This window comes from Magnolia sinica, chromosome 15 (assembly GCF_029962835.1).
Source record: "Magnolia sinica isolate HGM2019 chromosome 15, MsV1, whole genome shotgun sequence".
In the NCBI taxonomy this organism is placed as follows: Eukaryota; Viridiplantae; Streptophyta; class Magnoliopsida; order Magnoliales; family Magnoliaceae; genus Magnolia; species Magnolia sinica.
This window is the reverse complement of record NC_080587.1, coordinates 22,244,981-22,317,069: the sequence shown is the minus strand read 5'-3', so window position 1 is coordinate 22,317,069 and position 72,089 is coordinate 22,244,981. Positions and strand designations below refer to the sequence as shown.

The 72,089-nt window shown below is 38.4% G+C and overlaps 1 protein-coding gene, 3 long non-coding RNA genes, 1 other non-coding gene and 1 pseudogene across 6 annotated transcripts; 1 reads left to right on the top strand and 5 right to left on the bottom strand.

Annotated features, from left to right (window-relative positions):
* Positions 1 to 34,192: 34,192 nt before the first annotated feature.
* Positions 34,193 to 36,146, bottom strand: LOC131227168 (uncharacterized). Its single transcript, XR_009162084.1, has 2 exons — positions 35,331 to 36,146; positions 34,193 to 34,644 (listed from the first exon to the last, which is right to left on the bottom strand). It is a non-coding gene; the product is annotated as an uncharacterized LOC131227168 (long non-coding RNA).
* An 8,313-nt stretch (positions 36,147 to 44,459) lies between these two features.
* Positions 44,460 to 44,995, bottom strand: LOC131227457 (uncharacterized). The gene is made up of 2 exons (XR_009162289.1): positions 44,821 to 44,995; positions 44,460 to 44,729 (listed from the first exon to the last, which is right to left on the bottom strand). It is a non-coding gene; the product is annotated as an uncharacterized LOC131227457 (long non-coding RNA).
* Positions 44,996 to 47,590: 2,595 nt separating this feature from the next.
* Positions 47,591 to 49,871, top strand: LOC131226878 (DNA-directed RNA polymerase V subunit 1-like; annotated as a pseudogene).
* An 803-nt stretch (positions 49,872 to 50,674) lies between these two features.
* On the bottom strand, positions 50,675 to 52,125 carry LOC131227455 (uncharacterized). 2 transcript variants are annotated; one of them, XM_058223251.1, is made up of 5 exons: positions 52,091 to 52,125; positions 51,909 to 52,016; positions 51,369 to 51,833; positions 50,992 to 51,267; positions 50,675 to 50,886 (listed from the first exon to the last, which is right to left on the bottom strand). In XM_058223251.1, exons 1-4 carry the CDS (start codon positions 52,121 to 52,123, stop codon positions 51,064 to 51,066), a joined length of 810 nt encoding a protein of 269 aa, XP_058079234.1. In that variant the 5' UTR covers positions 52,124 to 52,125; the 3' UTR covers positions 50,675 to 50,886; positions 50,992 to 51,063. The 2 variants fall into 2 exon arrangements, with proteins under 2 accessions (XP_058079234.1, XP_058079233.1); XM_058223250.1 differs by having other exon boundaries at positions 50,680 to 50,886; positions 50,987 to 51,267.
* A 193-nt stretch (positions 52,126 to 52,318) lies between these two features.
* Positions 52,319 to 52,965, bottom strand: LOC131227458 (uncharacterized). Its single transcript, XR_009162290.1, has 3 exons — positions 52,920 to 52,965; positions 52,573 to 52,817; positions 52,319 to 52,484 (listed from the first exon to the last, which is right to left on the bottom strand). It is a non-coding gene; the product is annotated as an uncharacterized LOC131227458 (long non-coding RNA).
* A 6,238-nt stretch (positions 52,966 to 59,203) lies between these two features.
* On the bottom strand, positions 59,204 to 59,310 carry LOC131228331 (small nucleolar RNA R71). The gene has a single exon (XR_009162838.1). It is a non-coding gene; the product is annotated as a small nucleolar RNA R71 (small nucleolar RNA).
* Between the last annotated feature and the right edge of the window lie 12,779 nt (positions 59,311 to 72,089).

Genomic DNA, 72,089 nt, shown 5'->3' with positions numbered 1-72,089 from the left:
ACAAATGATGACTACAATAAATGGAAATGAACAACGGCCTGAAGGATCGCAACCTCTGAAGACGGGATCACATGACTTTGCGCCTGCCATGAGAGCCATAACTCGAGAGGAAATGCGACACGTAGTTACAGAAATAGTCAGAGAACACGAACATACTGGGAGGATCTGCTATAGAACTCCGTATTCGAGAGAAGTTGAGGACATACCATTTCCAGCTAATTTCAGACATCAGGACTTCCAAAAGTTCAATAGGGATGGGTCTCTGGAAGAACACTTAATGCACTTCATTACCATAATGAGTAATTTCTCCACCATCTCAGAATACTGCTTGCAACTGTTTGATTCATCTTTAATAGGAAAAGCATTCTGATGGTATTCCAATTTGGTGCCGGAGTCAATACAGACTTGGGAACAGATGCAAGATGCTTTTATGTCAACTTCTTCTCATTCGATCGCAATGTTAGTATTACAGAACTAGCTGCTGTATGACAAAGAGAAAACGAACCCGTGGAGAAATTCATCAATAGGCGGAAAACTTTGGGAGCTTTGTGCGGACAGTTACCCGAAGAAAAAAGAACAGCTGAAGATGTGCCTAAATTCTATGGAAACGGGAATCGCATTCGGACTCACAAGTGCCAACATAGGAACCTTTCGCGATTTGGCTACAAAAGCACATGCACTGGAACTAATGGCCAGGAAGATGCCAATCTTTTAAAACAGAATAGAAAGAAGGGTGTCAAATAGATCAATGGTAAACATCATTGATTGGGAAAAGAAAATAGATACATTCCACAACAGACAAGAAGTAAGGAGAAGAGAAGACTCAGAACGTTATAAGGGTTATGTAAATGATAAACGATCTCGATTATATGACTCTCATAAAGGATATGATTTCGAGAAAGAAGATGTTTTGCTGATGATGGAGAGTGACTACTAACTGCTAGAACTATCAAGTTACCCTAGCCCAAATATCCGGAGGAAGTCGATATGACAAAAGAAAAGAATTATTGTCTTTATCATCATTTTCTGGGGCATCCTACAGAAGCTTGCTTCACATTGAAAGATATATTACAGAAGATGATAAAGCAAGGTGAGATAGTAATAAAAAAGGATGAAAAATGAGAGAGAAAAGTAACTACAAATGTGACATTTGCAAAGGATTTGTCAAATACATGGAAAGATAAAAGGAAGGCTATTATGACAAGAAAAATACCATTTTTTATATCTCCTACAGCAAGTTCCATAAAAAATATTCATTATTATCATTCGCAGCTCCCTAGGTCATCTAATGAAGAAATCAATCTAGACGTTTTAGCTTCTATTTTCCAAACAGATGATGAATCAGTCAAAGAATTCATCAATCGATAGAGGATACCGGAGGCATCATGTCCACAATTGGTGAAAGAAGAAAAACAAGTCATGTATAGAATGCATAAGACCAGATATTGTAATGGGTCTCGTTGGCTCGAATATACAGACATTTCAAGATTTGTTTGTAAAATCTTGCAATCTAGAAAGGCTCAGCGGGAAAGTGTTCAATTTTTATATGAACCAGATGTTTTAAGATTTTAAAAAAACTTCGGCCGGTAATGACAAGGAAGAAAGAGAAACGAAGAACTATCGAGTTGAACAAAGAAACTATGGTGAAAGAAATATGAGCAATTCTATAGTGGAAAAAAATAAAGAAAAGATTTGGGCAGTTCAATAAATGCGAAAAGTATACATTTGAAGAAGATGATATGTTTCCTATGATGAATTAACTATTGGTTATAGAGAAAATCAAACTGCCATGGCCAAAACGCCCAAAAGAGATGAAGATGATGAAAGAAAATGATTAGTGCTATTATCATCGTCTTCTTAGACATCAAACCGAGAGTTCACCTTGAAGAAAATTTTACAAGAAATGATAGATAATGGTGAAATTGTCATAAGGAAAATGTATGATGTAGGAGAAAAGTAATAGCACACAATCTCGATTGAAGTCAGTCATGATTATTTGAAAGAAAAGCCATATTTTACTATGAACGCGACTCTTCATATCTTTGTTATTAGAATGTGGAGCTACAAGTATTCATGACAATGCCCGCTTCATCAAAATATATCATCTCTGAAAGTCGTTGCAATTTTGATTATGAAGATTATCAGCATAATACTTGTTAATCAAAAGGAGGCAAGACAAGCAGAAGGATGAAAAAGCCTCCCCTCAAAAGGCAATGCCATGTATTATTCTTCTCCTCATATGAATAAAAGGCAAGATTCTCAAGCATATCAAGCACGTATCAAGCGTATCAAATTTATCACCGATTATTGCCGATGATTATTGCCAAAATCAATATTATTGCCAATCATCGCAAAGCGCCGATGATTATCGCTAAAATCAAATTATTGTTGAAGATTATTGCCAAAATCAAAATTATCGCCGATCATCATCAAGCGCCGATGGTTATCCTCAAATTGATATCATCGCCATTGCTATTTGCTGCTGACTACTATTACAAAAGTCATTATCATCAAATTGATACATTATTTTAGACATAAATATTATCAACAATGACAATATATTATATAGCGATTTATCATCTACGGCAGCAGAGTGTTACACATAAGTCCTACAATAGCGATGTCGATTTGTCATTTATGATAGTGGAATGCTACACATGAGACCTACCACAAGTGGTGATAAATCAAATATTATGTGGGCAGCAGTGAGAAGCCAGTGACCCTAACAAGCTCGCGAAGGCCATCACATGGTTAGACCTATGCGAGCAACGGAGAGAGCCAGTCCATAACGGTCAATCACGCGTGAGACCAATGCTGTCTGTACAGCTTTCGACAGCATCACGGGAGAAGGTGAGAGAAAATACCCTCTCATGAATGGGTCCAACTTAGCAGATGAAGAAAAAGCGGGCTGTAGTGTACGCTCTTTGGCTCATCCATAGATAGGCCAACCATACATAAGACCCCCCCCAGATTCCTTCCTTGATTTCAGTAGATACTCATGAGGATGGGTCTCTAAAATAAAATACCTCTTCATTAATGGATTGACGACCTTAGATTTGGTACCCTAAGGTAGCCTTGTGAGCCTCGTGAACTCTAGAGAAATACTACAGCCAACCCTGCGCGCAAAACCTACTGAGTTCACTGCCCTGGTAGTTTCACTGGGCCCTTCTAATAGATCATGGTTTGTAAACTCCCTGGCCACAATAAGTCCAGCGAACTCATAAGAGTTACAGAGTAATTCGCGTAAGACCCGACTCCAACTACTTATGAGTCTAAAAAACTGTGCCTGCTCCACTACTTAAAGAGCTTAAACTGTATGTGAAAGTGTCCAGTCAAGTCTAGTCGAGTCAAGTCAAGTCGAAAATGTCCATTCAAGTCAAGTCAAGTCGAAAGTGTTTAGTCAAGTCAAGTCCAGTCATGTTCAGTCAAAGTATGTTTAGTCAAAAGTATACTAGCTCTACTACTCAAGAGCTTAAACTATGTGTAGCATCAAAATGCTGCAAATGCATATGTTTGCCTATTTTACTTAAGATATGTTCAAATATGCAATCGCCTGATATGATAAAATAAATCATAAAAATCTTAAATACTAATTAAACAACATAAAGAAATGCATTTCTTTCGAATCAGGTTCAAATTACAACAATAAAAAGTTTGTTCAAAATAATTACTACTTTCTATTCAAAAGTTAATTCTTTGAGATCAATTATACGAATTATAAGTCTTCAATTATAATTTGCTTATCCTTTCGAAGAGAACGACGATGTCTTCCTGTCTCTTGATTTCTCGATGATGAAGGAAGGTCATCTCATAAAATTCGCAAGGGCGGAGGAAGATAAAATTGTAAAGAATCATCATTTCTTTTGGAAAAATCTGAAAATTCAGATGCATTCTTCGAATTCTTTAAAAGAGCACCAAATGTTATCCATCCTTCAAGGGCATCGACAGATTTCATTTCATAAATATTATCTGCTAAGGAAACTTTTATGCAAAGTTGGCCTAGAGAGAGGGCATGATTTGTTTCTTCAAAGTAACATATGCCTTTGGTCTTTCTGATAATTTCTTACGCGCGGCGGAGGGATCCATATGGCATAATCTACTGGATAATAATTATGCACCAAACTATACTGATGAGCCCGCCAACACATCCAACAATAAGAAACATGAACATGATAGTTATAACCGGGAATTATAAAGCGTGATCCAGTATGAACGTTCAAAAGCTACTTCCGTATCAAGGCCCAATTATATGGTCCGACGCCATAACTCCTCATTGATCTCGTAACGATATCACTAGTCTCCGACACAGTCTGATCAAATCCAAATTGACGAGCAAATCTGTTTGGATAGTATGGTTCGCGCCAAAATATGTTACCTTCCCTTAATGGAAGAGTACTAGATCTGATAGAGACAAGGAATGAATGCTCACTAAAAGAGATAGAATCATCATCGATTACTTCTATATCTTTTAGACGACTAATGAACAGAAATTGAAAGAAATTAATAAAGTCACTTCTCTATTTTTCTAGTGATCTAACCATTTGATTTTTCGATCATCTTTCGCAGTTGATAATGTTGAAGTGGGAGCTGATGAGGATTAGAATAAGCTTTTTTAGACTCAGCAAAGGTCCAAGTGAAATACACTCCTAACTAACCTATAAAGAAATGCTAAGGAGTACAAACTGGGAAAGATTCAACAGTTGAGTCTCTAGGGCTAGACATGACATCTTCGAAAGCATGATATAGTGAGGAAAGAACTGAAGGAGCTAACGAGTACTTCTAACCTTACACCATTGCACCCGCGACTACGAAGCGAGATGGTTTGATAATATCTATCTGTTTCGAGTTGGGAAATAACACCAAGCTCAGCCAGTAAGCTAGGAAAGCGGCTAATTCACAAGAAGAGTTGTATTTGGTGATACTCTCAATATTCTCGCGAACAATCTTGAGGTCTTAATGATTATGGTCTGTAAAGCTGTTAAAATGAGATGATATGGTTATTAAAATAAAGATGAGGACTTGAAAAAAACAAACAAAGAAAGAAATATACCATAGTATTCGAGAGAAATGAGCTAGCCATTCAAGGGAATTAATTTGATTGGGTGGTGGGAAATTAGTCATTTCTCTGAAGAGTTCGAGAGCAGTCTTTGAAATCTCAGACTTATTGTCTCCTGCAGAAGTAAGAGAAAATATTCATTTGAAGGAACGTATGTATCGAAGATATTGCCCATGATAGGGAAACCTGATATATGCAAAGAAGATCCCACAAGGTAATGTTGATTTCACCCAAAGAAAGATGAAATGAATTGGTGATTGGAGACCAATGGTTGAGGAAACCTATGAAGATAGCTGGATCTCCATGTTCCGACGTGGCTATGATTGCATCAAAGAGGTTAATCTGCTCCAGAACGACAATATGTTTTCAAGCAATGGGTCGAGCCCAAGTACTATAGAAATTATGAAGAGATAAGAAACCTATTGCTAAGAATCTTTTCGTATTCCAAGATGATTTTTTAGTGAAAAGTGTTGTTGAGTGGTTTCAAAATAATGAGTAGGAAAGAGTTATGAGGGTTATAACATGGGCATAAGAATCACATTTTATGGATTCTACTGACTCTTTGATGGGATTTATTCTCTTTCAGATATCCTTCTAAAATCCTCAGTTCCGTCATAATCCAGTTATCCACTGAAACAAGATTGTTTTGAGTCATTTGATTAAATGGTTCACTGCGTAAAATCGACCAATGACACCGCAAATTGATGGGGATGACAGTTGTTTCATTCACAGAAGGGTTATGAAACTCTAAGACTTCTTCATTAATCTCTATGCAATTCCAAGAACTTTGGAAATTTTGTTTAAATTCTGAGGAGGATGAATGATTCTTCCTTCTTAAAGACGAAGCCTTCGAGTGCTTCATTTATATGGAATGAAGATTATCATATCAAATGTAAGGTTTTGGGAAATAATGGAGGAATTCAAGGTATAGACGAAAGTTCAAAACTTTAAGAAATTGGGCAGAGTTTCAGAATTGGGGGAAACTGTGCTAAGTACAAAGAGTTGTGCAGCTAGAGAGTAGCACGAGCAGTAAGTTGCACGGATAGAGAGTAGCACGAGCAAAGAGTTGCACGGATCGATGAGTTGTGCAACGAAGGGTTCAAATCAGAACTTTTTTTTTTAAAAATAAAAGAATTAGGCATGGTATTTATAGGCGATTCGGGACCCAATTCAAGTTGCGCAGGACTCAATTAGAATAGTTGCGCAGATCCGCGCAACTCGATTCTCAAGTAAGAAAATATTGATCCTTCATTTGATTTGATGATTAATCAAACATCGGATCAAGGGAGCATCTGTTGAAGCATGAAATTTAATTAAAAAAAGAAGTAAATAAATACAGAAAATGAAGAGGAAGTTGAAGGAGATTCGAAATTACGTAAGGAGTAGAATTGCGCAGAGCAACAAGTTGCGTGAAGAGTCAAGTTGTGTGAAGAGTCATGTTACGTGGATCCATGCAACTCATCAAGTTGCGCAAACCTACATAACTCATCATTTGAGGTGTTTGTATTGAAGTGCGTGAATGATGCGGAGTGGGCCCCATGGCACAAGGTTCGAGGGTTCACACGTGTGAAAGACTGACACCTTTGATAGGTATTGAAGAGAGAAGAAAGGAAGAAGGCAAGGCAGAGTCGTGTAACTCTCAACGAGTTGCGTGGGCCCGCGCAACTCCTCAGCCTACGCAACTCAACAAGGAGTTGCACGGATTACTTTAGGACATCATTCGTCTATTATTTTGAGGAGTTTTCTTTAGGATATTTCAATATCCCGTCATATTATTCATGAAGACATATATGTGAAAGAAGATCCGCATAATTCTTCTCTTATGGAGACTTGAATGATATGAGCTGAAATGTTGCTGAAATTTACATTTGAATCCATTCAATACTTGTACTTTTAATCATAAAGAATATATCTTAAAATCAAAGGATAGAAAGGATGTAAACGAATTCAAAATGAATAAATGTGATGATTATTCTCCTCATCTCTTTTCTTTGTTATTATTAAGTGAGATAATCCCCGAATCAAATACTCTCAATTATTCATATTTCAATTTATATATTTTTCTAGTTCTAGTTCTAGTTATTTCTAGAATACGTACAAGTTTAGTCGATGTGGATTTAACCTCAGTCTTACCGTTATTACTACATTGTGACCCAACACTTAGGGTTGTGAACAAGTTTTTGCCGCCGTTGCCGAGGACTACGGTTACGTTTTTCTGAAATTAATTGGTTTTAGAATTAGGTTAAAATTATAATTTATTTTTCTGCTATATTTTTAGGTTAGGATTTTTTTTTTTTCTGAAATTATTTTTAGAAACTAACATTGTTTTCTATTTTGTAAGATCCTAACATAACAACTTTTATTCGGTAATTTTGTTCCAACCCGCTCTCTTATCTTTTTTTAGATCTCTTATTTGTTTTAGTTTTTCTAGTTTTCTTTTTTAGGTTTAATTGTTTAGTTACTTGAGGACTGAGAGTGTTTCATGCCCAAGTGGGTTCGCGACAACACCCTCCATCTTTTGAGTGAAGGAGGATTAGTCGAAGGGTTGCCTATCCATCACAGGATTAGACACCACTTGAGATCCTCTTAGTTAATTAAAGTGATGGCTGCAAATCAACCTCAACCTCAACCTCAACTACTAGTTGAGAAGTTCAAGATGAAAATGAGGTGCATAATGCACCCCCGCCTTGTACTCTACGAGATTATTTACAACCAGCGGGGGGAGTACACCTTCCTACATGATATTTCCATTGAATGTAGGAACTGTGGATATTAAACTAGGGGTAATTCAAATCCTCCCTAAGTTTTATGGACTAGAATTTGAAATTCCATTCTTGCATAAGAAAGAGTTCGGTGAGATAATATCTACATTACACTTTCCAAACATGTCTGAGGACACAGTTAGGCTGAAATTATTTTCTTTCTCTTTGAAAGAAAAGGCTAAGTCATGGTTACATTCCTTAAGACCAAGGTCCATTGGCACATGGGCTGAGATGACAAGGGAGTTCCTTAAAAAGTTCTTCCCTTGTCATAAAACAAATACCTTAAGTAAAGCAATCATGAATTTTCGTAAAAACAGGATGAGACCTTCTTTCAATGTTAAGAGCGATTTGAGGATCTCATAAATTCATGTCCACAACATGGCTACGAAACATGGCATATAACAAGCTTTTTCTATGAGGGATTGACCTCACCCATGCACTAATTTGTGGAGATGATGTATAAAGGGGAATTTATGAACAAGGAAGCGGATGATGTGTGAGATTATTTTGATAAACTTGTTGAAAACGCGTAATTATGGGATACCTCCTCAAGAACTACCACTTTTAAGCCTACTCAAACAAAGAAAATGGGAGGAATTTATGTTTTTAAAAGAGGAAGATGATATAAATGCAAGAATGGCCAAACTCACAAGAAAAGTCGAGGCTATGGAACTTAAGAAGGTAGAACCTGAAAAGGCTGCAGAAGTTGTTTGTGGTATTTGTGCTTGTAACATACATATAACTGAGAATTGCGCAACAATTCATACTTTTCAAGAGATATTGAATGAACAATCAAATACTGTAAATAATTACCAAATACCTTTCAGAGGACTCACTTCAAATACATACAACTCCAGTTGGAGGAGCCACTCAAAATTGAGGAATGGACAAACGACTAACCCACAAGAGGCCCTTACGCAATTTTTAAATCAAAAGAAGCCTCAAGAGGACACGGTTTAAAAGTTTAAGCAAAATGAAGAGCTATTCAACCAAAATATGGTGTAATCATTCCAAGATCTCAAAATATCAATGGGAATATTTGCATCATTAATTCAAAAGATTAAGTCACGCTTAACGGATGGGGAGAAAGGGATGCTTCTAGCCCAACTTCTCCCCAATCCAAAACCGCAATATGAAATAAGTGACCCAAGCTCTTCAAATCAGATGGAGCAAGCTAAGTCTATCACCACTCTTAGGAGTGAGAAGATTATTAACAAAACCATTCCGGTGAGGGCTAAAAAACCTAAGGACTTGGAAGAAATTGAGAATGATGGACCTATTAATGCTCCACATGAGTTAGAACTGAAACCTCAAAGTAAGCCGATTGTGCCATTCCCTCAATGGTTGACTGCACTAAAACCTTTCTCTAACTCTGAGGATATTCTAGAGATGCTTAAGCAAGTGAAGGTCAATATTCTTCTACTGAATGCCGTTAAAAAAATACCTTAATATGTGTCAAATTTCTAAAAGATCTATGCACTACTAAAAGAAGGCGAAACATGCAAAAGAAAATCTTTTTGACAGAAAAAGTGAGTGCCATTCTCAAGAAAGATGTGCCACAAAAATACAAAGATCCTGGTAGCCCAACCATCACTTGTGTAATTGGGAACCACTGGATTGAGCATGCACTTCTTAACTTGGGGGTGAGTGTTAACTTGATCCCTTACTCGGTTTACGAATAATTGGGTCTTGGAGAATTGAAACCCACCTGGACCACATTACAACTTGCCAATTGCTCAGTCCATGTACTAAGAGGGATGATTGAAGATGTGTTAGGCTAAGTTGATAAATTCTACTATCTAGTAGATTTTATTGTCCTAGATACTCAACCAATCATAGATATGAGCACTCAAATACCCGTTATTCTTGGTCACCCATTCCGTGTTACATCAAATGCTATCATTAATTATAGGAATGGAATTATGAATTTATCTTTCGAAAATATGCTATTGGAGCTCAATATCTTTTTCAATATGATCAAACAGTCAAATGATGGTGATAATACTGACGACATTAACATGATCGATTCTTTCGTGTAAGATAGAGCACTTTTGACTCTATACACTGACACTCTAGAGACATGCTTGACCCACTCCCTTGATTTAGATAATAACATGATTAGGGAGATGGATGCCTTGCTTGATGCTATGCTAGTACTTGAAGTTAACTAGTGGAGGCCACAATTTGAGAAATTGCCCCAAACTGTGCCTCTGCCATCTAGCTTCAAAGCATCGAAGCTTGACCTAAAACATTTGCCCGCTGATCTTAAATATGTCTACTTAGGTTAATATGAGACATACCTGGTGGTGATTTCTTCTCACCTAGAGAAAGAACAAGAGAGTATTCTTATTTTTACCTTATTGAGTAAAAAGGAACCCTTGGATGGTTAATTGTGGACCTTAAGGGAATTGATCCTTTGATTTGTAGTCTTTGCATTCATCTTGAGGATAATGCGAAAACCTCCCAACAACCATAACATCGACTCAATCCAAATATGAAAAAAGTAGTTAAGGCTGAGGTACTTAAGTTATTGGATGTGGGTATAATATACCATATATCCGACAGTCAATGGGTGAGTCCAACACATGGTTCCTAAGAAGTTCGGAATCACCATCGTAGCCAATGTCGATAATGAACTCGTACCAACTAGAGTTACTATACTGGTTGGAGAATGTGCATTGACTACAGAAAATTGAATACTGTCACAAGGAATGACCACTTTCCTTTATCCTTTATTGATCAAATTTTGGAAAGGCTAGTTGGTTACTCTTATTATTGCTTCCTTAACGACTATTCGGGATACAACCAAATTGAGATAACCCTTGAAGATCAAGAAAAGATAACATTCACATGTCCACTTGGCACATTTGCTTATCGAAGGATGCCATTCGGACTATGTAATGCTCCCGTCACTTTTCAGCGATGAATAGTGAATATTTTTTCTAATATGGTGGGACAATATTTAGATGTCTTCATGGATGACTTCTCTGTCTTTGGTCCATCTTTCAGTGAGTGTTTGAAAAATCTTAAATGTGTACTGAAGCGATGCGAGGAAAAGAATTTGGTTCTGAATTGAGAGAAATGTCATTTTATGGTTCCCAAGGGAATTGTACTTGGACACATAATTTCGTCCAAGGAAATTTAGGTAGGCAAGGCAAAAATTGATCTTATCTCTAACCTACCTCCACCCAAGAGCGTACATGATGTGCGATCCTTCCTAAGACACACCGGATTCTATAGACGATTCATAAAGGACTTTAGTCATCCCTCTCGTCCTGTATGTAATCTACTTCAAAAGGATGCACCATATGAGTAGACTGAACAATGCCATGAAGCTTTCACTAAGCTCAAGGGCATGTTGACTACCACTCCTATCATGCAGCCACCCGATTGGAGCATCCCTTTTGAAATTATATGTGACACATCTGACTATGCTATTGGGGCAGTGTTAGGCTAGAGAAAAGAAAAGAAGCCATACGTTATTCATTATACAAGTAGAACTCTAAATTATGCTCAAGTGAACTACTCTACTATGGAGAAGGAACTCTTAGTCGTAGTGTTAACTTTGGACAAATTTAGGTCCTACCTGATCGAATCTAAAATCATCATCTACATGGACCATACGACCCTAAAGTATCTTCTTTCTAAGATGGATGCAAAGCCTAGCCTGATAAGATGGATCCTCTTACTCCAAGAATTTGATATTGAAATACGAGACAAAAAGGAGTAGAAAATGTAGTAGCTGACCACCTTTCTTGATTTGACCTCCCTGATTCCCTTGAGCTGACATTGATAAACGATATGTTCACTGACGAACAATTATTTAAACTTTTTCAACTAACTTAGTTTTCTGACATTGCAAATTATCTTGCTATAGGTTTCACGCCAACATATTAGACTGTGTAAGATAAGAAAAAAATTCTTCGCCGAGGTACGTAAGTTTTTTTGATATAATTCTTATTTGTTTAAATATTGCTCAAACCAAATTCTAAGGAGATATGTGCTAGATAATGAACATCAGAGTGTCATCTCATTTTGTCATTCTCAGGCTTGTGGTGGTCACTTTTCTACTAAAAAGACCACTTGTAAAATTTTGCAATGCGGCTTTTATTGGCCCATGATGTTCAGAGATTTTCATGATTTTTGCAAAGCTTGTGAGCATTGTCAGAAATTGGGAGGGTTGTCCCATCGAAATATGATGCCTCTTAACCTCATTCTTTTCATTGAAACATTTGATTACTGGGGCATCGATTTCATGGGACCATTCCTCCAATTCTTTGGGAATATTTACATTTTGTTAGTAGTAAACTATGTCACTAAGTGGGTCGAAGCGATCTTGTACTGGAATAAGGTTTATAAAATGATCATTCGATTCTTAAAAGAAAATATTATTTCCCGGTTCGTAACACCTCGGCTCATCATTAGTGATGGAGGTTCACACTTTTGTAATAGGCCATTTGAGAACTTAATGAAGAAATATGACATCTCTCATAAACTCCATACCACTTATAGACAAGCGGGCAAGCTGAGATTTTTAACAGGAAAATTAAACAAATTATAGAAAAAACGGTTAACCTCGACCATAAGGATTGATCAATTCTCTTGACTGATGCCTTATGGGCTTACTGTTCAGCTTTTAAGACCACCATTGGAATGTTTTCCTTTAGACTTGTCTATGGGAAAGCTTGCCACCTACCAATGAAGCTGGAGCACAGAGCCTACTGGGCAATAAAAAATCTGAACTTTAATTTAGACAACGCTGGCTCACCGTGCAAACTTCAATTGAATGAACTCGAAGAAATCCGTAATGACGCTTATGAAAACTTGAGAATTTACAAGGACAGGATGAAGGTATTCCATGATAGGAACATCCTTCATAAATCATTCATAACCGGTCAAAAAGTCCTGTACAATTGTCTGTTACATCTTTTTCTAGGTAAACTTTGATCTCGTTCTACCGGTCCATTCATTGTTACTAATGTCTATCCTCATGGGGCTGTCGAGATAAAGAATTCGACGAATGACAATATTTTTAAAGTGAATGGACATCGTCTCAAGCCATTTGTTGAGAAGTTTGATTCAGCGGACTTGTCCATGCCTCTGACTGATCCTCTATACCAGGATTGACCTCCTAGTCTGATGGAGGCGTAGTTAGATTTATTACTTTCATAGGATTTAGAATTAGGATAATTTGATTTCAGTTTGTTTAATTTTCATGATAACCCATTTACATGTTATGAACTTTGGAAAAGCTTCAATTCTCCTTCTTCGGGTATTATCTTCCCATCACTTCCCATTTCTTTTCATTATCTAATGTGCGTTGCATGCCCATATATTTTACATTGAGGACAATGTAGGTTTTAGGTTGGGGTGTGGATTAGATAAACTAATCAGTGTTTTCTTAGTTTTGAGTAAAATTTGTGAATTTTTTAATTTTTTAAGCTAAATCAATTTTTTAAGCTAAAAACATGTTTGGGAGATGATAATTTGTGGAATTAAGAATGCTTTGAGTATGATGATAAGATAGGAGATCGAACTTTGAATTGTTGGAGTTTGATCAACCGAGTAGTATATCGTCTAAATTCTTGCATTTAATTGATTAAGAAGAGGTTTAAATATTATATTAATCTAAGTTACAAGCCACATTCAAGTTATTTTCTGTGAATTGTACTAGAATTTCCATTGTTAGTATGTATACCATTGAAAGATATTGAGAATTAAGTCTGGAGAATTTTATCCAGCTTAAAAAGGTGAAAAGAACCATTTAAAAAATAGAGAGATCGACAAAAGGGTCATGTATGATGAAAAGACTGGAAAAGAATGAAAAGTATAAAAAGAATGAATAAATAAAAGGGACCGTCGATATAAAATCAAAAACTGAAAAAGAAAGAAAATGTGATATGTTCGAAATCAGTACTTGATTATTCAATGAAACTTGACGTGATAAGCATGGGCATTATGAAATAGTAGTATGTTATGGAAAGTAAATAGAATTCACTAAGCACATTGGAAAAACTTCATATATGAACTTATGCTCTTAAATGATTGATAAGGAACCTATTTAATTGATTGCTTGTGTGATTCGGCTCTAGGTTTTTGAAATTTCACTCTCGCTTCTTTGGATTATACTCATTCATACTTGATTGCACAAAAGATTATTTTCTGAATGTAATTTGAACATTAAGAATTGAAGATTTCTTCACGCATGTTTTACTTAGGACTAGCAAAATGCGGGTTGGGGTGTATGTTGAGTATGAAATATTAAAATTTTCCCATATTTTATACCTTGGTTTTATTATTGAGGCACAAAAAATATTCCATTGCATGTCCATTGCATTGGTCAGAGAATTCCATGGTGCGGATCTTTTTCAGGGTTGTGTACTCCGTATTTTGGTAAAAATCAGCATCCGAGGATATTTTGGTAAAAATAGCATCTGGGGGTATTTTAGTAATCACTAGATCAGAATTTTGAGAAGAAAACCCCAAAAACTACTATGAATGGTAAAAGGCAGTGAAGAGGGTGTTTTGGTAAAAAAGGGTGCACGGGTGTCATTTTAATGGAGAAGGGATGTACACCACTATGTAGGGAAAAAATGAAAGTAGTATGAGAAAAGAAGTGGTGGTGAACACCATTGTGTAAGGGAGGAATGACTATAAATACTCCCTCCCATGCCTCATTTGGACAAGAGAAGAAGGAGACAAGGGAGACAAGAGACAAGAGGGAGAGAAGCAAGGAGAAGGAAGTGGAGAAGTTGGTTATGCGCTGGAGGGGTGCGGCGCACAACCCATGTAGCGCACAATAAAGGGGAGCGCACAATGGTTGTTGGCGCACAACAACACCTCTTTTCTCTCCCTTGTCTTGACACTAGCAAACAACACCTCTTTTCTCTCTCTTGTCTTAATTCAAAGGTTGTGCGCCACTTTGTAAGAGGCCTTGTCCTAAAGCCATCCATTGTGCACAATCTTCTCCAACACCCACTTTCCAAGGAGTTTGTCCGCACACTCACTTTCGAAATGAAGTTCCGCACAACCCATATTGCACACAACCACTTCCAATAGTCTTTGTGCACAATGCCATTCTCAATGGGGTTTTGTCCTAGCACACAATACCCTTCCTTCTCTCCTTTGTCCTAGAGCACAACCACCTTCAAAAGGATTGGAGCACAATGCTCTTTTAAAGGAACTTTGTCCCAATGCCATTTCTTTCTCTCTGTTGTCTTAATTCCATCCATTGTGCACACATCATTCTCTCCCATGTCTTAAAACCACCCTTGTGTGCCACTGCCTTAGGGATTTTGTTCATATACATGGCTTTGTGCGCCACTTTGAGTGGGCCTTGTCTTAACTCTAGGCATGGTGCACCACTTCTCATGGTGCATTGTCCTAAAGTTGGGTGATGTGTGCCACTTCTCATGGTGCTTTGTCTTGAAGCTGGGTGATGTGGGCCACTTCAAATGGTGCTTTGTCCTGAAGCTGGGTGATGTGTGCCACTTCCCTTAGATGCTTGTCCTAACTCCAGGTAGTGTGCACCACTTCCACAGTTCAAGAGATGATCATCGCTCCACATTTCAAGGGATGATCGCTCCACATTTCAAGGGATAATCATCGCTCCATATTTCAAGGGACGGTCGCTCCACATTTTAAGGGATGATGGTCACTCCACATTTCAAGGGATGATCATCGCTCCACATTTCAAGGGACGGTCGCTCCACATTTCAAGGGTTTCGCAATGGAAGGATAATCAAAACTGATTTCAACAGTCAGATCAAGGAAGAATGTACGAAAGGATGATCAGAACTGATTTCAACGGTCAGATCAAGGAAGAATGAACAGAAGGATGATCAGAATTAATCTCAACGGTCAGATTAAGGAAGACTGAACGAAAGGATGATCAGAATTGACCTCAATAGTCAGATCAAGGAAGAATGAACGGAAGGATGATCAGAACTGATCTCAACGGTCAGATCAAGGAAGAATGAACGGAAGGATGATCAGAACTGATCTCAACGGTCAGATGAAGGGTTTCAAGCCCGCACAACCTTTCCGCCTTGGCGAGGAACATCAAAAGCATCGAAATGCTGCCGAAATTGCCATCGACTATCTTATCTTTCATTCATTGCTTTGATTGATTGTATTTTATTTTCAGAATCAAGGGAATCTGAGGATGTAAATGAACTCAGAATAAATGTGATCATTGTTCTCTCATCGAATTCTTTGTTATCATTGAATAAATCACCCAAACCGAATGCATTTGTTTCTTGTTCGAAACATTTATAAACATGATAGTGCTTAATCGATTTAATTATGTATGTTTTCATGTGCGAGGTGATTTCGAGAGCTTAAGGTGAAATTGATGTCAAATGGAAGATTTAAGCTTAAAAGATTACTAAATAAATATTTGAAAAATTGGAAGTCATTAATGAAGAATTCACATGCTAAATATCCAAAGTGAGGAACGAAGAGAATCGAAGATTTGAAGTGAAGAAAAAAGAAAATGAATCCTGAAAATTATCCTAAAAAAACATATTCTTGAAAATTGTCCTGAAAAAAATATATTTTGAAACTCGAAGTATAAAAAAGGCAAGTTCTGGAAGTCTATTTTGGAAAATTGCGCAAAGTGCGTAAATTCGAGGCAGTTTCTAAAATTTTCCAACTCGGTGCGAAAGTTGGAGTCCCACAACTATAAATAGGACTCCCTAGGATGCTCCATGGCAACTCTTAGGATTTGAAAAGGTCTTAAGGAGCATAGTACAAGGGTGGAGCGGCCGACAAAGAGTTTTTCTTCTTCCATAGTTAATTTTTCATGCTTTGTTATAATGTATGTGCTTTATCAATGCCATCCATTCATTTTGCCAGCTCGTCTTATGACATGAGCTAAGCCAAAAAAAATGAGGTAGATCGAAAGCCATCCTCAAATTTCCTCGTCTTTAAATCATCATTGGCTACTAAATGTGGAGCAAAACAAGATAATTCTATAAAATAAGCCTCATAGTCAGCAACAAACACCTTACCCTAAACCAAAGAATCAAATTCATGTGCTTTCTGACGACGAATAACTACGGGGAAAAACTTACGATCGAACTGGTCTTTAAATGCTTCCCATGTCCACACAAAGTTTGGATCTACTGAATGAACAACTAACTTCTACCATTGTTCTGCCTCCCCTTGCAATTGATAAGTCGCTAAAGTAACACATTGCTTGGAAGTACAACCCATAACTTGAAAAAGTTTCTCTATTTCTGACTTCCATAACTCGGCTGCCATAGGATCTGGCTTGCCAGAAAAACAAAGTGGATCTAGATGTCTAAACTCCATAAAAAGAGCATTGGCCCACTATTGTACTGATGTCTCAGGAGTATAACGAGATCGCTGCTTTTGATTAGTCGTTATAGTTGACATAGTCTGCAACAGTTGTTGAAGTTGTGTTGCAGGAACATGTATAACTGGATCTGGAATAGATTTTGACTTAGACTTGGGTTGCACTGGAGGAGTCTGAACATGATTCTTTCTAGGCGCCATCCTATAGATAAAACACTAAATTAGCCTAAAAAGAACAACTTATACAATATACACAATAGTAAATAACCATACAACTTCTCTACTTCGCAAAGCATGAACCTAACAACTCTAATGCAACAACATATAGTAAATACATTTTATGATTTATGTAGATATTTCCCAGATCATGCTCTGCTACCATTTTCTGTCACGACCCTAAATCTAGTATTGGTAATCCATGATTACTATACACCAAATTTTGGTTGACAGCCTCCGTAGAACTTTGATTTTGGGACTTTCAACTATCACATACTAAGTCCTATAAGCGGGGCTTCACAACGAAGATTTCTGAAAGTAAAGACAACAAACATATATCATTTCTCAAAATTTCATCATATTCAACATATATTACTGTGTACAACTAAGCACATCAAGGCAAAACTAAAACATCAACCATGTCATATTTATTATACCTGATGTACATATTTAGGGTATTATAAAAAAAATATATACACTGATATGTACAAAACAAAAAGGACAACTGGAGTCTGTAACCTCTACTCCTGCAGCTCCCTATTCTCACCTGTAAAAAAATAGAAAGGAAAGCTTGAGCTATTAAGCCCGGTGAGTGCGTGTGTGCAGTGAAAATGCATGTTTCATGTCATGCTCATATAATGCACAGGCTTTCTGGATTGATAACAATAAAATAAAGATACAATGCATTATGCGACTTTTTATTTTCCAAGTCATTTTTATATATAGAGGTGGGACTTCCACCCACTTGTACCATACATACTCTTTCAACGTTTTTATAACTTTTCACATTTCCCAATTAGATCACCAAAGTCTGAAATAGAGGTGGGACTCGCATATGATTGCTACCCACTTATATAGACTTTTCCACCATGGTCAACTATAGAGGTGGGATTGCATAGTTTACGGGCCGAACTAGTCTAACCCACTTGTGTTGAACCTCACTATCTGCCTATCGGCAAGAAGTCATAAGTCGCCTAGCAAAACGATAGCAGATAATTTACGAGCTTGTCACACACAACCTATCTTTGCTTGCCCATAAGCAGGTCAGGTCAAACCTCTCAACTAATCGACACGCATTGGTGAAAGTTGCTGCCTACTTTGGTATTTCGGCATTCCAGCGCTCTGTTCTTCCACCCGGTCTAGGCATTGGTTGCTCCCAATAGTACAAATCGGGGTTTAGAGACTTTCACCCACGGACCCTCTAATCATGTCCTGTTGATCAATTACACATTTTCAGTGTGGTGTCCAACTTATGTCATAACAAAGCATGTTTTATCGCATTTACAATCACTGTATGCATGTATGCATGAGTCCACACACAAGCACAATATACCATGTTTTTCAAGACAAGCAAAAGATGACCTTCTTCATGTGTTCTCCTCATGAATTTTAAGTTTCTGGTGGTCATCCCAACTATCAGAGAAATCTAAAGCACACGATCTGAGCATGTCCTCGAGAATTTGGTTAACTCTTTTGGATTGCCCATCTGTTTGTGGATGATATGCTGTGCTAAATCTTAAAGTCGTCCCCATTATTTTTTGAAAACTCTTCCAAAACTTTGATGTAAACCTCGGATTTCGGTCAGATACAATCGAAACAGGTACACCATGTAATCTAACAATTTCGTTTATAAACAAAGTTGTGAGTCGATCTTTAGACCAAGAAATACAAATAGGAAGAAAGTGGGATGTCTTTGTCAAACGGTCTACAATAACCCATATCATGTCGATGTAAGGTTCTTGGTAAACCCACAATGAAATCCATAGTTACATGTTCCCACTTCCATATTGGTATCTCCAAAGGTTGCAATTCCCCTACAGGCTTTTGGTGCTCTACCTTTACTCATTTGCAAATGTCAAACTCTGACACATGCCTAGCAACTTCACGTTTCATTCCAGTCCACCAAAATTTCCTTTTCATGTCCTTATACATCTTCGTAGATCCTGGGTGGATAGTAAATTGAGTGCGATGTGCCTCATCCATAAGGGTCTTTTTCAATTCTGAGATATCTGGAACATATAACCTGCCTTGAAACCGAAATCCACCATCTAAACCTATCCGCCACTCCGGTTGACTTTTCCATATCATCATATCTTTACAAAACAATGCCCATTGATCAAACTGTTGGGCTTCTATTACTTGGGATATCAAAGAGGGCTGAATCGTCAAGTTTGCTAATTGTACAACTGAGGACTGTAGAGTCATCTCAAAATCAAATTCAACTATATCTTCTTCCATTTTCCACTCTCGCATCATTAACTGTGCCACTTGGGCATGTGGCTAACGACTTAAAGCATCGGCCACCACATTAGCTTTTCCTGGGTGGTACTGAAGATCAAAATCATAGTCTTTCATCAATTCCATCCAATGTCTCTGCCTCATATTCAACTTGGCTTGGGAAAAGAGGTATTTCAGGCTCTTATGATCTGAAAAGAGTTCAAATCTAACCCTATACAAGTAATGCTTTCATACTTTGAGGGCGAAAACTACCGCTGCTAACTCTAGGTCGTGTGCAGGATAATTCTTCTCATGAGGCCTAAGTTGGCGAGATGCATATGTTACTCCCTTGCCTTGTTGCATTAGGAAACACCCCAAACCTATAAGCGAGACATCTGTATAAACAACGAATTCCTCACTCCTAGATGGAAGAGTGAGAATCGGTGCCATCGTAAGACGAGTTTTTAGTTCCGTAAATGCCCACTCACAGGCTTCACTACAAACAAACATTACATCCTTTCGAGTCAATTGAGTCAGTGGGGCAGCTATACGAGAAAATCCTTTAACAAAACGTCTATAATACCCTGCTAAACCTAAGAAACTTCGAATCTTAGATGCATTCTTCGGCTGTTTCCATTGCAAAACTACTTCAACCTTAGCTGGATCAACTGAAACTCCATTCTTCGAAACTATGTGCCCCAAAAATTTCACTTCTTCCTGCCAAAACTCACATTTTTCCAGTTTAGCATATAGCTAGTGGGCACGAAGGGTTTGCAACGTCATATCTAAGTGACACTCATGATCTTCCCTTGTCTTTGAATATATTAAAATATCATGAATAAAAACAACAATAAATTGGTCCAAATAAGGACGGAATACCTCATTCTTCAACTGCATAAATACTGCAGGTGCATTAGTCAGACCAAATGACATGACCTGAAATTCAAATTGTCCATAACGAGTCACAAAAGCTGTCTTCAGGATATCTTTCTCCCGAACCCGAATCTGATGATACCTAGATTGTAAATCTATCTTCGAGAAATACTACGCACCACTCAACTGATCGAATAAATCATCTATTCTTGAGAGCGGATACTTGTTTCTAATCGTAACCTTATTAAGTCCTTTATAATCGACACACAATTGTAAAGAACCATTCTTCTTCTTTACAAAAAGCACATGCGCTCCCCAAGGTGATGTATTCGGGTGAATAAACTCCAAACGACGTAATTCATCTATCTGTCTTTGCAACTCATGCAACTCTAACGGTGACATATGACAAGGGGCTCTGATATAGGGGTGGTGCCAAGGATAAGATCTATTCGAAATTCTGTACGTCTAACGGCTGGTGAACCTAGAATTTTCTGTAAAACATCTGGAAAATCACGTACTACCAGCAACTGTTCAATACATACACCTTTGGACTCTTTATGAATACAGGACATCAAAGTGTCTATAAAGTTATCTTTAGGATCAGCTACAAACTGAAATCAAGGTTGGTCAGGTATAGAAAAGGTGACTGTCTTAGCTGTACAGTCCAACACTGCATGGTACTTGGATAACCAGTCCATTTTCAAAATCACATCATACTCTAACAACACCAAAACATAACAATCAATTGGAAGGGCATACTCTACTATGTAAACAGGACAATCCTGGCATATAGAACTCAACACCATTCTTTTCCCTAAAGGAGTCAAGAGCTCTAATCCGTTGGTTATCGATGTTCTTGGTAATTCCAATGATTGACAAAAACTATCTACTATAAATGAATGTGATACGCCAAAATAAAAAAGGACATGTGAAAAAAGGAATGATACTACAAGTATACCTTCTATGACTCCTCCCTTCGTCTGAGAATCTCTCTTATGGATTGCATAAACACGAGGTTGCGTCTGAAGGGGCAAGGGTTGTCTACCTTACTGCCGCTATGACTATTGTTGCTGGGGACTATACTGTGTCCTATATGGTGGCCTTTGCTGCTGGGGCTACTAATGTCTAGGTGGTTGATATGGTTGCTGTTTCTGCGGATTGAGACAATCCTTTTTACGGTGCCCTACACGACCACAATTATAACAGGCTCCAAAAAAACTGTCGCTGAGGAACAGACGATGATACTGGGGATCTGACATCAGGTCTTGCTAAAAACTGTCATTGAGGAACAAACGGTGATACTGGGGGTCTTACATCAGGTCTGACTGCATTATCATATCTAACTGTAGGCCTCTTTGGGGATGAAAAGGGCTGAAAACTACTACCATTCTCTGAAATAAATCTCTTCTTCCTTTGCTAATTAGAAGTAGATGGATGCGTACTTTGTTTTTGGTTCCAATCAGACTAAAAAATCTGTGCCTTCGCTACTACTTCCTCAAGAGTCGACAACTCAAACCCTCTAACTCGAGATCGCAAACTAGGATGCAAACCATCCTCAAATTTCCTCGCCTTCAAATCATCATTGGCTACTAAATGTGGAGCAAAACGAGATAATTCTATAAAACGAGCCTCATAATCAACAACAGACATCTCACCCTGAACTAAAGAATCAAATTCATGTGCTTTCTGACGACGAACAGCTATGAGGAAAAACTTACGATTGAACTAGTCTTTAAATGCTTTTCATGTCCACACAAATTTTGGATCTACTGAATGAACAACTGACTTCCACCCTTGTTCTGCCTCTCCTTATAATTGATAAGTCGCTAAGGTAATACATTGTTTGGAAGTACAACCCATAACTTGAAAAAGTTTATCTATTTCTGATTTTCATAACTCGGTTGCCATATGATCTGGCTTGCTAGAAGAATAAGGTGGATCTAGACATCTAAACTCCATAAAAAGAGCATTGGCCCGCTCCTGCGCTGATGTCTCAGGAGTATAAATAGATCGCTGCTTTTGATTAGTCGTTATAGTTGACATAGTCCGCAACAATTGTTGAAGTTGTGTTGGAGGAACAGGTATAACTGGATCTGGAACAGATTTTGACTTAGACTTGGGTTGCACTGGAGGAGTCTGAACAAGATTCTTTCTAGGCAGCATCCTATAGATAAAATACCGAATTAGCTTAAAAAGAACAAGTAAACCTATACAATATACACAATAGTAAATAACCATACAACTCCTCTACTTCGCAAAGCATGAACCTAACAACTCTAGCACAATAACATATAGTAAATACATTTTATGATTTATGCAGATATTTCTCAGATCATGCTCTAATACCATTTTCTGTCACGACCGTAAATCTAGTATTGGTAATTCATGATTACTAGACACCAAATTTTGGTTGACAGCCTCCGTAGAACTTCGATTTTGGGACTTCCAACTATCACCTACTAAGTCCCATAAGCGGGGCTCCACAAGGAGGATTTCTGAAAGTAAAGACAACAAACACGTATCATTTCTTAAAATTTCATCATATTCAACATATATTATTGTGTACAACTGAGCACATTAAGGCAAAACCAAAACATAAACCATGTCATATTTACTATACCTGATGTACATATTCAGGGTATTATAAAAAAATATATACACTGATATGTACAAAACAAAAAGGATAACTGGAGTTTGTAGCCTTTACTCCTACAGCTCCCTACTCTCACCTGTAAAAAAATAGAAAGGAAATCTTGAGCTATTAAGCCCAGTGAGTGCATGTGTGCAGTGAAAATGCATGTTTCATGTTATGCTCATATAATGCACAAGCTTTCTGGATTGATAACAATAAAATAAAGGTATAATGCATTATGCCACTTTTTATGTTCTAAGTCATTTTTATATACAGCGGTGGGACTTCTACCCACTTATACCATACATACTCTTTCAACGTTTCCACAACTTTCCACATTTCCCAATTGGATCACCAAAGTCTGAAATAGAGGTGGGCCTCGCATATGATTGCTACCCACTTGTATAGACTTTTCCACCGTGGTTAACTACAGAGGTGGGACTACATAGTTCACGGGCCTAACTAGGCTAACCCACTTGTGTTGAACTTCACTATCTACCTATCGGTGAGAAGTCATAAGTCACTTGGCAAAATGATAGCGGACAATTTACAAGCTCATCACACACAACTTATTTTTGCTTGCCCATAAGTAGGTTAGGTCAAACCTCTCAACCAATCGACACGCGTTGGTGGGAGTTGCTACCTACTTTGGTATTTCGGCATTCCAGCACTTTATTCTTCGACCCGGTCTAGGCATAGGTTGCTCCCAATGGTACCAATCGGGGTTTAGGGACTTTCACCCACGGACCCTCTAATCATGTCCTGTTGAATTGCACATTTTCGGTGTGGTGTCCAACTTATGTCATAACAAAGTATGTTTCATCACATTTACAATCACTATATGCATGTATGCATGATTCCACACACAAGCACAATATATCATGTTTTTCAAGACAAGCAAAGGATGACCTTCTTCATGTGTTCTCCTCATGAATTTTAAGTTTCTTATAGGGGTCTCATGTAATGCATTCTGTATCTAGACGGTTCACATACTAATCATACACACATCGTCTGTCGCAGCACAACCCACTATGACACCAAACCATGATATGAATCACCATACCATGATATGAATCATTCACTCTCAATCATACAATGATACATCAACTATGAACCATGCATATGATATGCACATGACTTAGCCAATCTAACTCCAATTCAGAATTCATTCCGCTATAAGACTTCATGCGACAAACATGCGTTTTCTCAAGAATTAACTACATCAAAAGGAGGAAGGATAATTCTTTTAAACGCTTTGTCAAACAGGTAGTGGGCGGACTTTGTAAGGGACAACGAGAAACCGATGACAATTCGTATGAATTTAAATAAAACTAACTCATCTCTATCATCCAACATTCCATTAATAATCTCACTAACTAAATCAGAAAAATCCAGCAATAACCTCCAGAAAATTCGGCAATAACCTAACCCTAGATTAGTAAATTCAGCAATCACCTAACCCTAAATAAAAATCCAGCGATAACCCAACCTTAAAACAGAAAATCCAGCAATAATCTAACCTTAAAACAAAAATTCCAACAATCACCTAACCTTAAATGAAAATTCAGCGCTAACCTAACCCTAAAACAGAAAATTCAGCAATAATCTAACCTTAAAACAGAAATTTCAGTATTCACCTAACTCCAAATGAAAATTCAGCGATAACCTAACCCTAAAACAAAAAATCCCGCAATAATCTAACCTTAAAACATAAATTCCAGCATTTACCTAACCTTAAATGAAAATTCAGCGATAACCTAACCCTAAAACCGAAAATCTAGTGATAATTTAACTTAAAACAGAAATTCCAGCATTCACCTAACCCTAAATAAAAATTCAGCGATAGGATTTTCAAGGAAACCCCAACGTACACATATGCATGCTCCTAATCTATGCACACACCTGTAACTATCAGAGGTTTGGTTCTCAACCTGAGCTTCTATTTCCTTTTCTTCTTCTTCTTCTTCTCAACTTCACACTCAACAAGAAAGGAAGTGCTGGAAATGGGATATTAAAAGAGTGTTTTTGTGTTTATATTTATGTTTGGGAGGTGTTTTGTGATGGTTTTAAGAAGTGTAAGCTTATGGTAACCATATAACAATGTTATTTAAGTAATTTGAACTAACGTATTCCAAGGGTTTTAAAAACATCAAGGTTATTTGAGTTATTTTATCAAAATATACATGTGCATATCTATGAATAACTTACAATCCGGGTGTCCTATTGACATGCCGTTTTCATCATTAACTCCGTAACTCGACTATGGTCACAACGGTTAGGCTCTCAGACCTAATGAATTTTAAAAACTTGATGGTGGGGCTTCGCCAGATAAAATTAGGACATAATTATCATTTCTCAGATTGTTTAATTTTAAGTCCGTATCTTAAAATTCGGACATCGGGTTGAAATACAGCTTGCGGCTCGATAATAGAACAACATTATGATCAAGTCAAAACATTCTCGGGGCCAATGGACCTACAGCCAACGACTATCCAGTGTATGAACCAGATTGCGGGGCCTCGGGTCTTACAGTTTTCCTATGGTGTGGTCCACTTGAGATTTAGATCTGCCTTATTTTTGGGATGAAGTGCTAAAATAATCTAGAAATATGAATGGATAACGTGGATAAAATAGATATATCATAGCGGGGCCCACAGAGACATACAATTACCAACCTGGCTAATGGCAGAGTCACAAGCCAAAAAACGTCCTGAGACTCCAGCCAAAGGTCTCTAGCCAGGAACGTCAATTGGCTACTGACCGCACTGCTGGCCCGTTACTAATGGTTGGTGCTCTTTAAACCCCACCATAATGTTTGTGTTTCATCCATTGTGTCTATTAATTTTTTTCATATCGTTTTATATTATAAGACAAAAAATGAGGTAGATGCTGTAAACCCAATAACTCTTTTTACTTACTATTATAGATTTTCCGTGAAAGTTGTCAAAAACATGTGCATTTAATTTTTTTTGGAAAGGCGATAAAACCTTATTAAGATAGTTGAAGAGAGACTCTTAAGGAAAAAAATACAATTACAAGGATAAGACATACAAAAGAAGTCATGCACTGTCCCTTTCTTATTTCGGAAACACCAATTATTCCTCTCCCTAGTCCCTACAAAGCCCAAAATCAAGCTAATGGTTCATTCCCTCCCCCTCCCATGCTAGGAGAAGGCCTTTGATAAAATTTGACATAACCCATGACAACCGGAAAGCTTCGAGAACAAGCACTCACACTCCTTTAGAGAAAGGGTGTGAATGAAGAGATGGTTTATCAATTCTGCATCTAGCATGCATAGTGCACATATGTTTAGGATTGTCATTTCCCTCTTTTGAAGGTTATTTATAGTGAGAACCTTCTTCCTGCCCACCATCTATGTCACATGTCTATCACCTTAGGAGGGGCACCATAGTGCCATAGGTAAGAAGTATGGTAATTGTTAAAAGAATGTCCACTAATAAATCGATAGAAAGACTAGACCGAGAAGCAACAGGCAACAAACTACACACATCATGGTAGGGCCCACAGAACCAACCACTAGCCACCTTGCTACTGACAGCGTCACTGGCCAAACCGTGTCCACAAGCCAGACCCGACCTCGATTCTCATCCACACTCGATCCATTTAAATCCCTCAAACCCAACATTCGTCCAAACCCAAGAGCCGACCTCGATTCATCCTGGCATTCTCATCCACACCCGATCCATTTAAATCCCTCAGACCCTACATTCCTCCAAACCTTGATGAGATGAAACATCACGTTGTGATCAATTATGAGAAATGCCCTAACTGCAACAACAACAAGAAGTTTGAACGACTGGAGGAGTTCTGTAAGCACTTGGACGCATGTCGCCGGAAGAAAGAAATCGCGCGACGCAACCGCGAGCGGCAAAAGCAAGCCACGACCAGTGAGCCACCTTCGAAGGTGGAGAGATATGTTGGCAGCGATCACCATCTCCTATCTACTTCTCCAACACAACCCTCAATCTGATTTGTTTTCTGATGCTGGATTTTTCACCATATCCCTTACTTTTTCAATACTCCCTCTCAATGACCTACATTTCATCATGATTTTGAATTTCTAACAATATCACTTATACACATTTTCAATGCTCTATCTCTTAGATATATGTTTGATACTTGTGATTCTATGAATGCTTTGATTTGCATGAGATATGATGCTTGCTGTTTAGGTTATATTCTAGTTCTGCAATTGTGTTTCTAATTGTCATATTTATGATTTTGTCTTTTTTTAAAATGGTCAATGCACACTCTTACACCCACACCACATGAGTTTTCAAACACATTAAATCAGAAACTCCATGTGCACGCATCTCACACCCATGCATGTATATCCAAATTCACATTGGTGATTAACACCAATACAAGTCATTGATAAACCCCAAATAGGAACCAATCTAACTCAAATGAGTCGTTGCTAGTTGCTACAACAAAATAAAGCATTGAGGCTTTCCCAAGTAGAGAGAATCTTGTAAGAGTCATGACCTTAGTGAATTTTAAAATCCTCTACATCTATGGGCTTGATGTTGATGCATGTGTTTTATCCACGTCATCCATCCACATGCACCCTTGACACATGACAAGCACATTGCATATGCATACAAGTGACCGACATTAGTTGTGTAATTAACAAACAATCATTACACCAAGGGATTCATGCCAAGGGATTACGAAATCAGATTGCGTACTGAGTTACTATGAGTAAACTCATTTCGGCCCACCTTGAATGTATGTGGTCTATCCACACCATCCATCCATTTTTTCATCCAATTTAAGGGGTTGTGCCCAAAATTGAAGCATTTCCAAAGATCAGGTGGATTATACCATAGGAAACAGTGGGGATAATGATTTCCACCATTAAAACCTTTTTAGGCCCCACAGTGATGTTTATTTGTCATCCAACGTGATCATAAGATCTTAAAGAGATGGATGAAGGGAAAAAAAACAAATATAAGCTTGATCCAAAACTTCCATGGCCCCTAAGAAATTTTTAATGGTAGAAGTTTAATTCAACTGTTTCCCATGGTATGATACATTTGAACATTTTATATGATTCATTTTTGGGCCCAAGCTCTAAAATTATCTGGCAAAATGGATGAATAGAACAAATAAAATACATAAATCATGGCAGACCACACCAAGTTTACAGTATGCTAAGTGTAGTGAGTTACTCACTACGCGGTCCGCTTCCGGCATGTGTAATGGAATCCACGTCCTGCAAGTCTTGCCATCCTATGCCAATAGGATGGGTTGGGGATGCCCACCTCGACGTGTATGTGAAATCCACTACAACCATGAGGTGGGTGATAAAAAATTATCTGTAGGGATCAAACATCAGCATGATCTGTAATTTGGGTAGGGCACATTAATGGAAATAGTGTGGGAGGATGCTTACCATTCAAATTAATTCACTTGTTGTAGCCCACATAAATCATATATGTGCCTAATTTTTTTATAACCATGCATGAATATTCATGAGATGGGTAATGGTTGGAGTGGATTTCACGTAAATGTAACGGTGGGTCCTCTAAAAATTCAACGGTAAGTATTCCCTTCTCTCACTTTTTCCTTTAGTGTGGCCCACCTAAATCATCATGAATCTAACTAGGTTTTGAATAATGTGGCTAAATTTTCATCACAAACCTTGTGGTCACAGTGGATTTCACGAAAGTATTGTGGTGGGGCCCATCCCTAGCCTACAAGCTAGTAAGCTGGTCTCAATGTGCATGAAGTGTCGTACGGCTTATATGAATGCTTACATAAAATCTGCAGTACTGTACCAGGAGACGGGTCTCTCTCTCTCTCTCTCTCTCTCTCGCTTTTATACACACACACTAGACTCTCTGCTTAAGCAATTCATTCAACTAGTATTGCCAAAGGGTAATCAACCAAACAATTGAAGATAAGAAATGGAATGTTACCTATATGGTAGAGTTAAAAGCCATTCCATCTCCTTCAATGGCAACACTGAGAGGTTGGTGTGCCACAACTTTCTGGAGTGCCTTCTCGTCATTCATGGGAACATCTTCATATCTATCAATACTAACAACAAGAGCGTTTTTCTGGATAGAGAAAAGTAAGCCACTTTTAAATTCATGTGATATAAAGTTGGGAGAAGGAATGAAGGAGTACTGGATTTTAGTTTGGAAAGAACAGGCTCTAGCTGGTGTCAAAGCTTTGTGGGCCCCACCATAATGTGTGTTTATCAATGCCATCCATTCATTTTGCCAGCTCATTTTATGACATGAGCAAAAAATGAGGCAGATCCAAAGCTCGGGTGGACCTCATCACATGAAATAACAGGGCTCAAATGCTTAGTGTTGAAAACTTCTTTGGGCCACATAAGTTCAGGATCATGCTGATATTTGTGTTTTCCCTTCCTATGTAACCTTATCAATATGTTGGTTGGAAGACAAACAGTACGGTGGGCCAAGGAAGTTTTTAATGGTGGACATTCAACAACACTATTTTCATGTGGTGTGGTCCACATGAGCTTTAGATTTGCCTTGTTGTATGGAATCATACCCTAAAATGGGCTGGAAAAATGAATGGACGACGTTGATAAAACACATACATCATGGTGGGGCCACAGTGCTTTGACATTGGACTTGGATTGGATAGTGGCAGGTGCTTTTTTTGGTCCCACCATGATCTATGTGTTTCATCCATATCGTTCATCCAGTTTTTCAGATTATTTTAGAATATGAGCCTCAAAATGAGGTAGATCTAACTTTTAGCTGGACCACATTATAAGAACTAGTGTTGATTGAATGCCCACCATTGAAAACTTCATGGGGCCACAAAAGTTTTGGATCATGACATTTGTTTTTTCCCTTCATCCAGGTCCGTATGACCTATAAACAGGTTGGGTGTCAAATAAACATTAAAATGAGCTCTAGGAGGTTTTTAATGATGGAGTTTAATACTATTGGTTTCCTATGGTGTGGTCCACGTGAGATTTAGATATGTCTCAATTTTGGGATCAAGCCCTAAAATGATATGGAAAAATGGATGGACGGTGTGCATAAAACATACATCATGGTAGGGCCAACGGAGCACCAACTAGGTGATCACTAACCAAACCGCGTTCTTTGACAAGTGTTAAGATCACTTGCAAATCGCGACCCAACTCGATTCATTCTGGCATTCATCCTCAAACCCTAAATTCCTCAAACCCAAGATTCCTTATCACCCGCAAACCCTAGGATCCCTACTCTCCTCACCGAAATTGGCTAAGAAGAACAAGAATGAGAAGAAAATTGACGAGAAGATCGGATATGGGGAATGCCTTATCTGTAAGCGTACGAAGTTTGGGTGTCTCCAGAAATACCATGAACAATTGGATGCATGCGACAAGAAGCAGAAGGTGAATATCAACGAAGCAAATCGACGCCGCCAGCAGCAGAATGCAGCTGGCCAGTGAGAGATGCTTGCAGCAATCATCATCCTTTATCGTCTTGACATTGCTCTCCCAATCTGTTTGTTGCTAGATTTTTAAGTCTATCCCCTCACACACTTATCTCTTTCTTTATTTTAACTGTTTGAACAAAGAAAGGGATAAGTGTGTGGATAAAATACACATCATGGTAGGGCCCAAATATCACCGATCAGGTGATCACTAGCCAAACCGTGTTCTTTGATAAGTGTTAAGATCACTTGCAAACTGTGACCCAACCCGATTCATTCCGGCATTCATCCTTAAACCTTAAATTCCTCAATTCCAAGATTCCTCATCTCCTGCAAACCCTAGGATCCTTACTCACCTAACCGAAAATGACAAAGAAAGACAATGATGAGAAGAAAACTGACGAGAAGATTGGATACGAGGAATGTCATATCTGTAAGCATAAAAAGTTTAAGCGTCTCCAGAAATACCTTGAACACTTGGATGCATGTGATAAGAAGTAGAAAGCGAAGATCAACGAAACAAATCAACACCGCCAGCAGCGGAATGCAGCTAGTCAGTGAAAGATGCTTGCAGCAATTATCGTTCTCTATCCACTTCGACACCGCTCTCCCAATCTGCAAGCATCTCTCACTAGCTAGCTACATTATGTTGTTGGTGGCGTCGATTTGATTCGTTGATCTTCGCTTTCTACTTCTTATCGCATGCATCCAAGTGTTCGTGGTATTTCTAGAGACGCTCAAACTTTGTATGCTTACAGACATGGCATTCCCCATATCCAATCTTCTCGTCAGCTTTCTTCTCATCATTGTCTTTCTTAGCCATTTTCGGTTAGGAGAGTAAGGATCCTAAGGTTTGCGGGAGATGAGGAATCTTGGCTTTAAGGAATTTAAGGTTTGAGGCTGAATGCCAGAATGAATCGGGTTGGGTCGCAGTTTGCAAGTGATCTTAACACTTGTCAAAGAACACAGTTTGGCTAGTGATCACCTGATCGGTGATCTGTGGGCCCTACCGTGATGTGTGTTTTATCCACACACTTATCCCTTTGTTTGTTAAAACTGTTAGAACAAAGAAAGGGATAAGTGTGTTAGGTAATAGACTTAAAGATTTAGCAACAAACGGATTGGGAGAGCAGTGTCGAATTTGAAGGTTGGGATTCAAGCATTTCCAGTCTTTGATAGTATCAGATGCCGGCCCATCAACGTACCACTTAACCAATTAAAATTGCCCAATTTCTGGCCCCAAATCAGTCCCAAATATGTCCCCTAAGCCAGCCCTTTTTTGCCAAAACCTTGACTTAATTAACCCCTCAAACCCCCGGACCATCCCATGCTAATGCTAGTTAACCTGCCATCTATTTTTTTCCCAATTCTTCCTCAAATCAGTCCACAACTTGTCCATCCCCAAGAGGCGATTTTGAAATTGTCAGAGTTGGCATACTGCAAGTGTGAAGAATAACCCACTTGATATTTTTTAACTTAATCCTTCATAGAAAAATACCTTGAAGGTGTATGGTGTAAAGTCATTGTTGTGCATTATTACACCTGATACTCAGAAGATTGTTGATACAACATCAAAAAGCCATCCATGATGAGAAGAAAAATAACCTATAAAATCATGAATGGTGGAAGCTGATATGCATTGAAACAGATGGCTGAGGAGATCTGATTGTCCATCAAATCTTTAGAAGAGGAAGGACAAGGGAAGGTCAAGAAGCAAGGAAAGAGGCAAAGGAAATGGTGGAGCCTAAGTAAGTACTATCTAGAAATTCTAAGGAAAAGGTTCCTAAGAATCCAAAATGATGAACATGAGGGTTCCATTGATAAAATTTTTGATGGATCAATTGTTTTGATTAAATGGAGGACCAACTAGATCAGAGGAAGATGTAACAAATAAACCAGCAGAAGGAAGTGATGGGCCAACCGATGCATCATACCCATAGCTGGACAACAGTTTGAATGCATGGAGAAGTGACGAATGACTTGACTGTTAGATCGGCAAAGGAGATGAGCATCTGCTTTGTTAAAGATGAGATGGACACCCGTACCAATCATCCAACAATGATCAAAACTCACTGTTCAACAAGTTGTGATGAGAAAGGCTATGCAACAAAGTTAAGAAGCCCATCAAGAGTGATGATTAAGTCACAAGAAACCATCTGCCATCCACGGCTAGCAACTCTAATGCCATAGGAAAAATTGAAGCTGACATCAAGGATGTGGACATCAACAAAGAAGTGAAAAAAGGTGGCATTCCCTACTATTCTAACTTATGAAAGAAGTTCAAAGCAGACACGTCGGGCCTCCATTGCAAGCTCGTACTAAAACCTGTGAAGAAGGAAGATAAAACGTGAATCCTAGAAATGTATTCTCTAATAATCATCTCAAGGATGAGTTCTTATTGAAGCCGAAGGGAATGGATGCATCCAAGATCACACAAACAATCAAAGGTTGCACGCCTTGCAGCACAATCTTGCTGGTTAGAGTTTGGGCCTGTCCCTCAGTCCTTATCTAAGATCTGGAAGATCCGACTGTCCAAATCATAGATCTAGGTAATTCAACTATCTAGATTGTTGATATGGATCACATTAAGTGTCCAGATTGGTTGATCAAGGATCTAGACCAGAATAAGAGCACACAACATATCTGTTCGTGAATCAGCTTTCTGATTTGACTATTCGGTCCACAAGACCAATTAGATGGTTTTAAATGACCTTGGTAACCGTTTGTGCATCCATGATGCGGGCTGTGGCTGTGGCCTACAAGTCCATATGCTTCTATGTCTAGCAGTCTAGGTCATGCATACGGTGTGTAAAAGAGCATCTTCAGATATTTGGGGTCTTTAATATTTTTTAAGTTTAAATGTTCAAAAAAAAAAAAAAAAATTGTTTGGTTTCATGTCAGGTTTTGAAGTCCATAAATCAATCTCTTGTTTGATTGTGTTGTGTCATATGTCTAAAATAGCAAAGATGCGTGTTTGGATACATGTACAATAATCATTGACAAGACATTTGGGCTGTTTGGATACGTGTACAGTAATCAGTGAAAATCTTGTTGGCTTTAGTACAAGTAAACTTCAAGTATACTGTGTTACTTTTTCTTACCACTATATACCTTGATGTGTTGGTCTACATAGACAGCCTAGATTATTTATGAGATCATGTATAGTTGCTATTAGTTTTTGAACTGGGGCCTAGTGTTCTAACGGTATTCTGAGAGAACAATATGGCTTTCTCATAGGAAGGACAGCCCATTTATTATACAATGAGCCATGGAAAGAATTTTTTTCCCCCAAGATCCTACACTACAACAAATGGGATTTTTCCCGGCGCTTATAAGCGCTGCTAAAGATCCCTAAAAGCGCTGGATATTCTATTAGCAGCGCTAGTCATGCGCCGATAAATGTGTATATCGCTAAAAGTATTAGTGGCACTAGTCACCTTTTCCCCGCGCTTTTCTGAGCACGCAATTGTAGTTTTTCCCCGACGCGAATAAGCGCTGCTAAAAATCACTTAGAGCGCCGGTAAAAGTGGTTTGTGGACACTTTTTCTCGCGAAAAAGCACCGTAATTTTTATACAAGCGCCGGTAAAAGCCTTTGCATGGATTTGAGAGGCCCTAGCATGCCAGTAATTTTTTTTTTTATATATAATTCAATCAAAACCTGTATTTTTTAAATATTTGAAACATAAAAATGATGCAATACAAATAAAACTGAATATTAAACAAAATTTATTACAATAAATGGTCTTGAATATAAATAAAAACAAATCCTCTATATGGTCTACTCCTAGCACGAGTGGCGTCAAAAGGCTGAAGTGATTTGAACTCTGGATTGCCCCACTTGTATGCAGCGAGAAGAGTGGATCACCCACCATTAGCCCTTTGAAAACTGCTCCTATGATAGTCAGAACTAGGCTAGTCCTTAGCTGCTCCATGGAAGTTGGTTTTTCGGCGCTTAACGTACTGATCTGTTGGGTGGAAAGAATGGTATGTGGCAATATTCCTTCATGACTTGAAGAGAGCTCTTTCCACAGCTCATCAAGCTTTATCTCTAAACCTGATGACATGCTGCGCCTGGTAGCTTTTATATTTCCAGTGTTACCATTCTATCCAATGCATATTTCAAGTTCAATTGTCTTCTTCCCTATCAGATGACAACAAGACATGCATCAATTGCTTCCCACACAACCAATGAATTTGGATTTTCCATTGAATTTGGATACACTTAAGTGACATGAGATGAGATGAGACAAACCTGGTTTGAATCATCTAACAAAACCTTCTCAAAAACTCCAAAGGGCAGGGCAACTGATGTTAGAATTCCTATCGAGGAAGGCACTTTTCCTTTTATATATGAAAGTTTATCTAAATACCATCCTTGATTTTTCATATGCATATAGATTAACTCCAAAATGCCATATCGATGAAAGAAATAAAGAAGTGGAAGGGAAAACAGATCTTCAAAAAACCATTCCATATATTTTACAAGACTAACCATTTAACTGGTGAATTTATGAGCTGGTATAGCAAATCTACCTGCTTTCTGATCAGAGTTAGGGACGGTGAATGGCTAAAGATAATCAGCCAGTGTCCCACAGAACTGGCAAAACAAGCGCCTGTAAACTGGTTTGAGTGAAGAACAATGACAGATGAATAAGAGCATAGTAAGTCAAAGACAAAGATTAAAATTGGGACCTTAACATTCCTAATCTTCAAATCCATAATGAATAAGAGCATAGTAAGTCAAAGGCATCTTGCCATATCAAGAACAAAAATTATGCCATATCAGAACTGAAATGAATATGAAAATGGTAAGGTGAAGTAATGAACCTTCATCTTATTGGATACGTCCTCATATTAATGAACTTTCATAGAGGAAGACCTTCTCATACTCCTGTACATGATACCTTAAGTAGCTATCTACTCTTGTAATGTGCATAAGCTTGTTTGGTTCAGCTTTACCAAGTCTCTCGATGTAGATCGGTCTTCCTTCTTTAACAACTCCATGGTATCCCTGAACGTAATAATGCAAGACTTCTTCCAGTGCTACATACTCAAAGTCCTTCAGATTAATATATGGTTACAGTGTCAGAAATAGAAAACTTGAAATCTCTATATTCTGGAAATAATTTGAGAAAGAAAAATATATTGAATCATTCCAATACAACAATAGCTCCGAGCACCTTCAGCTTCTCGATGATAGGGATTGTGAAACAGAAGAGTAAAAAGGCTACAAAAATGAAGAAACTCAAGATATTGAGCTTCTATTTTAAGGATCATGATGCAGAAGATCCAAAATTGTCCCCACAATTATTTACAGATAGAGATCCAAATAGAAAAACAAGAATAGAGGAAATCACAAAAGCTAATAAAGAAAATATGTGCTACTTTCGGAGGTCACAGAATGCAGTGAACTGTCATGGGCAGTCTCATCCCCGCTACATTTGCATTGAAATGGGGAAGAAAAGTACAATGCCTAAAGAAAGTTTATGTTTACACATTGAAGTATGAGAAAGAAAACAACTGATTCTTATAACAGCTTTGTTAGCATGCCACCAATCTGAGCAGGAAAATATGACTATATGTCTTTCTAATAGAAGAAGAAGAAGAACACCATATTTTACCCAAATAATCCTCAGAAAAAATTAAAGGGAACTAATTTCAGAAGAATTTTAAATCAACGCAGAGATGAACCACTAAAACTCATGGCTTGGAGTTGCATCTACTAATACACTGAGAATATCAAAACCACAACATGGCTTGGATCAGCACTTTCCAATGACATCATTAAGACATTTATTAGTACCAATATTTAAAGTGTCATGTAGCAACCAGGAGTGTGTCAGCAAGGGGCAGAAGTGTCCAGGTAAAACTGTCCATGAGACTACCTCCGATTGTTTTTTAACACACACACACACACACACACACACACATTCATTCATTCATACATACATACATACATACATTGTATGCATGCATGTATATTCCGCAAGCATCCAGTCATCAAATCAAAGGTAGTAAAAGAACTAGAGCAACATCGCTAGCGACACAACCCATCTAGTCCCTCCTTACAAGTGAAGGAATCTTCAAGGTATGGGTTGAGAACCTAGAAAATTTCTAGGATGGTTGAAGTTTGCAAAATAAGAGGAATGTTGGAACTGAAAGGTTATAGCCAAAACAAAGGGCAAAATTTCAGTGGTGGAACAAAAGCACCAGTTGTTCTGTTCAACACGTTTTCAAAATGGAAAGGCATGCGTAATGGATGCTAGGATTCCACTTCCTTTGTTTTCATCACCATTACAGCCATTCACTGTAGCATTAGTTGTCAAGCTAGCATCTAAGCCATTCTCATCCAAGCAATGAGTTGGCACACATGGCTCCATGTGTACATGATCATCCATAATATCTGAGTGTATCCAGGTAAGAGACTTAGAAACCTTATACAGACCATCTTTATCTTAAATACACAAATGTCAAATGTTAGAGCACATAAATAATAAAAAAAGGTAGTTACTTTATAAAGAAGATAAGTATCAAATAGAGAACAGGGGTTCAGATGTTTCCAACTGCTTTGCTATGCTTGGAAGAAGTTTCTCATTCAGTATACTCTCAAAAATCAAGGAAAAAAATTTAGATAAAGGAACCTAATTCAAACCTCGGCGAGTAGCATACTTGTATAATGGAGTTAACCGGCATTACAAAGGAAGATGGGAGTAAGAGAATGTTTCTTTAGTGTTTGTCATTCCAAAGCTCTATATGAGTTGCAGATAGAAGAGAATGTCATCCGTTAATCATTTTATTAAAAATAAGAAAGATTACATGAAAGCTAGAAAAATATCCTTGGTTCGATTGGAAATTCCAAGCAAATGGATTCCTTCCCAACTGTCACTTCTTTGAATTTTTTTTTTTTTATAAATAGGTACCTACACCGTAGAATTCCTTTCAATTCTTTCCCAGTATCTAAAGAAATTTTATGGATTCAACAGAATCACATTTCCCATGCCCAAAGGTGACAAATAGAATCTTTCTCCAAGGATTTGGCTTCCTACAAAATCAAGCCTTTATGCCCTTTGAAGAAAAAAAGGTTTGCATCCATACAAAAATGCCACTAAATAGCATTACAATATCCAATTTCAAGATTTATATTTTCAGTAAGCAAGTGATATTGAGAAGAAATGTTTACCTGAGAATGCATATAGCTCATTCCTTCTACCAATTAAAAAAATGAAGACCAATATTACTGCTCTTCTCCATTAAAAAATAACATCAGACTTCTTCCCATTGCACACAGGATCATTGGCTACATATTACTAGCAATCGATCATCAATAGGACAATAAAAAAAGAGGTGGGGACAACCTGTGTCTTTTCAAAAAAAAAAGAAAAACAAAAGAGGTGGGGACACCCTGTGTCTTAAAAAAAAATAAAAAATAAAAAAAAGTAAAAAATATTAATATATATATATATATATATATATATATATATATATATATATATATATATATATATATATATATATATATATATATATATATATATATATATAGAGACTAAATGTAAAAGAGTTATTGATCAAAGGGTTATGATATTGCTATATAAGAGTATCTATGTTTTGTTTGTTGCCCATCCAACCATACAAATAGCATGGCTTCATATAAAAAGGGTCATGCTGTTCTGATCATTAGGTGGGTCGTGGGTACAAAAGAAATGGATGGTAAAGAGAAAATTGACCAATGATTCCCATTCAGTGTACACATTGGCCCCACCTCATGATCAGAATAACTTGAATTTTGAGAAAGGAATCTACACAGTGGGGTTATGGCATGATTGGTTGAAATCTGTAATCCTCACAATTGGACAGTTGAAGCTTTTGAAGGCACATCACCATACAAGACCTAGTCAGCACTTCAACTTGCAAGATTATCCCTTGATACTTCTCTCCAAGTCTGGATCATTTTTGAAAAGAAACAAATACATTGTAGGTTTCAGACATTTAGTTTTCCTTAGGCATACTCGATCGTATTGAGAAGTATTAGCAAGAAAGGATGTACAACAAAAGGAACCGGGCTTCTCAAAAAAAACAACGAAAGGAACTAGCCTTTGGCATGTAGTGGTTGACAGCTGGATGCCAAATGTTGAATGCACATTGTGATGGCTATCAAGAAAAACCACAATTTTGCAACATGGCTATTTAAATAACATGCTTTCCTAATATGTTGCAGATGTCTTTCCAACATGGCTATTTAAAGAAAATGAAGCATTTCAGATACATAACTAAGAATTAGCATGAAAGTGAATGATCTTCTGCTGATGGCATGGCCCCTTATATACATATCTACAATAATAAATACCAAACAGTAAAAAGGTAGAAAGCAAAAAATAGATGCATCTCAAATGGTACATTCCCCAAGGATAACGCATAAAAGTTTAGAATACAAACAATGTACCCATCTTAATATGTAATAGATGATTTAAAACATTGCAAGCATAAGGAGAAAATTGAAAATGTGGATTATCATGATGAACTCAAAATTTCCTTTACTTTATTCATTAATTTTCTGTTGGTAAATAACTTACAGAAAAAATACGAAGGTCAGCATGTACAACAGTGATGACATCATTGACATTGTGTGACTTGGCTGTCTCTTCAAGAATTCTTAAGTAGCCCTTCTTTACATCAATTGCATACACCATCCCTACATCATGACAAGGCATTAGTGAAAGAGCTTTGCTAAGCCCACACACATGTTAAAGGTAGCCCATGTACACGCCAGGTGTACCAACATGCAAATAGGAATGAGATACAATCTACCCATCATAGGGCTACCTCTACATAGATGCCCTGGGCCAAGTATCAGGTCAGCCCACTAGTCAGGTGGGCAATAGTTCACGATACAAATTTATGGCTGATAAAAACTAGGTTGAAGTTTTTTAACCCATCAGCTGTTTCTAATATAGTGGTCCACCTGGACCAGATTTATTTTTAGGTAAGAATAACAATCCCATCGAACCCGCTTAATTAAGGGCTTGGATATTGTATCTTTCTGCCATCGTAGAATGTATGATGGTGTGTAAATGGTATGCCTTGTGCACAGGTATGGCTCATAAAGCTATGAATGAAATGTTCAGATGCTATATTCACATATAGATAAGAATTACAGGATCCTGTGCATCAGGACAGGATTAGTGACCTGATGCAGGCAATCCATACAGGTGGAGACCATAGTCCCCAGATCTAGATTGCTGACCAGATAGGCCTATGAAATCAAATATCAGGGAAAAAAATGAATTGACTCAGTTTCGGTCATGACCAAGTTGATGTGATTTTAGTCCTGAACAAGCAATTATTTTGGGTAGTTTTAGCAGGTTTTGGCCCTTCACTCATCTTAGATGGACCAAAAGCAGGAAGACTCGATTTCGACATGGAACAAGGAATAAAAATTTATACCCCATTATGGATGGTGAATTCAAAAATCATTCAGACTTGATGACTCTAGATGTCCAATCTGTAACCTTTTTTATCGACTGATGCGGCATCATCTTCTTTCTACCGTCAACAACCATTTAAAATTTAATTTATTTATTTTAATTAGGACATTTGTATTTGGGATTTTTGAGGAATGCCCATCCATGGCAGGGCCCTTCCCTTTACATCTACAGTCCTTGACCATTTCATGGGACCTCTTATATGACATGGCACATTAGGAGTTTGGACGTTATACACATCTTAATGCATTGAGAGATTCAGGACTCAATAATTCCTCACCCATCCTATACGGAGGATCGGATTTCATTGAAGATCACCTTGGCCTCTCAAACGTGATGCCATGAATAGAGTCTTTCCTCCAGGCACAGCACAACAATCAACAATGGTCTCTCCAAGTTGTGGATCCACAACAGACACCACCAAATTTGCAGTTAAGTCTTGATCTGTTAGGAAATATATACTTACTAGAAGCCCCAAATCCCAACACAATTGAGTTGAAAGATGAATATAGGAAGTTACTCCTAGATTTTCACTAGGAAAAGCAGACAAAAGTAATCCCAAAGGCAATGAAGGTGTTGTTTCTTTTCACTCCCTGGTCAGTCACTAATCTTTGTTTGAATTTCTTTTTCTTTATTTATTTACATCACCATCATCATCATCCTAGCCTCATCCCACCATTTTGGGGTTGGCCGTATGATCATGCTTTGTCAATCATATACCAAATAGAAATTCTCATGATTTCATAGCTAAAGTTTTATGTCTGTGGTCTCCTTGTGTAATCGTGCTCTGGTCCATGGTGTAGGTATAGCGATGTGCTCCATGCCTCCTCACCTGTAGCAGGTCCTGAAGAGCCTTAGCCCCCTATAGTTTCTGGCTTGATTGTTTCTCCTCATTGGGGCAAGTGTTTTCAGCATGATGGGAGAATAAAAGAGATGCATGTTAGTACTATACAAGTACAGATAAACAAAACATGAAAACAAAACCATTAAAAAAAAAAAGAGATGCATGTTTTAGGAATTTTGTCAAACATGTGACATGCTTATAGCTCAAATTCTATACAAGCATGCTTTGTGTAAGAAATAAGTGGCCTGTAAAATCCCAAATCCAGTGAAGTAAAAAAAAATCCATTAGTGATTAAAAGAGAGAGGAAAAAAAACCACCTGACCAGTCTCTTCAGTTCAGGTAGCTGCAGAGTTGGAATGTGAATAAGGTTTTAGAAGATTTAGAGAAATCAACTAAAATCTCTAGGGTTTTGGGAGATTTGGAGAAATCGGGAGATGTATGAGAGGAATGAGGTGTAGAGAGAGAGAGAGAGAGAGAGAGAGTGAGAGAGAGAGAGAGAGTACCGATCGAGTGCAACGGACATAACAAACGCGTTCGGGTGCAGTGGCATCGAGCGACGTTTTCAGGGTAGCGATCACAGATCGCCAGATCTGAAGGCGTTGCTTCTTTTCAAACAAAAGGAAAGCTGGAGAGAGAGAGAGAGAGAGAGAGAGAGAGAGAGGGACGGGATCGGGGAGGAGAAAGGGAGGGAGGGAGACAGAAGGATAGGGCACCGAGAGAGCGACGGGATCGAGGATGTAGAATACGATAGATTAGGGATCGAGGCTGTCATTGCATCTAAAGGGAGAGAGAGAGAGAGAGAGAGAGAGAGAGAGAGAGAGAGCAGGGAGAGGGGAGAAAAATAGGGCTAGGGCTTTTGGTATGGTATATATACCCGATCGCTAATCGATGCCCATTTTAATTAGCGCCGGTAAATTAGCCACATAAATCGTCGGCTAATCCAGTTTTTGTTGTAGTGCTAGCAGTGGTACGGTTGGGATCTTGGTAACTTAAGCTGTTGATTGGATGGTCGACAATGAATGGTAACTTACATTGTTCCTCCATTTAGCCCACGTACGGGTACTAAGACCCCACCAGTTAACAACCCTAATCATGTCTCACATGCCAGATTGTCAACTATTCCATACAGTTCAGCCTAAGTACAACCTAAAATTGTTTGGGAGTTTGCACTGTCTTTGTTTTGGGATACTACAACTTTACGACTGGAAATGATCCGTCACCAACTTAAAATGCCAAACATGCATTAGATTTCAAAAACACCCTTTTAGCAAGCAATATAAACCATGTATTCAAGATCTTGCACTCATTGATGAGTTGGTGCAATTTTGCAGCCTTGAGATCCAACAGCCTTGTAATAAATACAGATCCACTAAATATAACAAAATAGTAATAGAAATAGAATGGAAACCTACATAGGCCTGCCTCTAGATCTTTCCTCCCTAAAGAGTGGTGAAACTAAAAGGAAAACACAATTTTTTAAACTATGAAAGAAAGTAAACATCAAAGGAAGCACACTTGTGGCAGGCATGTGCAACTATATTCATACCCATAAAGTAGATGTGTGCATACAACCTCAAGTGTGTATGCACAACATACTTTGAGACTAATTTGGGTTTATTTTGTGACCAATTTTTTAGTGCTTTATGCATATTCTACTAGACAATCTCGAATACCCAACAGTGTACACAGTATTTGAAGACTATTTTGGATTATTCCTATTTTATAGAGATCTAACCGGCTACTATTAAGGGCCCATTACCCATGCACATGCTATTTCTATTAGTCTAAAAGGCATCGGGACTTCCCCAAAAGAGATCTAACCAGCTACTATTACGAGGGCCATACCATTATTATTGTTTGATCTTCTTTTTTTTTTTTCCTGTGCATCTAGTTTATGTCAGTTCTTGTTTCTTTTGACGGAATTATTTAGGTGATTTGCTGTTGAAAAATTGTTGTTTATGCTCCTCGCAGGTGCATTTGCTATGTATTTGGAGCCATGACATGTTGATATCTTTGAGTTCCTAGATCTCAGAAAGAACCATAGAAAGGTATTGTTCATATTCTAGTAGGCTTATAATATGTGATTGGAATAGTTCTGTAGTGCTTTTTCCCCATAATTTTTGGTTTTCCTTTTTGTTGTGTAATCCATATACTTTGATAGATGATTTTGAGATGAATGTCTCTATGCTTTAGTCAATCACATATAATGAGTTTAATGTAAGTTTATTGTGAAAACTAAATTTTTTGGTGTCAAGCCCTTGATGCTTTAAAGGGAGACAGAAGAGTTGCGACATGTAAACAAGCAGGTGGAGCAGCTGTAGAGCAAATGACGAAGCGGATAGCTAAGAATTTGGAGCAGCTAGATGATCAGATGATGGCGTAGATGAATGATTGTGTTTTTGTGATTGTTTTGACTTTGATGAATGATTCACTACAAGAAAAATGACCTTTATCGGCGGCCGAAACCGCCCCTAAAAGTCCAAAAAAACCGCCAGTATAAGAATTACCGGCGGTCGGGCACATGCCACTAAAGGGCGGCGATTCTGTATGTTTTACCGGCGGTCTCCCATTTTTAGCGACGTTTTTAACAGCCGCCGCCAACAGTTGACTTTACCGGTGCTTACTATACTTTAGCGGCGCTTCTGTGATTGCCGCTAAAAACTATAAAAGCGCCGGTAAAAGAAGTAAAAGTGCCGCTAAAAACTCCACCAAGCATCGATAAAAATTGTACAAACGCCGATAAATACTCCATCAACCGCCAGTTAAAAGTGATAAAAACGCCGCTAAAAACTATAAAAATGTTGTTAAAGTGATAAGAAACGTATGTAAATTTTGTTAGAAACGCCGGGAAAAGTGCCGATAATAGAAATTCCTCTTGATTCTTTACTAATCCTTTTACACAAATTCCTGTTGATTCTGACTAATCCTTTCCTATAATTGCTGTCCTACAATCAAATCTCCATCAATCTAACTATCAAATTTCTATCTGCATAACTATCAAAAACCTATGATTGAATGACAAGAATTTGAATTACCCAATAATCTAACATTCATTAAGACAACAATTAGCACAATATCAATAAAACAATTAATGGTCTATTTAAAGTTTTCAAAAGAAACTATAAATGTCTTCCTTTCCTAGCCTTTCACATGAACTGTTTCAGTACGGTCCCCTTCTAGACCGATCATATGTCTTCCTTTCCTAGCCACATCTTTTAGCAAATGTCTACAACACCAACCTCACTGGCCATGATCACGTATCCACTATGTGTGATGTAGGCCCTTTTCTTGCAATGAGCTAAATTCCTCCCTGAGAAGTTTCCCTGCAATGGGCTGAGAAGCATATAGCTGATTCGGTAAGTGGCACAGCATTGAGATTATACTACTTGGAGCTGTAGAGTGCTGCAGAACCAAGCCCTCTATTTGTTGAAGACTTGAACCTTTTTAACAATCAAGGCCTATGATAAACAAGAAAATAAAAGGACAATCAGCTTCACAAGTCACCTCTATAGTTGGGAAAGTGTCACAGTAAAAAAAAATTGTCATTGTATCAATTGAAACTTTTCTTCTCTTTTCTTTCTTTTTTCATTTCCTTTTTTCTTAATGATTTGCCTTCAATTGGAACTTCAATCACATTAATAAATTGTCATTGTATCAAACTATACGGTGCTACAAGGCTTACAAGCACCACAATACAACCCCTACTCAATTGCTTGTTGGTAGGTATTGCAAATCATAAGCAACAAAGGAAACAAAAATTGGCCTTTTAAAAGAAAACCAGTAAGAAAAACACACCAAGTATGAAAAAGTTTAGAAAGAAAAAGCAAACAAAAGTCATCACCTGATATTCTTGAAGTGGATTTCGTTGCTAGTCAGGCATGTACAAGAAGCATCCAAAACCTGAAGAAATAAGAAAACTCAATAGTCAGAATGTAGATGATAAATATGATTGATTCAGTTCATTCATATTTGTAAGATTCCATTAATTTACCTTAGGGCCCGTTTGGCCGGTCGGATTGGAAGGGATTGGAAGTTAAATCCCGGGATTGGCCGGGCGTGCCAAACAGAGTCGGTAATCTGATCCCAATCCCATGGATCTTAAGACAATTCACTGACAACACCATCATTACCTTTAAATCCCATCCAATCCACCCTAATCCGTTCAAATTTGCCCGGGACATGTTCGGTTCGTGGGATTGGAAGGGATGAGAAGGTTTAATCCCCAGATTGGCCAGGCGTGCCAAACAGACTGGATATAGCAATCCCATGGATCTCAAGACAATCCACTGACAACACCATCATTACCTAGAAATCCATGCCATCCATCCTAATACCATTCTATCCCTTCCAATCCACCCGGCCAAACGGGCCCTTAGATACTCTAACAAGACCATGATAGAGGTGGTGATAATGGACAAGATGGCTTTTTCACTCGCACAAGATAGGGTCCTAGATAGGAATTTTAGTAACCAAGAAAAAAAAAGATCCTTGAAGCAGACCCTAAGAAGCTGGGACAAGATACTTCTCTTCTACCAAATCTATCCAACAAAGAAAAATAAACAAGGAGCAGTCCGCAGTTTCTAAATGCTAAGTAAATTCCTAGCATTTCAATAGCAAAAGGAAATGAACCAAAATCGCAACTTGCTATGAGAAACTAATAAAAAACAAACAAAAAACAACAATAAGGCTACTGAATCCTAGCTTTTTTAACATAAGATCCCTTAAAATGTAATCGAAAGGAAAACAAACACAATCTAATTCTCAGGCAATATCCGACCAAAACTTAGATATAACCAACTCTGCATGGTCCTGCAACCCCATTTAGAAAAAAAAAAATTGCAAGGAGAGATGAAATGCCGACCTTTTGCTTCTTAAGCCTTTCATTCTCTTCTTCTAGATGTGAAACCTTGTTCTCCAGCTTGTTCGTGTATGCCTGCCACAATGAGGAATAATTTCTCTGTCTTAAAAAAACAGAAAACTCTGCGCATGTGCAAAATGCAAAGTGCACTACAATTTTTAATGGGTGCATGGTTGTATGATGAAATCCATGTTTTTATGTGTGTATATGCATGCATGAATGGATGGAGTATGGATGGATGTATGTATGCTTGCACGGATGGATGGATGAGGTGTGTTTGTGAATGTGTGTATGCACGCATCATGATGGATGGATGGATCCACAATTTTCCCCATGTTTCCCTGAGTCAACGATATGTGCTTTTAGGCCCCATTAAGGAAAAATTTATTATTCCTAAATATTCAAACATGCATCTTAATATTCAGTTAGAACAAAATCTAGGCTTGTTTTTTGAAAGGTCAAAAGATATTAGTACCTAGATGCATGGTGCAAAAATAATTGTTTGACTGACACTCATTTGATTTGATGCACTAGGGCTGATGATATATTTTGACAACTCAAAATGGCTGGAAAAGATCAGGGCCAAATTACCTTGTTGGACCGTGCATGTGCAACAGAAAACTGAGATTGGTCGTTGATGACAGGGAATGAAGAATCGCCAATGCAATCCTTGTTCTAAGACAAATAAGAAACTTAAGTATCATGCAGTCCATGCAGATTCACAAACTGTTAAAAGAAAGCCAGCTATTGGCCAGTGTTAGGACTTACTCTTTCATACACATATAAGTTTCCATCGGCATGAGCAATGACAAAAGTGCCTTCACTTTCAGGAACCCATGCGATGCTGGTGTATTAATTGTGGAAAATAACATTTGCAGCTTTAGGCTAACAAGCACATGAGATCTTCTATAGGAACAAACAAGCATCAAGTCATCTAAGAAATTGCATATAATAGACAGAACCAACAAGGGATGTGACCATTAACATGTTGAAAGAAGTTATAACCTAATACAATATTATAATGCTTGCAATCTGCTTTTCCTTGCCTGGCTATGTAAAGAAGACATTTTATCTTTTAATAACCAAAAGAAGATTCATCTTTCATTAAAAAAAATAAAAAATCTCTTCTTTTTCTTTTCCTTTCTTTCTTTCTTTTTCCTTTTTTTCCCCCATCTTTTAAAGATAACCAAAGCTTTATAAAGAGAGAGAAAAGGGTGAGAACAAAACAACATTATGGGAGAGGCAACAAGGAATCCACGGTGAGTGACCTTCTCACTGCTTCCTCTTTCGCACGAGTATCAGCAACCTTTTTTGTATCCATTTGAAAATTATTTCTGCAACTACTCCTTGAATGTAGCAACAACTCACAATGAGAATTAAGCATTGAGATGAAGATGTGCAATGCACACACACGCACATGTGAGCATCCATTGTCATCAAATTTCCCCTTCATAGAGAAGGGTTGTATTATTTTTGTGAGGACGTACACTTCGGATGTAAGCAGTTACTGTTCAAGCATGTCAATACTAATAATGTGAGCTTTTTCTGATGGAAAAACATGTTGAAGGGTCTTTTCCTACTTTTTGTTGATGATAAAAAGTTTGTGCATTCTCCTAGTTCCTATTGATGAAGCAGAGGTGTAGGTTCCACCCCCAACTATTGTTGATGAGAAAATGGTGGATTCCAACAAGCAATCCTTACACTTTTCTAGATTTTGGATTCTTAGCAGAAGAAACTAGGTGAGCATTGTGAGAGGAACATGAGATTTCCACTTATTACCCAAACAAGAACTCAAAATTGGAATCCATCTTTCAATAATTCTCTTGAAAATCATCATTGGATGATTATTGTTTTTTTTTTCCCTTTCTTTCACCTTGGATTTCACATGTCCTTCGTGTAATCCATGGAGATGCAAAATCATGTAACCATTTAAAAGTTTGCACCAATGGGTTGGTTTAGTTATCATCTAGTGCATGAAAAGATTTTTTATTTATTTTTAATCATTTTAGTGTATACAACCTGGATTCTTGTATACAAAACAGATATTTTTTTTCCATTCAAATTAACTGCAGTTTACTATACCGGTTGCATTCTTCAGTTTGCTGATTCAGTTTTTAACACATCAAAACTGAAAGAAAGATAGGCCCGATAGTTGAACGCCTCTTTCTTATGGAACCGAATGCAGTATAGTACAAGTATATTATGGAACTATCTTATAAAACCCATGTTAAGGAAGTATGTTTGACAGATGAAGCTACCAAGCAATAATTTCAAAAAGGGAGCAGCCACAATTTACACCCACCTTTGTCACTAGCATACAGTCAATTTTTCCATTTGGGAATTGAAATAGTATAAAAGCATAATATTTCAGTTTTCTGTGTCCAATGCACCTCAAAACTTTATGTGACCAGCTGTGGTCCTTCATTATGGTGTAGAGAACACACAAAATAGTCACTTAAATACATCCAGACAAATCACAGTAGCACTTCTCTAACATTCATATTTTTCAAAACTGAATTGGAAAAAAGAGAATCAATGTAAACTAAATCAGATTTGAAAGTTGGTCAATTCATAAATAGGCGTATTATGGACGGAGACATTGTTTTCATTAATAGGCCACCTAGTACTCATAAACATTCATTGCAAGCATTTTCTGTCTATGTGCATGATGACCATACTGTTAAGATCAATCCTCTTATTTGTGCTCCCCTAGGTGCAGATTTTGATGGGGATTGTGTTCATATATTTTATCCATAGTCTCTACTATCAAAGGCAAAAGTTTTAGAGCTGTTTAGTGTTGAAAAGCAAATCCGTAGTTCTCATAGTGGTAGTCTAAATTTACAACTGGTGCATGATTCTTTATTGTCACTGAAACTCATGTTTAAGACTTTTTTCTTGAACAAAGCGACAGCGCAACAATTGGCTATGTGTGTTTCACCAGTTTTACCAGAACCTGCTTTGCTTAAGGCTCACCATACAGGTCCTCTGTGGACTGTTTTGCAAATAGTACATAGTGCTTTACCTGCATTTTTTGACTACTTTGGGGAGAGGCATTTGATCAGTAAAAGTGAAATGGTGAGGATTGATTTCAATAGAGATTTATTGCAGTCATCATTCACAAAGATTGTTACTTCTGTTCTTGACAAGAAGGGAACAGAAGAGGCTGTTAAGTTCTTTAATATGTTGCAGCCATTGCTGATGGAGATTCTCTTTTTAGAAGGATATAGTGTTGGCTTGAATGATTTTGACATTCCCAAGGCTGTTACTGAAGATATAAAGAAGAAGATTCAGGACATATCACCTTTCCTGCTTCACTTGAGATCAAATTACAATGAACTTGTAGAGTTGCAAGTGGAAAGCTACCTGAAAACTATAAAATTGCCTATCGTGACTCGTATTCTAAAGTTATCTGCTTTGGGTAATTTGATAGATTCTAAAAATGATTCAGCTATCAGTAAGGTTGTTCAACAACTTGGCTTTTTGGGGCTTCAACTTTATGATCGAGGGAAGTTTTATTCAAGGCGTTTGGTTGAGGATATGAGTTTCTAGTACCAAAATAAGTATTCTGTTAATGGTGTTGACTATCCTTCTGAGGCATTTGGGTTAGTTAAGAGCTCATTTTTTCAAGGTCTGACCCCCTATGAAGAGTTGGTCCATTTCATATCATCCAGGGAAGTGTTGATCCGTTCTTCCAGAGGACTTACTGAACCAGGAACTTTGTTTAAAAATCTAATGGCCATACTTAGAGATGTCGTTATCTATTATGATGGGACAGTGAGAAACCTCTGCAGATCAATTTGAGTATGGACAGGTGGATGAAAATAGTCCTGGAAGTTCTCTTGCTGGTGAACTGGTTGGTGTATTAGCTGCTACTGCAGCATCAAATCCTGCATATAAAGCAGTTCTTGATTATTCTCAGAGCAACAACTCTTCATGGGAATCGATGAAGGAAATACTTTTGCGCAAAGTTAACTTCAAGAATGATATTATTGATCGGAGAGTTATTCTATATTTGAATGAAGTAAGTCCTGCATATAAAGCAGTTCTTGATTCTTCCTGTCATAGAATTCCCCTTATTCACCAACCACTCTTTGAACTGCTAAACACACCCTGGAACATACATTTCATGAATAGTTTCTAACATCTTACATCAGAAAGTCATTCAGGCTGCATTTGGCTCGTGAGCATTTCACAGGCATATGGCTTTGGAATTTCTACTCTTAGGCTCTTAGTAGGTTTCTGTAAATTATGAAATATGAAGAAAAATCTCTTTAGTGGCAACCAAATATACTCTAAACTAATGACCATTAAAGCAGAATAAAATTATATACACACAAATACAAATAGGCATTATAAAATGATCAACAGAAGAAACATCATGTCATGTTCTGCCCACCAATGGTATAAGTGTGGCCTACCTTTTAGTAACATGTTGATCACCAAGCTTTGGCAAAAAGTAAGGAAAACTAATTCAAGATAGAGAACTCACAGTTTTGAACTTCTCGATGTTTGTCTCAAGACAACTCTCTAATTCTGACATTTTCCCAGTGCCATAGCTATTCGCCAAGTCAACGTAAGGCTGCCATGAAGAAACATTTTATGAGTGTATTAAACTTAAACTTAATTGAATTCTATCACAAAAGACATAAAATGGAAGAAAATGACACAACTCACCTTGACGCCCTTTTCCCTCCTCCTTTACCCGGGCTTGGGACTAGCAATGCAAGAAGTTGCATTGGCGGAGTTAAAAAAGGGCTTAAGCTCCATTTGGTTTCAGAAAAAATTATATTCATAAAGATTAATGTGATGACCAAATGGAGCCTAAGACTTATATGCAAATTTACTAAAAGGTATGATAGGAACTCTTACCCTACAAATATGATGACTAAGTGACCACATGTAAAAAAGAAAAAGAAAAAAAAGAAACAGAAGAGATTAAATTAAAGACATGCAAATGCAAAATTCAAATCACAAATCATAATCTTATAAAACTAAGATTAAATTAAAGAGATTGGATGAGTTTAGATGTGCCCTCTATAATTAAACTAAGATAAAAATAAATTGTTTAGATGTGTCTAACTCAATCCAAAAGTCTGAAACCACAGATCCCTACTACCCCCACTTACAAAAGATGTTTACAGTTCCGAATACTTAATAAAAACTTCTCTCATGTAGTCATCATCCATTTCTGTCTGCAACCTACAAAAAATAACAAAAATAAATCAATTACTATTCACAATCTCATACAATAAGTTCTATTGCTTAAAAAACAATAATAATAATAATAATAATAAATTACCATACATAAAGTAGTGGGCCAAGCAATACTCGTTCCAATTGCATCCCCAATTGTTTTATATCGTCCATGGGTCCTTATCAAATCCTCATCACGTACCATTGACACTTGAACAGATACTTCCCAGAAACTAACTCCAAGTTTTTGCCCCCTACTTTTGTCAATGGATCCGTGCTTAAAACGGTTCCTTTAGCTACAGTATCCCCAGGCCTTACAATACTCTTAAGAAGAACTTGAGTCACATTAGTGCAACTCGTAGAATTCCCCTTATTCACCAAGTCTCTCTACAAATGATAAATCAATGTTAATTCTTGTATATAGCTCGAACTATGTATAATTGAAAACATATTACACATAAAAATATACATGTATATATTATAATTACTCGAGGGGTTGGAACCAAGTGGCTTGATGATGAGGAGGGTTGGTTCAAGTTGGGATTAGCTGAAACACCTAGTAATGTAGCTAGATTAATGCTTGGATTCGTTATGGTAGCCATCAATGTTGTCATAGTTTGTCTTAATGAAGATATTTGAGCATCTCTATCAGCCATAGTTTCTCTTAGTGAAGATATTTGAGCATCTCTATCAGCCATAGTTTCTCTTAGGGAAGATATTTCAGCATGCAATTCCTCATATTGTTCATCTATCTTCTGAGCATTGGAGGTCATCCCTTGGGACTGGACACTGTGGGATGTTGTGCCCCATATATTAGAAGGAGAGGGACCTAACCCGTAAGTGCGGACACGGCCATCTCGTTCGTCACCCATGACTTCCAAGAATATATCTTTCCTTGCAGTGCTGTTATGTGAAGCCTCTGGCTGCTGCGAAGTTCGTTCATTTAATTGTTCCTACAAATAAAAATCACCAATTTAGATTTGATATTGCTAAAAGATTAAACAAAATAAGAAGATACATATACATACCATTGCTCTTGCTGAGGCCTCATCCACAGGCATCCCATTCTTGCGTCTATGTGTCAACAAGAACATATCTACTCGGGTCAAATCCTCCCCATTGACCCTCTTGTTTCTCTATCATTATTTAAATAAGTTATATATGAGAAATATATTGACATCAAATTATTAGGTGATTAATAAAAAATTACCTCTTCTTCACGTATTCGTGCAAAGCTCTTCATGCCTGCAGTTGGCCAATACGTTGTTTTTCAATTTTTCATATTTATCTTATTACGGACCTAAAATGTGACACATCAACAGAGTAATTTATAAAATTTTAGCTTAAGACAGTTGTGTAATTTCATAACGTGAAGGTTTTAGTAGTTACTCATCACATACCTTTCCCTCTTTAGAGTTCCAAAACTCAATGAGGGCCTTCCACTGATCCATTTGGACATGCTCATTGAGGTCTGCTAGCCGCGCCTCATCATTATCATGAGTCGAGTAGTGGAATTTCTTCAGTTCGCACTTCCAGTCCCTCCATTTTTTTCCAATTGACATCAACACCCAAGATTTAATCTCTTTGTCAAACTGAAACTTGGACTGCATCACATGAACAAAGTAGACAATCACATATTGAATAAAGAATAGATAATAAAATAATAAAATACATAAAACAAATCACCATTACCATGAAAAGTTCGTATATATCATCCTTCTTCTCGTTTGGCACTACCCTCCAATTAGAATATGTAAGGGGTGCGTAATCCCCATTACATGCTATTGTCCCTAAAAAATTTGTCAGCTTGCTAACATTTTCATTAACGAGCTGCCCTAGATTGTTGGTGGTAATAAAAATGCGTTGCCCTTCACGCATGTTCCAAACTTGATGGCATCGTGTGGGGCCTCGACTCCTTCTCTTCGTGAACAACAAATCTGTTGAAAAAAAATGCACATAAATAATATGCAGACTTGTATAGTTTATTAGCAAAAAATGCATTAAATTTTTAAGGATATTAGAACTAATGCATAACATACCACTAGAAGTATCCTCTAATGAATCAACTGTCCGGTGTGGATCCTGAGGGAGGGACCCACTCTAGGCAGGGGAAGCTGGGGATGAGAAGGACCCGCTGTAGACTCGGGCAACAAAGGCTGGACTGGACCCGATGTAGCCGGGGAAGGCTGATGCTGGGAGGGACCCGCTATAGGCTGGGGCAACTGAGGCTGAGAGGGACCCACATCAGTCTCGAGTAGCTGAGGCTGATTGATGCCACCAGTCATAAGGCTTATCGGTAGCCTAGTCGTGCATTTAGAATGAACACGTTTCATGTCTTAAGAAGAACCTGAGTCACATTAGTGAACAGATGCATGTTGATAAGACGATTCAATTTTGAATAAATAAATAACAGAACCATATGAAAAAAGACATTTTAATTTCTATTTCATACATTAGGAAAACATGGTACTTAAGAAATCAATTATTGTACAAAATGTCGTCTCCAATGGGATCAAATAACTCAGTATCATCTATTTTTTCTTCTACCATCGGCTGGGTGGTTGGTAAATATGTGACAACTGTTGTACCATCGACATCTGTCCTTTCCCAGCTAACAGTGTCATCACTCGGGTCCTCTAAACATTGATCATCGCAGGGCGACATGCCTAAGAATGTAGCAACATCATCTGCAGACTCTTGCCTATGCATCTCAAATAAGTCTCTAGGTTTCGTCCTCACTACAACATGCCAATCCTTCTCGATGAGGTCTTGTACGTAAAACACCTGCTCAGCCTGAGATGCAAACACAAATGGTTCATCAGACAAATGTTGACCTGTATGGCATAATCATTTCAAATTCACAAGCGTGAACCCCAACCCATCTTTCTTAACACCCCTGCCTTGAGATCGAACATCAACCCAATCACACCTAAATAATACAACCTTCTGAGTACCACAATATTCCAGTTCTATGATGTCTGTCAATACACCATAGTATGTTACATCTCCTGCAATGGGATTTCTATCATTGGCACTTACGAAGCTTGATGTCTTTGCAGTCATAACAACTCCACTATGTTGAGTTTTTCTTTTTTTCTCACGATCTTTGGTGTGAAATCTGAAGCCGTTTACAATAAAACCTTTATATCTTCTTACCATACTAGGACCCCGAGCTAGCCATCTAAGGTCTTCTGAAACCTGCTCATTCCTTTCATGAAGCAACTGTTCAACCTATCCAGATACTAAAAATATTAATTCAAAAGCTCATGTTTGAATTAAAAAAAAAACATGCACATGTCCTTAAACTTATCAAATTGACTAATTACACGATCACTAAACCATTTATAAAATGTAACATTATGAATGTGTTCTATGTCCCTTGGCCATGCGCGACGATTCATCCGCTTAACAACATTCATATGTTCTCTGTAAAAGTCATTAGTTTTAGAAAAAAAAAGAGTAAGTTTATCTATGTATAAATTAAGTCCTATAGTTGGCTTACTCAAGAAATGGGCTGAGTTCATGGCAGTTAAACAGGACATATCGATGTGCCTGTGCAAATGTAATGTTATCCAGTACACAATCCTCAGAATTCCCTAATGTACGACCTACTAGTGGGAAAATAGAGGATTGTTCTTCTATAACAATGTTACCATAGTCATCATTCTGTATTGGCTGATTGAACCTTGTCTCTGTCTCATGCAGGTACCTCAAGCAGAATGTTAAGCATTCTTCTGCCAAGTACCCTTCCGCAATTGATCCCTCGGGCCGACTTATATTACGCACATACGACTTTAATGTGAGTAGATATCTATGATCACCAATAATAAAAAGTTTAAAAATATATGGTCAATTAGCATGACTAGCATAGCATGACAAATAATTTTAATTTGTAAACATTAACACGCACCTCTCAATGGGGTACATCCATCGATATTGTACCGGTCTAGCTATTTTTGCCTCACTCGCTAAATGAATGGTCAAATGCACCATAATATCAAAAAAAGCTAGTGGAAAAATATTTTCTAAATGGCAAAGTGTTAACACAATTCGAGATTACAATCGGTCAAAGTCTCTTACTCGACCAACTTTGGAACATAATTCTCTAAAGAATTCGCTCAATTCAAGTAAGACTGAGGTTACGTTCTTAGGGAATGTTGTTCGTATCACAATTGGAAGTAGTTGCTGCATCATAATATGACAGTCATGGCTCTTGAGTCCTGAAATTTTATGCTCTTTGAGATGCACACAACGTGAAATATTGGCTGCATAACCATCCGGAACTTTCACCCGCTTTAAGATTTTGCAAAACTCATCCTTCTCACTTGGTGACATAGTAAAGCATGCGGGTGGCAAATATGTCTTGTTAAATGAAAGCTGTTTTGGGTGTAATATTTGTCTTATACCCATATCTTGTAGGTCAAGACATGCCTTTACACTATCCTTTGTTTCCCCTACAACATTCAACAGCGTCGCAAGCACATTGTCACATATATTCTTTTCAACATGCATCACGTCCAAATTATGATGCAATAGATTATGCTCCCAATACGGCAAATCAAAGAAAATGCTCTTCTTTTTCCAGTTATATCTTTCTTCCTCATTGTCTTCTCATCTTCTCTTATGCCCATGACTGCCTACAGTCTTCTTCCCAAAGGTGACATTAATTCCCTGCAACTGGGCCAACACATCAGAATCAAATAGTGGAGTTGGCGCCTCACCAAATTCTTCCGTGCCGTCAAAGGATCTGCTATTAGTTTTAAACTTATGGTCATGTTCTAAAAATCGACGATGACCCATATAACAAAACTTTCGACCATGATTTAACCATTTAGATGAAGTGTCCTTATTACAATAAGGACAAGCGAGACGTCCTTTATTGCTCCATCCAGACAAGTTTGTGTTGAGGGTCAAATATTGCATATCGTACCCCACTTATTGGATTTATGAACATGGTACCATTTAATAACCCATTTTAATCATGTTTGTGTTGCGAGGTGGAATTGCGAGCTGGGATGGGAAAGGGTACCAAAAGCATGGATTTAATCAAGAATCAAGGCAAGCGACGGACCCTAGGAGACCAAGATCGGCAGATTTGCACACCAGGATCCAAGAAAATCAAGAAATTGAAGCTCAAGTGGCCCGAAAAGTGTCCGAATGTAAGATCATAGGGTTCCCACCATCTCGATCAGTTCGAAACTCCATACGTGGCACGAGGACCATAAATTAAGCTGTACACGTCGAATTTCATCTGCTCGATACCTGGAAGTGTCCCAACCGGACATTTCACCTACAATTTATCGATCTAGGGCCCACCGATCTCTGGATACGCCTCATCTTCGGTCTCGACGCCTTAAATCATGTGAAGAACCGGATGGATGGAGGAGATTTTGTACATACACCACGATGGACCCCATGTGCATTGCATGTGTACGATGCAAGTGCACTGCCAGTGCACCGTGCACTCGAAGTCGGTCGGCGCCGGCCCTTCAAATTTTCCAAAACGCAAAGCAGCGTGCGTTGTTCGTCGGTTCGCTTGTGGGCCCCACACATCATGCATGTGTCAAAGTGGCACCCTCCAAGGTGCTCAGGGAGGGGGTATTACCTTTGCCTAGGTGGCATAAACGCAGAAGATATTGAGGGTCACAATCCAGCCGTCCGAACGAAAGATGGACGGTGGACTGAACCATCTTGTGGGACCACACCGAAATCAATCCAATCTCGCCATTCCCGAACGGTTTTTCGTCCTGAATCTAATGGACGGCTTGGATTTTTCAAAAAAACAGTGAAGTGGGCCCCACCATCGTCACAGCGTCAACGTTGTGGGCTGTTTGGTATCAACAGAGAAGATCGGTCCGATGATCCGGACCATCCAAAATCATCCCAAAGTCGGACTGACCAGAGCCAAGGAGCCCGAATGGCTCAGATCCTACACTTGGAGGCAAAAAGCCTCTCTAGACACGATCTGTTACGCTGTCTTTTCTGCTAAAGATGCAGCGGATGTTGCAGCTGCGTAAGAGTTCCGCAACCTATTCCTTTTGGGACTCCACAGCAGCCCTCGGGGGAGGCCGTTCATCTTTAAAAAGGGAGAGTAGAGGAGAGAAAAGGGGGAGTTGGACGTCAGGGAGCTTGGAGGAAGACAGGTCAGCTGGAACGTGGACAGGGAGCATTCAAAAAGGGGAGCAGGAAGGTGGAAGCAGAGGGACGTGAGCACAGTTTTGGAGCGACGTGAGGAGTTGGGCTTGGACGGCTGCACAAGTGGAAGGAAGGAAGGAAGCTGGAGGCTGGAACAGGAGAGAGAGAGAAAAAGAAGAGAGGTTTTTTTAGACTTTAAAATATTTGTTGTGTTCCTTCTTTTTCTTCTTTTTCTTTGGTTTATTTGTTTTAGCCTATTCATGTGTGGCTAAACCCCTTAGTTAGGGCTAAGAGGTGAAGCCTGTAGCGAGATGGGAGGTTTTACTCTTTGCTGTTAATGTAAATTCATGGACTGAATTTGTTTGATTATGGAAGGAATGTTTTTAGTCGTTAATGGTCTGTTGTGACTGAAATTACAATGGGTCTGCAATGGCCTTGAATATTTCCTTTTTCCTTTTTTATGACGTCAGGAAGCCCTGTTGTTCACCATCGTCTCATGGGCATGGTTGGATGATCGTACCCTTCCTAACTTTCATGTACTTTTGATTGGTTGGTAATTAGTTTAATCCTGTTATTTGCTTTGTCTCCTGGGCATGGTTAGATGATGGAATCCATTCTAATTCATATACCTTTCATCTCTTGAAAACCAGATCAAGTAAGTTCAGTTTGATTTCCATGATTCCTGAAGCAGGCATAATTTCTCCCTGATCTCTACAAGTGGATCCTCTGAATCCCTAGTTTCTTTCTCTGAATTCCTTAAAGTTTTAGATAATTATTCCACAATTATTTCTTAAATTCTATTCATCAATTTACATTGGATTTATATTACATCTTTTTGCTAGTTCTATATCTAGTCAGTTTCAGATCACGTACAGGTTTCAGTCCCTGTGGATTCGACCTCGGTCTCACCGAGTTTATTACTACATCACAACCCTATACTTGGGGTGTGAACAAGTTTTTGGCGCCGTTGCCGGGGACTGACGGTTACGTTTTTCTGAAATTAATTAGTTTTAGAATTAGGTTAGGATTAGGATTTTACTAACTTTAGGTTAAAGGTTTTTATTTTATTTAGAAACTAACTTGTTTTCATGTTTTGTAGGATTCTGACATAAGTTCCTAAATTGGTAATTCCTTCCTAATTTCTCTACTTTTTCCACTTTTAAAGTTAGGGTTTAAAATTTTCTAATTCTAGTATTTTCCTATTTATAGGAAATAGTTTATTCCTCTTTTGTTTTTAGAAACTTGGTTAGTTATTCCCCTTTTTAGAAATTAACTTTCTATTATTTTTAGTTACTTTCTAATTGTAGAATTTTAGTTTAAAAACTAACCTTCCTATTTTGTAAGCCTTTAAGATAGAAATTCCTAATTCGGTACACTCCTTCTCTACTTTCTATTTTTCAGTTCTCTTTTAAATTTACTTTCTAGTTTAGGGCTCTCTTCTTTTAGAAGCTAGTTCACTTCTATCTTTCTTTTAACGGATTGTTCTTCTCTTTTTAGAATCTAACTTATTCTGTTTTATTTTGCAGTTTTTAACTTAGGACTCCAATTTGATAATTTCTTTCCAACTCTCTCTTTCTTCCTAGATTTTCTTTTCCCTTCTTAGGATTAGGTTTCGAATTTGATTGAGGGCAGTGAGTGTTTCATGCCCAAGTGGGCCCGTGACAACACTCGACGTCTCTTATTTGAAGGAGGATTGGTTGAGGGTTGACTATCCATCGCAGACTAGACACCGCTCGAAATTCCTTGAGTTAATTGAAGTTATGGTGAAGACCAACCTCCTCTACTTCCACCCGGGTGGAGGATACCCAAGATGAAAATGAGGTGCAACAGGCACCCCGCCTCGTACTTTATGAGATTATCTACAACCGGCGGAGTGAGTACGCCCTCATGCATGATTTTTCCCGAAAACACGGGACAAATGGACATCAAGCCAGGGAGTTATCCAACTCCTTCTCAAATTCCATGGACTTGAATCGAAAGTCCATATTTACATTTGAAAGAGTTCGATGAGATTATAGCTACATTATGTTTTCCTAATGTATCCGAGGATACAATTAGGCTCTTTCCTTTTTCCTTAAAAGAGAAAGCTAAGACGTGGTTACATTCACTGCGTCCTAGATCCATTGGCACATGGAACGACATGCAGAGGGAATTCATAAAAAAATTCTTCCCACATCATAAAACGATTACCCTCAGAAAAGCGATCATGAACTTTGCCCAAAAGGAAGATGAAACATTCTTCCAATGTTGGGAGAGGTTCAAAGATTTAGTCAGTTCATGCCCACAACACGGATTTGAAATGTAGCGCATTACAAAGTTTTTCTACGATGGGCTGACATCTTCCATGTGCCAAATGGTCGAGATAATGTGTAATGGAGAGTTCATTAATAAAGATGTCGACGAGGTATGGGACTACCTCGACAGTCTGGCTGAAAAAACACAATCTTGGGACTATTACCCAAAGTCGAACACCACGTCTAGGCCGACTCAATTAAAGGAGAAAGGTGGATTATATCTCTTGAAAGAAGAGGATGATCTCAAGTGTAAAGTGACTACGCTCATAAGGAAAGTTGAGGCCATGGAAGGAAAGAAGGATAAGGTTAATGAAATTGTTTGTGGCATCTGTGATTGCAACATTCATACAACTGAAAATTGTCCTACAATACCCGCCTTTCGAGGAGTGTTGAATGAACAAGCTAATGCCGTAAACAACTATCAAAGACCTTTTACTGGACCTAACTCCAATACATACAATCCTGGTTGGAAAAATCATCCAAACTTTAGTTGGAGGAATGGATAAACGGCTACCCCTCAAGGTTTCTTCAATCAAAATCCAAATCAAGTGAAACCTCAAGAGGAACCGGTTCAAAATTCCATACAAGAGCTGGCTCAGGCAATGCGGGGAATTACAGATTTTATGCAAAAGATAGATTCTCGTATGACGGTTATAGAAAAGGGGATGCTTCCTGCACAACCTCTCCCCAATCCTAAACCGCAGTACGAGATTAATGATCCCAGCTCTTCAAATCAGATGGGGCACGCTAAATCCATCACCACTCTTAGGAGTGGAAAGATCATTGATAAAACTCTTCCGGTTAGGCCCGAAAAGCCTCAAGAACCAGAAGAGGACAACAATGATGGAGCTAGTGATGCCCCACAAAAATTAGAACCGGAACTTCTAGAGAAGCCAGTTGCTCCATTCCCCCAACGGTTGGTTTCACCAAAACCTCTCTCTAACTCTCAGGATATCCTAGAGGTGTTGAAACAAGTGAAAGTCAACATTCCTCTACTTGATGTCGTGAAACAGATACCTTCATATGCCAAATTTCTGAAAGACTTATGCACGACCAAAAGACGGCAAAGTATTCAAAAGAAAATTTTCTTGACTGAGAAAGTGAGTGCCATCCTAAAGCAAGACGTGCCACAGAAATTCAAGGATCCCGGTAGCCCAACCATATCATGTGTAATCGGGGACCATCGAATTGATCATGCACTTCTTGACTTAGGAGCGAGCGTCAATCTGATTCCCTACGCGGTATACAAACAGTTAGGTTTGGGTGAATTAAAACCCACCCTAACCACACTACAACTTGCTGATCGCTCTGTTCGTGTACCAAGAGGGATAATTGAGGATGTGTTGGTCCAAGTTGATAGATTTTACTACCCTGTAGATTTTATCATCCTGGACACCGAACCCATCAATAACATAAGCACTCAGATCCCCGTCATTCTTGGTCGCCCATTCCTTGCCACTTCAAATGCAATTATCAATTGCAGGAATGGTGTCATGACTATGTCTTTTGGGAATATGACATTGGAGTCAAACATCTTTTTCAATAACGGCAGAAACTTAGAGGAGGATGACGATTTCCACGACATTAACATGATTGACTCTTTCGTGGAAGATACGACACCTCTAACCTTATCCTCCGACCATCTAGAGACGTGCCTGGCCCACTCCCATGATTTTGATGATGACATGATTAGGGAGACGTGCGCCTTGCTTGATACTGCACCGGTACTTGAAGTTAACCGGTGGAGGCCACAATTTGAAGAATTGCCACAAACCGATGTAGTGCCTCTACCGTCTAACCTCAAGCCGCCGAAGCTTGACCTAAAACCTTTGCCCTCTGATTTGAAATATGCCTATTTAGGTCAAGATGAGACATATCCGGTGGTGATTTCTGCCCACCTAGAGAAAGAACAGGAGAGTATGCTCATATCTACTCTCATTGAGCATAAAGGAGCCCTGGGATGGACGATAGCGGACCTCAAGGGAATCGATCCCTCGATTTGTACTCACCGCATATATCTTGAGGATAATGCAAAAACCGCTCGGCAACCACAACGTAGACTAAATCTAAACATGAAGGAAGTGGTTAAGGCCGAGGTTCTTAAACTATTAGACGTGGGTATCATATACCCTATATCCGATAGTCAATGGGTGAGTCCAACTCAAGTGGTCCCTAAGAAGTCCGGAATCACCATCGTAGCCAATGCCAATAATGAACTCGTGCCAACTAGAGTCACTACTGGTTGGAGAATGTGCATTGACTACAGGAAGTTGAATACCGTCACAAGGAAAGACCACTTTCCTTTACCATTCATTGATCAGATCCTGGAAAGGTTAGCTGGTCATTCCTATTACAGTTTCCTTGACGGGTATTCGGGCTACAACCAGATAGAGATAGCCCCTGAAGACCAGGAAAAGACCACATTTACATGTCCCTACGGCACCTTTGCCTATCGAAGGATGCCATTCGGACTATGTAATGCCCCTGCCACCTTTCAGCGATGTATGCTTAGTATCTTTTCTGATATGGTAGGACAATATCTAGAGGTCTTCATGGATGATTTCTCTGTTTACGGTCCATCTTTCAGCAAGTGCTTGGAAAGTCTTAAATGTGTGCTAAAAGATGTGAAGAGAAGAATTTGGTACTTAATTGGGAGAAGTTCCACTTCATGGTTCATAATTGAATTGTCCTTGGGCATATCATCTCGTCCAAGGGAATCGAGGTAGATAAGGCAAAAATCGATCTTATCTCTAACCTACCTCCACCCAAAAATATCAGAGACGTGCGATCCTTCTTAGGACACGCAGGATTTTACAGGCGATTCATAAAGGACTTTAGTCTCCTCTCTCATCCTTTATGTAATCTTCTTCAAAAGGATGCTCCGTACGAGTGGACTGAGCAATGCCAGGAAGCTTTCACCAAGCTTAAGGGCACGTTAACCACTGCACCTATCATGCAGCCACCCGACTGGAGCCTTCCTTTTGAGCTTATGTGCGACGCTTCTGATTATGCTCTTGGAGCGGTTCTAGGCCAGAGAAAAGATAAGAGGCCCTACGTCATTCATTACGCAAGTAGAACTTTAAATTCTGCCCAAGTGAACTACTCGACTACGGAAAAGGAACTCTTAGCCGTAGTGTTCGCTTTGGATAAATTTAGGTCCTACTTGATCGGATCCAAGATCATTATCTACACAGATCATGCGGCACTTAAGTATCTTCTTTCTAAGAATGATTCTAAGCCCCGCCTGATACGATGGATCCTTCTACTCCAAGAATTTGATTTGAAAATTAAAGATAAAAAGGGAGTAGAGAACGTAGTGGCCGATCACCTTTCTCACCTTAATACCTCTGATTCCCTTGAGGTGACCCATATCAATGATATGTTCCCTGATGAACAACTGTCTAGAGTTTTCCATTCACCTTGGTTTGCTAATATCGCTAATTATCTTGCCACAGGTTCCATACCGACACATTGGACTGCGCAAGATAGGAAGAAATTTTTCACCGAGGTGCGTAACTTTTTCTGGGATGATCCATATTTATTTAAATATTGCCCAGACCAAATCCTAAGGAGATGTGTACTAGACGATGCGCATTAGAGCGTTCATCTCCTTCTGTCACTCACAGGCCTGTGGTGGTCACTTTTCTGCTAAAAAGACCTCGGCCAAGATTCTGCAGTGTGGCTTTTACTGGCCCACTATGTTTAGGGACAGTCGCGAGTTTTGCAAATCTTGTGAGCATTGTCAGAAATTGGGAGCATTGTCCCATCGAAATATGATGCCTTTGACTCCCATCCTTATCATTGAAGCATTTGATTGCTGGGGCATCGATTTCATGGGACCATTCCCCTAATCGTTTGGAAATCTGTATATTTTGCTCATCGTGGATTATGTCACTAAATGGGTCGAAGCGATTCCGTGTCGAACTAATGACCATCGCACGGTCATTAAATTCCTAAAAGAAAACATCCTTTCTCGATTCGAAACGCCTCGAGCCATCATTAGTGATGGGGGCTCACACTTTTGTAATAGACCATTCGAGAGCTTAATGAAGAAATACGGTATCTCTCATAAGGTGAGCACCCCGTACCACCCACAGACAAGTGGGCAAGCTGAGATTTCTAATAGGGAAATTAAACACATTTTGGAGAAAACGGTTAACCCTGATCGTAAGGATTGGTCAATCCGATTGACCGATGCCTTATGGGCATACCGTACTGCCTTTAAAACCCCTATTGGAATGTCTCCCTTTAGACTTGTCTATGGGAAAGCTTGTCACTTGCCTGTGGAGCTGGAACATAAAGCGTACTAGGCGATCAAAAATCTTAATTTCAATCTGGACAACGCTGGCTCGCTACGCAAACTTCAATTGAATGAACTTGAAGAAATCCGGAATGATGCGTACGATAATTCGAGAATTTACAAGGACAAGATGAAAGCATTTCATGACCAACACATTTTGCGAAAATCATTCACGCCTGGTCAGAAGGTCCTTTTGTACAATTCTCGATTACATCTCTTTCCGGGTAAGCTTTGATCTCGTTGGACCGGCCCTTACATTGTTGTTACTGTTTTTCCTCATGGGGCCGTTGAGATAAGAGATCCCGACAATGGCAAGGAGTTTAAAGTCAATGGACATCGATTGAAACCATTTGTCGAGAAATTTGATTCAGAGGACATGTCCATGTCCCTGACTGCTCCCTGTTTACGAGGATTGATCTCCTAGTTATTTGGCGGACCCAGGTTATCAAGATTGATTAATTCATGGTCCATTCTTGTCTAGTTGAAGACGTTAAACTTAGCGCTCCTAGGACGCAACCCAAATTTTCATTCCATTTCACTTTTCTCATTCATTAGTTCAATGTTTGTGGGTAGCATTGCCGCAAACCCTCACGAGACTACAACTCGTCCACTAGGGGTAACCTAGGGGTTTAAAGGCTTGTTGCATTCGCTAAATGCAATCGAGAGCACCTGCGAAAGTGGTATAGGTTGTAAGTTTATTTTTATTTTTTTGTCTTGTACTAACTCGCTTTTTCGTTGATATTTTGGAGAAAGCCTCTTGATTCTTTCAGGTATTATCCTCCCATCACTTCTCATTTACTTTTTTTGTCCCATGTGCATTGCCTGCTTATTTCTTTTACATTGAGGACAATGTAGATTTTAGGTTGGGGGTGGGAGATTAGGTTTCCTAATCAGTATTTTCTTAGTCTTGAGCAGAAAGTGTGAAAATTTTAATTTTTTTTTTTTTTTAGAATTTCGTATGAATTCGAAGCAATTTTGACGGCCATCTTGGATTTAGAATTACAAGATAAAGTGATGTTGGAATTAATGACTCTTGGATTCAACTATTTGTTAGATTTCACAGTTAAGTTAGAGCTATTAATCCATGGTTAAAAGTTTTAAACATTGACTGAATCATAATTTTACATGTCACATCTCGCTTACATATTAAGGTTTCTTTCGATATTGAAGGATTAATTTGGTGATCACTAAGCTTGAAAGGAACCAACTTGAGAAAATGAAAAGATTGGGCGAATGGTTTTCACCATAGGTTTGCTCCCTACAGGTGAAGGTTTGATTCCCCAAGGTTGACATTCAAAAAAATTGGTCTTTACCATAGGTTTGCTCCCTATATGTGTAGATTCAATTCTCCTCCTTGACTGTACTTTTAAAAAGTTGACATAGTGTGAAATTCATCAAAAGCTGGAAGAATGAATCAACCTTTGGGTTAGGTGTTGGTTATCATGAATTCTAGTGTGGTGTTGGAGTGAAATTTAATGGTGTTAAGCTGAGATTACACTATACACTTATGAAACTTAATATTTAGAATCATTCTAATTAATGGATTAATATTTGAGCTTGATTATGAGGCTTACTGTGAACTTGATTTCAGGACAAAGTAATGCCAACATTCATGAATCTGAGAATTCTCATATCTGGATTATTTTGCAAAAATCACTCGAGTTTATGGAAATTGTCCTGTAATTCTCAATTTATTTTTCGCATACCTTGCTCGGGACTAGCAAGATGCTGGTTGGGGGTTGTGTTGAGGGTCAAATATTGCATATCAGACCCAGTTATTACCTGGATTTATGAACATGCTACCGTTTAATAACCCATTTTAATTATGTTTGTGTTGCAAGGGCGTATTCATGAGCCTGGACTGGGAAAGGGTACCAAAAGCATGGATTTAACGGTATCAAGTCACCAAGGCAAGCGACGGACCCTAGGAGACCAAGATCGCCGGAACTACATGCCAGGATCCAAGAAAATCAAGAAATTGAAGCTCAAGTGGCACGAAATTGTCCATAATGCAAGATCATAGGGTTCCCACCATCTCGATCAGTTCGAAACTCCATACGTGGCTTGAGGACCATAAATTAACCGTACACGCGAATTTCATCTGCTCGACTCCTAAGTGTCCCAATGGACATTTCACCCACAATTTCGATCCGGGGCCCACCGATCTCCGGATACGCCTCATCTTTGGTCTCGATGCCTTAAATCATGTGAAGAACCAGATGGATGGAGGAGATTTTGTACATACACCACGATGGACCCCATGTGCATTGCATGTGTACAGTCTGTAAGTGCACCAGCCGTGCACCAGTGCACTAAATAGTTAGCAGGCGCTGACCGACTTCCTCTTCAAAATTTCCAAAAACACAAACAACGTTCTAGCGGTATCCACCGTTTGACCATAGTGGGTCCCAATCATTGTCCAAATGGCAGATCTAGACCGTCCATTGGTCTCCCATCGAGCCTCTTGTCATTGCCTAAGTGGCAAAATTGCAGAAGATATTGAGGGTCACAATCCAGCCGTCCGAACGAAAGATGGACGGTGGACTGAACCATCTTGTGGGACCACACCGAAATCAATCCAATCTCCCCATTCCCAAACGGTTTTTCGTCCTGAATCCAATGGACGGCTTGGATTTCCCAAAAAAATAGTGAAGTGGGCCCCACCATCGTCACAGCGTCAATGACGCTACTCTGTTTTGCGTCCGGAAAAGCCAGGATTTCTGTGCGATTTTGGCCCACTATAGTTGATTAGAGGTATGATCCAAACCATCCATCGTGTATCTCGTCCAGAGATTTCCCAAGAGACGTCATCTATTTGGAAAGAATGTGAGGGAAGTGGAAGTTTTCTTCTTCCATTTTCTTGGCTGCAAAACGCCCCTACGCACCAGCCTTGCGTAAATAAAACTTTCGCAGCCTACTCCTTCTCGGACTCAACCTCTCCACGCCCCTACGCACCAGCCTATAAGGGAGAAAGGGAACGTGTGGAGGAGGCCAGGGTGTGGAGGGGAGTGGGACGTCAGGGAGCTTGGAGGAAGACAGGTCTGCTGGAACGTGGAGGCTGAAAACGGGAAGAGAGGGCTGCTGGAACGTGGGAGCGGAGAAAAAGAGCTGGCACGTGGAGTTTGGCTTGGCTGGAACAAGGAGGACGATTGAAAGGGAGATGGGAACGTGAAGACAGGGAGGAGAGAGAGAAATTTTTTATTACTTTCCTTGGTGTGGTTTTTCTGTCCTCTTCTTTTTGTTTTGTGTTTTTGTTTATTTTAGCCCATTCATGTGTGGCTAAACCCCTTAGCTAGGGCTAAGAGGTGAAGCCTATAGCGAGATGGGAGGTTTTACTCTTTGCTATTAATGTAAATTCATGGACTGAATTTGTTTTTATTTGATTATGGAAGGAATGTTTTTAGTCGTTAATGGTCTGTTGTGACTGAAATTACAATGGGTCTGCAATGGCCTTGAATATTTCCTTTTCCTTTTTTTTATGACGCCAGGAAGCCCTGTTGTTCACCATCGTCTCCTGGGCATGGTTGGATGATGGTACCCTTCCTAACTTTCATGCACTGTTGATTGGTTGGTAATTATTTTAATCCTGTTGTTTGCTTTGTCTCCTGGGCATGGTTAGATGATGGAATTCATTCTAATATATATACCTTTCATCTCTTGAAAACCAGATCAAGTAAGTTCAGTTTAAATTCCATAATTCTTAATGCAGGCATAAGATCTCCCTGATCTCTACAAGTAGATCCTCTGAATCCCTAGTTTCCTTCCTCTGAATTCCTTAAGTTTCGATAATTATTCCACCATTATTCATCAATTTACATTGGATTTATATTACATCTTTTTGCTAGTTCTATATCTAGTCAGTTTCAGATCACGTACAAGTTTCAGTCCCTGTGGATTCGACCTCGGTCTCACCGAGTTTATTACTACATCACAACCCTATACTTGGGAGTGAAAAGTTTGCATATGCAGGGAAGTCATTGATAGTCCACAACAATGCCGCACGTAATTGAAACGTCTCATTGCTTGAGGCATCATAAGTGTTTGCACCAACCTTCCACAATTCCTTCAACTCATCTATCAAAGGTTGCATATACATGTCAATGTCATTACCGGGTCCATAAGGGCCAGGAATAAGTAAGGACAACATGAGATTAGGTTGCTTCATACACATCCATGGTGGTAAGTTATATGGTATCAGAATAACAGGCTATGTGCTGTGAGCAATACTCATTATCCTGAATGGATTGAAATCGTCAGCTGCTAACCCAAGTCTAACATTATGACCGTCCGAAGAAAAGCTTGGGTGGTTGTGGTTAAAAGTTTTCCACGCCGGGGAATCAACAAGATGCCTTAATATTCCATCGTCAGTGCGTCCTACTTCATGCCATTTCATAGAGGAAGCTGTTTTTGATGACATAAACAACCTTTGAAGCCTTGATTTCAAGGGAAAATGACGCAATATCTTAGCTGAAATTTTTCATCCTTTGCAAATGAAGAAGATCCCTCATCATCTGACCGATGTTCATCCATTTTTCATCTGGAAGTACCACATATAGCACATGATTGCTCATTGATGGCCTCCTTCCAGTACAACATACAATCATTGGGACATGCATCAATTTTGTTATATTTGAGGCCTAACTCCCCAATAATCTTCTTGGTTTTATAGAAAGACTTTGGCAACATTTCACCCTCGGGAAGAGCCTCCTTCAACAATTCAAGTAACATGGTGAATGATTTATCACTCCATCCACCAAGGCACTTTATGTGATAAAGTTTTACAACGAAAGAAAGCTTAGTGAATTTCTTACAACCTGGGTACAATTCCTGATCAGCATCTTCTACCAATTTGAAAAATTATTGTACTTCAGTATTCTGCTCCTGTGTAGGTCCGTATGACATGTGGCCCGCATCACTCTCTTCACCATTTAGATTTGAAATACCGAACACATCATGTAACAATCCGTGCATATCATTATGTGGATCTGGATTATCGCCTACGACATTTGTGGTAGCAGGCATGAAAGAAGACATAAGCTCCCCATGGAAACGCCAGTAGGTGTAACTTGTATTAAATCCGTCACACACGATATGATCATATGCTACTTCTCGAGACACCCAGAAGTTATTGTTACAGTTCTTACATGGACATCGGATCCTCCCTCTATTACTTGCATTTGCAAATGCAAAATCTATAAATTTCGCAGCTCCATTTAAGTATGCGTCGCTGACCCTAAATCAGACAATGAAATTAGAGGATATGTCAAAAGAACGCATCTTGACCACTAAGCCACAACAACTAAAATGAGAAGTTTCTAAATGGATACCTTGGCAGATGAATCCAACTCTTATCCATAAGTATCTTCCTTAACCACTCAGACGGGTTAGTGAAAATACACTCTGGGCCTGACAAAGCTTCCTAATATAATTTAAACAAGCCCCATTATCATCCGTTCATTTAGCAAAGGAAGCCAAGTTACAATAATAACATGTCCCCCTAAAAAATAAATCCTCCAGGGTATATATATATATATATATATATATATATATATATATATATATATATATATATATATATATTGTAAGTTGTTTATTTCTATTCTCAATCGCAAGTATATTCATCATCCAACCAACTATAAATAAAGCAATAAAAATATTATTAAGCAAGATCAATTAACAACTATAAATTATAATTAGATGTTCAACAACTCAGTTGATCTGTTCATGTAAATAAGTCCTACTTCCTCATGAACGTCATAAAGAAATCAATGTTATATAGCAAAATTGCTAGATGCTTTACATTTTCAAGTCATGATGAGCATTAGTCGAACATATTTAAGCTTGTGACAAAGCCTAACACAACTATCTATGATAAAGGCTTAGGCTTAGATGATGATGACGACTTAATAAATAAATAAATAAATGCGCAAAAATTAGAATGTGTAGGGATATTGTTGCTGTGATGACATTAGCAGAACTACTAAAAAATGAAATGGGCACTAAAGAAATAATAGAAAGTAAATGCACCAAAAGGCAGAGACAATCCATTTAATGAGACAGTTACCAGTCCAATAGTTCTCTAATCTAACCAATGGATGCCCCAGTCATTAAAACTTGCATATGGAAAAAATCCTTACCCTTCAATTGATAGTCTCTAATGAACCTTAAGGGAAAAAAAGAAGAAGAAGAAGAAGAAGCAACAGTTAGACATTTAGCTAAAAATTTATCCAATTGCTCTATCTTTGTTTCAGTTTGAAGGGTTTAAAAGAGTAAGAGGCAGGCCCAAAAAAGGAGTTGCAAAGTCAGTAATAAAAGACATGATGCAATATGTTCTAACTAATGTTATGACCTTTCATGGAGTGGAATGGCTGAACTTGATTCATGATAAGGTTTAAATGACGACAGTGATGATGATGCTCTATTATTGCAATCCAGGAGATTTCTGGCACACTGGTTAACGAAGTTAGGGCCATAATATCAATGGTCTTGATCAGTAGAACATGAGCCCTGATCATACAAATCGAAATATGAGTATGATATGGATATTCACAATCAATCAGCATTGTGTAACCTAAAAAATTATATTACACAAAGTCAAAACATGTGTAAGTATCGATCCCATGGAAGATCTAATTTAAACAGTCAATACATGCATGGGATATGAGGTGGAGTGTCCCACCATTATGAAAATGCTCCGCTCCTTAAAGAAACCCATCTGCCTCTTTAAAAATGATACGTACATGCATATATTAGATAGTGGAGAGTGCTAGTTACACACACCATGTCTTCTTCGATCAAAAATGATACCTACATGCATATATTAGATAGTGGGGAGTGCTCGTTACACATACCATGTCTTCTTCAATCACCAAATAAGAATGCAACACACGTGCTAAGGTTGAAAATGCTTAAGATCCAAACATTCATAGGGTGGTTTCCTCTCAATGCAGATCTTTCTATCATGAAAATCAGACTAGCCTACTCATCAGTTGAGCAACAAATGCATATTTAATATCAACCATTGGATATAATTTTCTAGCTGTCCATATCTAGGTACGCATGTAGCCCACCCAAAAATTGAATCATCCATTAAAAATAAAAAATAAAAAATTTAAGTTGAGGATCGTTCACTATAAGGGTCATCTAGAATATGCATGATGGATGATACATAGATGCTACATTGGCACGTGAGTTGCATATACGGTTAGTTCTTGAAGATGGGCCATATGGAAATACCATGCTCGAGGGCAATCACAAGCACCTCCTTAACTGAAGTGAGAGGAGTCATAACAGGGGATAGGTCCTAGATTTAATTCTTAGAATAGAACGGAAGTGCAAAAGAAGCAACCCATTCAATCTGATCAATCTACTCCCTGGGGAGGTTGGAAATCAAATGATGTAGGATTTTTTTTTTTAAAAAAAAAATAATAAAATCAGACTTTGTTACTAAAAATTCAACAATATACGAATTCAGCCGAACCCATCATAGAAACAGTACTCAAACTTTAAAATTTTAAAAAAATTAAAAAAAATATTTTGAAAAATAAAATATTTTGAATTTCCAATCAGCTACACCAAAAATCAGTTTCAAACAGTAGTTAAGAAATAGCAAGTGTTTTTCCCTACATGTTAGAGAAATGCTTTACACAGGTCCAAGTGAAACAATTTGAGAACAGGGCAACAACATCATTATAGGTTCCTGAACACAGTAAATATCCTCGTGAGGCTAAACCTTTGTAACAATACTACAAATGAAGCCAACTACTACATTCATTAAAACAAAGAAAAATCATATCAAAAATTAAATGATTAAAGATGGACATCAAAAGGATTAATTTGTTGTTACCAGTCCTGTTGCATTTTGCAAAACCAAAAACCACTCCCAAGAGGACTCAGACCTTTCCGAACTGTTACTCTCTTTCCAATATGCCAGCTTCTCACAACCACTCAATTCCCACCTCAAGGAAAGAGATGATGAGTTTGCAAAAGCCCTTCCTAATGAGGTGGATCTATGTTGATTGTTCCCCTCCCATATATCAGGTTAGTCCACTCATGGATGGGCCAAAAAAGAATGAAAGAAACAAAGAGATTAAATGTACAATAGTGGTACACGTTATTGGTTGAAGCATTTCTTCAAACAACTAACTAGCAGATGTCAGCGGCCATGGACAACCGCAGATATGGCTGCCACTGCTTGATAATCGAAAGGGGAAGTGAGAGAGAGAGAGAGAGAGAGAGAGAGAGAGAGAGAGAGATGAAGGGAGAGAGATCGAGAGAGAGTACCTTCGATTTTCTCTTCTTTCAAGAGAGGCCGGAGTGTTGGGATTTGGGGATGAGGCGCGCGATTTGGGGATGGGGCGATTTGGGAGAGAAGAGGGAAGAAGGGTTTTTGGGAGAGAAGAGGGAAGAAGGGTTTTTTGGAGAGAAATATTGGCGTGTGCGATTCGGAGATGGGGCGATTTGGGAGAGGAGGGAAAAAT

Coding starts and splice junctions, on each gene's coding strand:
- LOC131227455 (XM_058223251.1), bottom strand. CDS start 52,123: ATGAAGAGCTTTGCACGAATACGTGAAGAAGAG. Junction 51,834..51,908: donor AGGCCTCAGCAAGAGCAATG/GTATGTATATGT, acceptor TTTTATTTGTAG/GAACAATTAAATGAACGAAC. Junction 51,268..51,368: donor ACTTGGTTCCAACCCCTCGA/GTAATTATAATA, acceptor TATCATTTGTAG/AGAGACTTGGTGAATAAGGG.